Raw genomic sequence first — 70783 nt, forward strand, 5'->3', positions numbered from 1 at the left:
GTCACCCGTAGGTGGATGTGGCACGGAGCAAAGGACACCACTTCCCCACCGCAGCTCAGGCCACACGACTGCCGGCCCCAAGTCTCTCTCCAGCTCGCAGAGGCTCAATATTCTCTTTAATCACCTTTGCTTCGCCCCGGGGGCTGCCCCAGCACCCGCTATTCGCCACGGCAGGGCGGCTGCCGGCTCGGCCCAGAGGCCTCGACCCGGCCTCCCCCCGGTGCGGAGCCTGGCCCCGCCACCCCGGCCCGGCCCGGCGCGGCGGCGGTTCCCGGCGGGGCCGCTTTCCCCGCAGCACCGCCTGCCCGACCGGCGACGGGAAGGGGAGCGGCGGGGCCAGGTCAGTGCCCGGCCGCGGCCCTCCGCTTCCCCCCGGGCAGCGCGGGGCCCGCGGCGCTCGGGGGCTGCCGCTGGCAGCTCTCCGGGACAGCAGCGGGGGGGCGAAGAGGGCCTCTGTGGGGGTCCCGGGGCTGATGGGGCGGCTCGGGGCCTCTGCTGGGCCCTTAGGCTTGCGTAGGTGAGGAGGAAGGGCAGGGTCTGGCCGGGGCCTGGGGCCGAGGAGCTGGCCCTGCCGCCGGGGCGGGCAGGAGGCGGCCCGGTCCCTGCGGGGCCGCTGGGGCCTGGGGCAAAGGCGAGGCGGCCTCGCCGGTGTTGGAGCGGCCGGTGGTGTTTCTGCCCGAAAACGTTACGCGTTGCGAGCTCCCATCGCTTGCTTGGCCTCAGCCCGGAGACCTCGGGTCTTATTTTGGGAACAGCCAGTTACCGCCCCCTTCGGCCGTGCTCGGCACAGAGCCCTCCCTTGCCGGTTCATTTAAAATATTTTTTTTTTTTTTTTTTTTTTTTGCAAATAGGCCGTGCCAGCAATGCTTGCCTAGGTCAGACCAAGAGCTACTGTGCACCTGTCGGGAATTTGGCATTGCACAAGGTCAGCAGCAAAAAACCTCCGGTGGGGAAGGAGTTCCCTCCCTCTGCCCCTCAAGTCTTCGCATTCTTCCCAGGGTGATACCATGCAGGATGCCTTTGCTTCCCGAAATTTAGTGTGTAGAGCCAAGGAGCCAGGTGACACGCTGTCTGCTGGTGTGCTTCTGCTAGTCCCCAGTGCCGATACAGGGGAGCAGGAGGTACGCCCCTGGGAATCGTGCTGAGTGGCTAGTCCTGACATCAGGGTGCAGTTTGGGTGTTGCTGTCAGCAAGAGCATTTACTGGTGATGGTGGTGGTAGGGACAGCAGTAATAAAGGACAGCGTACCAAGTGGAATACAGAGCACCGCTCAACTACAAAACACAGTTTTCAAGGCAAATTAATCTTTGGGAAAGCAAGAGTATTTGCAGTTACAGCTAGAATGAATTCATCCTTATGCTTTTTATGGTTTAGGTTTTGGTGACTAAAAAGCAAATGGTGAGTTGGTTGTGGTCCTTTCCGTTCTTGTGAAGTAGAACTTCTGTTTGTTTTAAAGGTGCTTAAAATACACCTGGCAGGCAGTGAGCTTTATGTGAACGTAAAAGTGTTTTCTGTCACTGTTACAGAAAGTCCTTTGCTAACAGAGGCAAAAAGAACCCCTTTAGATCAAAGCATTAGAAAATAAAGGGCCTTCATGCTTTTTGTGGAAGGTAAAGGATTCTTGCTGTCACCCTCAGCTGTGAAACTCAAGATCTTGTACTTGCCGTGTAACCAAAATCAAATGTTTTTAGGTAGTGTCATGTATATTTATGGAAAGACTTCTTTTGTCAGCTGTTCTGCATCCTTGAATGTCATTATTTTTCACTGGGCTTGGTTGTGTTTCTGTGTGATTTGTCTACTAGGTCTTCAAAATAATTAAAATGTCATTAAAAAAGAATATAATTGGTTAGGAACAGAGAGACAATGCACTTCTAAACCTTAGCCTGCAGGGACCATTAGAAAAATACAAAACTAAACAAAGAACAAATAATTTGGAAAACACATAGCTTACTATCCCTGGACTTGAGCTGCTCAGAAACAATGAAAAAAGGAAAAAAAGATAGAAGAAGAAAAGAGGTGTAAAGGGTAAGACAGCTTAAAACTGGAACCATAGACAAGAGGGTTTTTTACTTACAATGTGGAAAGGGTTTTTTTTCCACAATTTATTTTTATTTCACATGTGCATGATTTGAAGCCATTTCGGTTAATTTGGATATCTTCTCACTTTTTTTCTTCTCTCAGATTCTGGGTAGGTAAACGTAAAGGTAAATAGGAGGTCCAAACTTTTTGTTCTCGATAGTAATAGGGAGGCTCAAAACTGTCCTTTATAATACCAGTTAATTCTAAAGCCCATTTTTAGAGGAGTCACAAAGCTCTTTAAGTATCTTCACACTGAACTGGAGGAACTATTGGTCCCACCTAATTTGTCTACAATGGAGGTACCAGAAACAATGTACTAAAAATTTAAACAGGGTTCAGCAAGTTTGAGAGCCACAGCGTCTTGAGGAAGGCATGAGCTTGAGGCAGCTCCTGTTGAACTTGGTGAGAGTTCCTGCTTTGTGTAGAGAGGCCATAAAGGAGGTGCATTTTCCTTCTTGGGGAGACAAAACTTCCCAGGCTTTCTTTAGTTTCTGTATTCGTAAGTTATCTTTTGTCAGTACGTTTTCTCTTGCTGATCCCTTAACATGATTAAGATCTGCTTGCTGGGTTCTTCCAGCTGAAGGAAGGCAAGCTGGTGACTGCCCTCAGCTTGCTTCAGCTGGTAATTATTAGAGTAGGAAGAACCTGTCAGGTAAGGTGTGTAAGTTAACCTAACCCACACATCACTGAAGGAAAGAAGAGAGATGCATAAGCAGATGAGGTAGATGGAGGGCTCTGTAGCCTTCAGGTGAGGGGTGATGACAAGCAGCTAGCAACAGTGGCCTGTTCAGCCAGTGCTGGGGAGGAATCATGCAGGTGAGACCTCCCTCCTACACCTTTCTTCTGTCTGAAGACAGGGTCCAGTGACTACTCTTCTCTATGAGACCCATGCCTTTGTCTTGATTTGCATCTAGGCTGGCCCCCATTGATCTTGCTGTTTCTGAATTACTTCTCTCTGTCTAACACTGAGGTTTCTTATCTTTTTTTTTTTTTTTTTCCCCTCACAATCACCCACCAGCCCACTGTCCCGGATTCCAGTCAGTTGGTGTTAATGATTTTCAACCTACTTTTTTTTTGTACAGATGGACTATTTTCATGCTTTGGTTATATTTCTCCTTCACTCTCTGCTCTTCCATCTGCTTTCACGTTATAGGGTCAGTTGTGCCAGTCCTCAGCACTGGGTCACCGCTTGCTTTCCATTCATTAGTCAGTCACTGCAGGAACCCGGTGAAGCATCCAGCAGTCACGGTCACTGCTCTCTAGTACAGATGAATGCCTTCTGCAGTGACTGGTAAGACACTCACACAGCATTGAACTGTGAATCATCTCATCATCTGATGATGAACTGAAGTTCACGTCTTCTATCCCTTTCTCCATGCCCTGTCTTGACACTTCTGTGCTTGTCACTGAAGTTGCAGCTGCTGGAGGTCTTTGTCAAGTCAAGTTGTCCTGTGCATCTTGACCTGTCAGCTGCCCTTAATGCCTTTGGCAGTGTCACAAAACTGCCTTTCTAATTGGTTTTTTGTTACATCATTTGAATATTTTCTCCTCCATGAGATTTCTTTTGTGTATTTTTATGTTGGATCCCTTTATTTCTGCTACACTTTATTTCAGGATACTTTCATCCAAAACCAGAAATTCAGCTGATGTTTTTTTGCAGGTGACTCACAAGTCTGTATCTGCACATCACAGCTGTCCTGCCCCACCTGTAAGGGCACACTTATTTCCCTGATGTATTGACAACACATCCCTGCATCTCTTCTTCCCATTTTCTTTTTCCCTGACTTCTGTCAATAATTCAGGCGGCATCTTTGGGGCGGAATTTTCCCTGCTCATGTATTTTAACTTGCTGATTATTTCTGCGTAGCTGCTCTGTAGTGCAGTGTTTCTTGTTTGTACATGCAGCTCAAATGCTTGTTTGGGCTGCCAACATCCAATCCTCTGGTTTGTCTTAGTTCTTCTACCCATCCAGGAAGTAGCTACCTACATCACTTACCCATTGTCTTTATGCTTACTGGCAATTGCAACTGGCAACATTGCTGGAGGTTGCTGCTTGATACAGCGTGTTTTAAGAGGCAGAACTGGGGTTGCAACAGAATGGTGGTGAATGGCAAGGGCAAACGTGCTTGTTCAAGAGTTGGGGCTTTAATTCGTTTCCCAAAGAATCTGCTCGGTTAGGGAATATTGGTGCTACTGTTATCTCTCTTTTTTTTTTTAATTAACATTATGAGAGCTGAATTTTAACTAGGCAGTTGCCAGAGGCTTTTGGAAGGCCTCTGATACATATGCATACACAAAAATACATATGTTGTATGTGAGGGTCTGCATGTAGGTACGTATCTTGCTCTTGCGTAAGGTGTGTCATTCCTGTGATACTGAAGTGTTGACATTCCATACATGTTCATATTAACCCACGGTCTCCTGGCCCACAGGCAAGGGTGTTCTAAAATCACTTGAGTGCCAAATGGGATTTAAACTGTTGTTTTATGTGAGAGGTACAGTAACAGTGGAATGCACAACTATTGATGCCCATACTGTTGGCTTATCTCTTAGTTGTCACCAGTGATATGTAAAGCTGTAGGACTTAAAACATTTGAAAGATGCTAATTGCCCACTGTTTGTTATTCCTATACTGTCAGATTTTTTTTCACTGTAAAAACTGCTTAAACTGTCTATGCTACAGATGTTAATGGTGTAGCATGTCTGACTAAGACTTCATTTCTGTAAGCAAATCTAAATAGATATAATTAACGTTAAACTGAAAATCTGAACATTTTAGTATAATAAATACCTCTTGGCTTGTCCTACAACATTGTGTGGGTTACTGCAACATCTCTCTCCTGCACTGCTTTCACTTACAGTACAAAAAAAAAAAAATCAATCTCAGTCATGCTGTGGATTGCAAATGCTCCATACTGATTGAAATTTTGGATGTTGTTTGTCAGAGATCAGCAGACATCCTTTTAGTTTGAGAGAGCTGTAGATTAAATATCATGCTTTTCCTGAGTGGTTGGCTTTCTCAGACTGAGCTGTTAAAATAATCTTGTTTTTATTACAAAAATTGCTGGGTACTGACCAGTACTGTAAGAGATGGTTTTACAGAAAATAATTCAATTATAATACCTTGCATGAGTCATTAATCATGAGTCATGATCAGCAGGCAGTGATGTCCAATTTGTTTTCTAATCCCGCATTTGCTGATGCTCTTTATTACCATAGTGATAATATTAAAGAGCTGTTAATGCATATAACCACGCAGCTGAAATGACAGGCTCTTTTTTTTGGTGGAATAAAATTTCCATATCTTAAGTCTGTTTTGCTCTGTACATTTTTTGACATGAGCAGTCTAGGTAGTATAAAAGTGATCAGTTTGGCAGGGAGTTATGTTAACAGAACAGACTTACACCCCAGCCCCACTCCCCCTTTGCTTTCAAGCCAATCATTATGGCTTCTTAGAGAATTAAATCTAGTCTGTCTTCTTATGAGGACTGGGGAGGCTTTGTATTCATTAAAAACTGGGAGCTAATTGTTAAAGCTATGCTTTGCAATGAGAGCCTGCCCTATCCATGTTTTTAATATTTGCTCTCCTGAGCAAAAACTAGTAGCTGGATGGAAAATTTTATTGCATGAATGTATATGCTGGGGAATGAGTACTGAGGTTTTAGATGAAATGGAAGGCCATTTCTCTTCTGAGAGCCTGAATATAAAAAGAATCATTTAGCTGAGAAATGAGGTTTGGAAACCTGTTGTCACTCTTAAATAAGAATTTTACCAAGAGAAGCAATTTTAAAAGCTCTTAAATGTGAAGGCCGAAGCGTTGCAGACAGTATTAGAGTATGCATAGATGAGATGCAGCAGCAGCAGGGCGATATTATTTATGAAGTAATGAATCTTGTATTCAATTAGATTTTAACCTGATTAAATTTTAATTAGTTTTATTAGTTTACACTTTAGTGTAGAAAAGTTGATCGTGACAGATTAAAACCTTGAATTTAGTAAGGAACTCAGAAGACCCTTCAAAGTGTCTCACCAGATGTTAAAAAATTATCCTTTTGCCTATTCCAGTATATATGACCTTATAATGCACAGGTTCATATAGGCCTCACTTGTTTCTTTGTGTTGAACTTGGGAGATGGTGCTGTATTGGTGGATGCAGTGTGGCAAGACAGGTAGGAATCTGCTGGCATAGGCAGCTCTTTGGCATTGCCTGGTATGATGCATACTCCTCTGCATCCTGTAATGTGGTTGCTGTGCAAACTCCTCCTCTGTTTCGGTGAGGACTATACCTGCCCCAACAGAAGCATTGTCTACTTCAGACCGGTGTCTCTGGTACAGCCAGAGACAGGATAAGTGTTCACCTGACAGGATTGTTAACTTCTTTCATTGTAAACTAATTGTGTGTAGGGGTTTTGTGTGTGTTTGCTTGTTCATGTGTATATAATAAATGTTTAAAAATTTGGGGTCTGTAAAGTGTAAGATGCTCTGAACACAGCATAAAATATAACTGTCACCAAATTCTGTCTGAGTGAAGAGGTTTGTGTTCTGGGTTCACCTTAGAAAACCTTTTCAGGAGCTTCTTGCCAATTCTGAAAGAATCTTGTTTCTGCCAAATATGATTAAGAAACAAAGATGGTCTTTTCCCAGTTCTCAAAAAAATGAGCATCTACCGTGTCTCCTGAACAACTGTATCCATTGAAAAGGGGGTTGGGGCAAAGCTAGGACTAGTTTAGCAAATGGCAAGATTTAAATATAACAAATCTTTTTCTGTGTCCTGTGAGGGTTCGTTTGATTCCTGCTCTGAGTGGCTTCTAAGATGACTGCTTTCTCAGATCATCTGTCTCCAGTTCAGGCTTTACTCTGTTTCTTTCAAATCACTTGTAAACCACTTTCTCCTGTAGACCTTTTTCGAAGGTGAATAAAATAAAGCAGAGCTGCAGATCAAGAATAATATTTGGTAATGACTTTCTCGTTATTTCCTGATACACAGTAATACACTGTAGAGTGGAAGTAGCAGAGGAATAAGCCATGGGTATACTGGTACCTAGAAAGAGTTTACCAATGTCATGTACCTGTATAAGAGGCAAATGTGATGCTCAATATTTAATGCTGTTGCACACTTTTTCTCCTTTGGAGTAGCACAGGTTCTGGTGCTCTATGTCCAAGGGAGATCAATTCAAAGTGCTGCTGGAAGGACTGGGAAAAGCATATAGCTACCAGGGGCTAGGCAGACTAACTAGTTTTAAGGTGAAGCGTGATAAATGCGTTAATGGAATGAGGTGACGGGGAATGGACCTCAATATAGGAATGGCCTTCAGTTCTTAATTTTTGTATACCTCACGTTTTTCTCTCGGGAAGGTCTTGCTGTAATAGTTGCTTACAGAAAAGCAGCAGATCCAGATCCTGAAAACTTGGGGTTTTGATAGGATTTTTCCTCCAGCATAGGTGTGGGGTTTGGGTATTTTTTTAGGGGAGAGAGTTTGGAAGATTAGTACAGAGTAAGTTGGTCTAATGGAATACATAAGAGTCTTACTACAGTTCCTGAGCCTCTTTCATGTTCTGCATGCAAATGCTTTTGGGTAATTTTTACAAGAAAAAGTTTTTAAAGATGCTCATTTCTGGCTTAATTGCTAAAATCACTTCATAAAACTTCTATTCACTTTGTGGGAGTAGATTCAAACTAAGAATTTTGCAGAGTCTGCAGTCATCTCTGTAGACTTTTATGATTACATCACTCTGTATTAGTTTCTGCTGTCCTGTTTCCTTATCTGTCAGAGGACTGAGGTGGATTTCAAAGGAAACTTCCTGATTTTTTTTTTTTTTCCCCTCCCCTGTTTTTTTCCAGAAATGGCCATTTCTCTGTGGAAGAACTTACTTCAGACTACAAAGGAAAGGATACTACAACAGAGAAGGGTGTCACTGTATAATGGTGCTCATGGCTACAAGGAAGAATTGATAAAGAATAAACTTCAGCAGTTTACTGGTGGATCCATCAACCTTTCCAAAGAAGGCAGTGGCATTGGAATACTTACTTTGAACAACCCAAAGCTAATGAATGCCTTTACAGGTATTAATTCATTGATGGGATTGCTGGTTTGTTGTTTTTTTTTTCTCTTTCGGTTACTCATTTTAGTATTTTGCCTAAACAAGATGAGAAGCTATGCTTTACCATTCCTTAGTTAAAAGAAGAGGGTTTAAGTTTTATTCAGATGTGCATCAAATGCCCACTGTTCTGCGTAGTAGCTTTGCCATAAACATCATAAGAATATAAGAAATTCTCAGTGATACAGGGACTGTCTGGCAGAGCATGCCTCTCACCTTATTTTTTTCAGTCAGCACAATTCTGCTACTGTGCTCTTCCTTCCATCTCCTTTCATTTTGTCACTACTGCTCTGGAAACAGAGTGTTTTCAGGGGGGTGGAAAGATGCCATCTTTGTTTGGTAGGTGGTGTAGAAAGGGTGAATTTACTTTTTTGTTCTATACCTAAAGCCTTCCTAGTATCTTAAGCTTCTGTAATTTGGTCTTTTCCAGTCACTCAAACTGGCTTCCATTTCTTCTTCATTTGCCTTATGTCTTAAATAGCAATGACTGGTTAATTAAAGATCAGATGAGCTGGGTATTCTCAGCTATTGCAGATCAGCAAGCTATTTAATATGCTTTTACACTGGACAGTACTTAGCTATCAAACCCAAATGCCCTGGTTTATTAATCTTGTATTATGAGAGGCTTTTGATCTCCAAGATAGGTATATTTGCTGTCTCTCCTTAACTGTGTAGAATATTCCAATTTATGCCATTCTCTTCAGACATAAGCGGCACAAGTTCAGGGTCTGCATCTGCCTGCGCTGGAGCTGTGAATAAGCCTTTACTGTAAGAATGCCTTTATCTCTTTAGTATTTTGAAATGGGTACATTTGTGTCATCTTGTTAATTTCTTTTTTTTTTTTTTCTGTTCTATTTTCCTGCCCAGTTCTCACTGTTCCTTTGCTGTCAGCAAATATATTTGCAACCCACTAGCAAAGCATGGAGCTGTTTACATCAAGAATGTCAATCTACTCCTTCCACTCATGATTGTTAGCTGAAAGGAGGAGAACCTAACAGAACAAGAGATGTCTGTAGTTTCTCTTTTGTTTCCCTTTAAAAGCTCATGTATAAAGTCATTAACCTAACTTGAGAAGTTGTAGCCAAAAGCTGTTAGCATGGGGATTGTCCTTCTGAATGCCTCCCTGTCAGCATAGATGTTATTACACGATCACAACTACATTGTTGTTTCCTCTCTTTCTACAGATTGGTTTTTATTTTTGACTCAAAATAGAGCTGTGCAAGGTACAGCTTGTAGACTGTGTTCTCTTAGCTTATTTGTTGTAGAAGTTGAAAGGGGCGTGAGAAATGAGATGTAATAGCAAAAGGAGAAAGGACAGATAAAGGCCAGTCTGCTATGGAGATCAGATGTAATGCAAGTCAAATTGCTTAATCTAAACTTTCATGAAAACTTACAACTCTGTTCTCTGTTTTCTAGGTGCTTGGCAGAGGGGGCTCAGGACTGACTTGTTGAAGTGCTGAGCAGTTGCAGCTGCTATTTAGGCCACTGGTAGCTGTACTTTGACTATACAAAGTGCTATATAATGTTAATATACTGAAATCATATCACACATATCTCAAGTTGAGCACAAATTAGCAGATATTTTCTCTCTCGCTCAGTTAGTGGTCTGTAAAATAATCTCTTCTCGCCTTACAGGACTGCTGTGAAAATAAATTATTAGTGTATGTGAATTAGATGGTCTGGTAGCAAAGAGGAGCTACAAAAACCCATGAGCAAATTAATAGTTCTGTCTTTGTTGCAGACCCAGATTAGCATATAGCAAATGAACCATGGGATCAGGCAGTTCTCTTTTACGGTAGCGTGTAGAGCCCTATAAAGAGTAGTACTCCATTTTGCTAGGAAATAGCCACAAAAATTTGCTCTGGAAAATCTTACTATGACAGTTCGAGAGATTGCTGCTTCTTTCTACTGTGCACTTCTGCTAGAGACTTTTGTTGTTACAGGAGGGAGAGTAGAAGCAAAATCATGCTGGCCACTTGGCCGCTGTGGTGGATGGTATGGCATATTTGTTTATACTGCTCTTCATTTCATTTTAACATTACTGTCTGTAAACATACACTAGCAAGTACTTGATCCTTTTCCTTTTGTTGTAAGACCCTTCAGGAGAAGTATGAAAAGGGATGAGATGCGCAACCCCTAAATTGCCCCAGCAGGACCTGGTTGACTTCATCAGCCAGAGCTGGAGATACCCCTTCTCAAATAAATTCTGTTGATTCTGTGTTTCAGGGCTTCTGGGTAGTGGCAGATGTGAATTTATATATACATGTACGCTTCCTTTAGAAAGCTGCAAAACATCATTAAACTGTTGAGAGAAATCCTATTTGCCAGGCATTTACTTTACACAGCAGCTTTTTATCTCAAAGGAATTATGTTTATTCTAAGCTTGAGCAATTCAAGGAACCAAAAGCAGAACAAAATTGTTGGCAAATTGCTAATGGGCAATGTGGAGGTTGTTATGCCTTTTTTCTCTTCTTAATTAGAATCTGATAGCCACCTGTTTGAAATGATGCCTTTGGAAACAAGTGCTAATAATGTCGGTTTAAGCCTGGTGGAACCAATTTCAGCAGCCCAACCTCTTGCTGAACTGAAGTTGAACTTAATTTAAAAGAGGAGGAAGCCAGCCTGCAGGAATTAGATGATAATGGTGATAATTTTATTTTCTATAATTGACTTTAAAACATTTATTCTCAGATTATAATTAAGATGCAAACAAATTGTTATTCCAAGTCAATTTAGTTCTGCAAAGAGCACGAACTTACTGGTATCAAATACTGAAGGACCAAGACTGAAAGAATGACCATTTGCTTTAGTGTTGCGTCCTCATAATTATGTCAAACATCATGGACTGTATCTGTTGGTAAAATAATAGTTCAGTGTTGTCAGTAGTGGAAGGGAACCTCTCCCGGGAAGACGGGACAGGCTCTGGCCAGTGTCTCTTGTCCCCTGCTGTTGCATGTAACTAGCTCATACAGTTCCTTTTTGTAAACTCCATTTTTCAGTTAACTACAGATCTGGCTCGTAATACTCTGTGGAAAGAGAGTATACTCTTCAGTGCCTCACTTCTTTGACTATTAAAAGCACCACAAACAGTGGTTGTGCTGTATCTTGACTCTGGCAAAGCTTGGATGCCAGCCCAAATACATTTCTTGTAAGAAAACTTGGCGAATATGCAAAAAAGTGAAATCCACAGGCTTGATGCACATGTATTTAAACAGCAGCATTAGCAGAAAAGTCGTTGTTGAGTGTACTGTCAGGCTGGGAATGCATTTCAAGTGGAGACCCACAGAAATCTCATCTAGGCCTAGTGCTGCTCAGTATTCTCTTTCAGGGCTTGGATGATGAAATAGAAGGTGAACTGCTGAAATTATCAGATGACCTCAAATTGGGAGAGCTTGCAAGAAAATTATTATTTGGAGCAGAGGAGTGGAATTCATAGTGATCTTGATTAACTGCTACAAAGATCAACTCAAGCTCAAGATCAACGAGGTGAAATTCAATGAAAGCAAATGTAATGTGCAACACACAAAAAGCATAACCAAATTATAAACACAGAGGGAAAAGGAACCCGTAGAAGTGCTGAGATATGTTAGAGAATCATAGTCTGGACCTGACTGTGGTGGAAAAAACCTCAACCCAATGTCATTCTGGTATATAATATATAATGTCCACTTAATTATTGCCCTCCACAGGAACATTGTCAAAATGTGCTATTTCAGTGGCTGAGAACAAGCCTAAGGTGGAAGTGCTTGACTGAGCGTTCACTCTTGACATGCTGCTGGGAATCTTACTTTGTAAGGAACAGCAAGGAAAACAAGCAGAAAGGAAAAAGAAAAAATTCCCAAGTGAGGATGGCCGCTAACAGGCAATTTCAGAACAGGATGAATTCTGTGCATGCAGGCATAGGGTCAAAGAACCAATGCTCTTGGCAGAGAAGGAAAGAGCCCTTGAGATTATGAATCTAAAGCATGTTTCTATCTGAAGAAGGTAGGCCTGTCCATCTGAATTCTTGTCAAAGGAGGGTAAAGCTGAGCGTGTCATCAGCCTGTATGTAGCCTGCTTTCTGAAATTAGTTTCTGTAAATGTTTTCTCTTAAGAATATGACTGAATGAGAGTCATAGGCATTCAGAGAGGAAGAACTTTAAGTTAATGCTGGGTAAGCTCAGTTGATATGGAAGATGCTGCAGTCTGGGACGAGCTCTAGAAACAGGAGCTTGTAGAGTTCCATGTCAGGAAGAGTACTTAAGCGAACATATGAGAATATTATGTTTAAGCTAGAAATAAAAAGCTAGTACTGTACAATCCATATATTTGGAGCCTAGGATCTACTTTGTAAACAGAAACTTTCTAGAAAAGTACAGGGAGGGAATCAAAGATATTTTAGAAATATCTCTTTTTATTTTCTTGTCCTTTTAAAAGACAAAAGACACTTTGCTCCTATTTTCAAAAGTATATATATTTTCTTTTGGATGGCTACTTCTACATGTCTTTGTCTTCCAACATAGTTTGCTCTTTAGCCATTTTTATGAATCTTTATTAACACCAACTGGTTGTAACTCAAGTCCACCTTGCACATGACTCTCTTCTGTACTCTGCCAGTTCTTTGGGCAGAGTGAAATGGCAGTAACATCAAAATGACTAGATGGACAGATCTAGAGGGATGCATATAAGTTCATGTGTCTTGAATGTACACAATTGCAAACTAGAATAAATCAGGCAGAGTTTATGCTTGCCTCCTTGCCCCTTTTTCTTTTTCTTTTTTTTTTTTTTTTTGAGTGTAATACAAATATCCTTCAAGCAGAATATCCTTAAGAATTTTGAGAAGTGCATCCTTGAGGAAAAAATATATGTATGTGCATGTGTGCAGGATTTAAGATGATGCTTTCCCTTATGTTTTTAAGCCTATCACTTATTAACAATAACTTGGTTTTGGCGGTGAAAAATCTAACGTAAAAATTATGGTGTTATAATTGTCTGTTAAAAATTTTCGTTCTCCCCTGTTGTGACAGGTACTATGATGGTACAACTCCAGGAGAGGGTAACTGAACTGGAAGAGTGGAAGGATGGCAAAGGCCTTATCATCTATGGTGCAGGAAACACCTTTTGCTCAGGATCTGATTTGAATGCTGTCAAAGCAATATCCAACTCCCAGGCAAGTAGTAATACAAATTAAGCTTTTGGAGAAAAATGAGCTTTTTGATATTCTGAGATAATTTTCGGACAGAGGTGTTGCACTATGCTTCCACTGCAATTTTACATGCAAGTCACAGGATGGAGCTTTTAGTGATTGAAAAAATGCTAGCAGCCCATTTAAGCCAGGGTTTAAGTGTTACTGTAATTGATTCATAACTCTGAATTCCTACATCACATACTCTTTTTAGTCTTTTCTTTTAAAAATGTCATTTCAGTTTCTCAGAGCAGTATATGGTGAATTTACATATCAAATAAACTGTGCTTCAGTAGTTTGACCTTTAGAAGCAGATACAAGTAATCATTTCTCCTATATTCTAAAATTAAAACCAAATTTAAGTAGCATGGCTTCTATTACAGAAAGGTTTCAATTTTGTCAAAACTGTGCTTGGACCTGTATAAAATGGAAGGACAGATGCAATTGTTGTGCTGTAGTCCATTCAGGCGAGTTATGTGTTTAACTATGGGGTTGAAGAGGTCAGGGTTTGATGGCGGTTTTTCACTCATGCCACCCATCCTGACAACTTTTGCATGAGCTGCAGTTCTTTTTAGGGGTTAATATGTGGTAAAATGCAGGGGAAGGGGATCTTCCTGTGCTGCTTTTATGTCCTGGTTTGCAATTGTGGTAAGTGGGATCCTGGTGCTTTTTTTCTGGGCACTTAGAGTTTCAGGATTTAACCACACAAATTAAAACATTTCATTGAATATTCCAGTAAAAGCACCAACTCAAAAACTGATTAATCTGATATTTGTCTTTAGTTATGGTTTGTTTCTGTTGATGAAACTAAACATCATAAAAAACATGATGTCTTAAATGTTTCTGGCCTGATAAAATAAATAGGATGGTCCGGTTTTCAAAAGGTATAGGAGACTTTGTTTCCTTTGTGGAACACCATGAGAGCTATGCTTTTCTTCATATAGAGACACCATGCTTTGTAGATATAAATGGTTTTGGGGGACTTTTCATTTGAATGCTTTATAAGCACTGGTCGTTTAAAAAATACAGATGCATCTGTAATTTTGATTGGGGTTTTTTCACTTTTTTTTTTTTGAATCTGAAATTTTCTGCTTATTTTAGCATTATAACAGTAGAAAAGGAGCTGAAATCAAGCATGGGCCAATTCTTTTCTTATCTGCAGTCTAGGCTTTCCTTCAGAGTTCTGTGTTCAGTAATTCTGCCTCCGTATTCTCGTTTAGTATTCTGTCTATATGTTTATACAAGTTACTTGGAGTCACTGCAGTGGCAGAGAGGGCTCTTGTAAGGATTAGGGTCCATAACAGATACAGTGGGCAGAATGAAATGCATAGGTATTAATTATAACTTTGTTGAAAATGTGTTGAAAATTCTCTGCAAAGAATCTAGATCTCATGCTAGTACTGAAATATATGTAAGTCTGTCACCAGAAATGCTCCAAGAATAGTTAGACATGGTTGTTTTGTGTTTCCTTGGGAGAGTTCAACCTACTTGTCTTGAACTGAGAGTTTCTTTATAATAGCCAACTCCTAAACCATCTGTTTGGTGGGATTTAATAGTCTTTATTAAATAAAACTTTAATATAATAAAGAATAGCATTTGCTGTTATTTAGTCTTGCAGGACTCTGCGCTCTAACTCACTGCAGATGAGAGTTTTGTCTGGTTTCAGGTTAAAAGAGCGTTAGGTTAAGTTTTCTGTCGACAGCCATCCCTAAGGCAGAAAATAAAGCAAATAGCTTCATGCCTGAACTGGTATGTTTTTCCTTTTATTTTTTTGCAAGGCTGCTTTAGCCCATAGCTTTTAGTAATCACAGAAAACACTTTTCTTTTATTCAACCAGTTGGTTGAGGGAAAATTGAATTTTTTGTAACCTACGATACAATTTGCCTTTCCCTGTAGTGCAGGAAAGGCAGAATGGCTAAGAATGCTCAAGGATTTCTGTGCCCACTAGTGGCTCCTCCTCTTCCTCCTCCTGCTCCCATGTTTAGCTGTTCCTAACCCTGAAACAAACCCAGGTGCCCTGCGTGTTCTTTGACGAGTACTAAAATTATGTGACCAAATCACAGAAGGCAAAATAATAGTGGAATTTAAAATTTTTTTTTTTTTTTCTTTCTGTCCTTGTAAGCATGATTCTCAAGAGCAATAACCTTATTCTGGAGTGAGACTTGAAAAGCTGAAAAGCAGGAAAGGATCTTGAAAGGACTGGTGAGAGGAAGGAGGCACGGAGGAGAATTTCACTTTCCTTGGTCCCTGTCTAGAAGCCCTAGGACAGAGGTTCCCAAGCAGTAAGCCATGGAGGGAGGACTTTCGAGCAGTTGGAGATGGTCTGGAGATACTGTTCTGTCTGTAGTGAAAGTGGACTGTAAGCTCTTGCAGCAAAAGGAGCCAGTGGTACAGTTTTCTACTTTATGAAGGTGACTTTCTCCTTCCCTGCCTCCCCTAGTCCCACTGCAAACTATTAATCCTTTTCTTCCATATGTAATGCATACTGTATTTTAACTCACTTTCGGCTTCTTAGATTTCTTCTTACTCCAAGGACAGTATTAGAGCTGAAAATGTGATTATTCCACTAGACTCCAGTGAACACCTCTCTTATTCAGATAAAATACTCTGACTAGTAGCCTTATTTTCCTTAGCAGGAAGGTTTGAAGGGTATGTTGGCCAGGATTCAAGTAATTGTGGTTTATTTTTTTTTCAGAGTGTTTTCTGTGCAGCCGTTTTTCCCATGTGATACAGAATAATCTCTCTACCACCTGAGTATAGGAAGACCTTTCTTTTTGTCTGCTCAGTCATACCTGCCTTTATCAAGCTGGTCTGTTCTGGTGTTAATCTTTAATTATCATTTTGGATTTTGGTATGAATTGAAATGGCCAGTTTGAATTGCTGCTGGTCTTAATGGGTGTAGGAGGTGGCTACAGTGATAACTAAAAGCCTCTTTGTAAATCAACATGTGCTGAAATTTTCAAGCGGGCCTTTAAAGTAATAAACTGAATTCACTGGTTCCTGCATAGCGATTGTCGTGGCAGCTTACATCTGCCAGAGGTCTGTCCCGAAACGCCATAATGCTAGTTGGTGTGGGGCAGAGGAGGTCTTGGAAATGCATGACTAAATGGACAATAAATCAGCTGAAGCTGACCTGTTATTTCAAGGTCCTGTTCCAAGAGGTACTGAAGACTTACTGCGTATCTTTTCTTTCCCTGAGGTATGAGTCAGAAGCTTTTAGTTAAGGCAGATTCTTTAATGTGCCAACCCCTGTAAAACTGTGTTTTAGAATTCAGTAAATGGCAATAAAGAGGGTTTGTTTGTTCTTTGTCTTCCTACCATTTGTTTGGTTGGGGTTTTTTTAAAAGACATGCTGAAATTGTTACCTACTGATTTTTGACTTCCAAACATTTTATTTTTTTTAAAATCTGGATTAAATGGCACATATGTAATTCAGTGTATGCAGTTCAGTATGTATATGAACGTGGTCATACTGAGTCATTTAGCCCAGTCATTTGTCGAGTTCCTGGTTAATACTAGGTGTCTGAGAAAGAATATAAGAACAGGAAGGGCAGATAGATAAATATTTTGCTTCAAAATATTCTTAGTCCCCAGCAGCTTGTGACTAAGACTTCTAGAGCTAGATATGTGATCTTGTATTTAATAACATTTTGTCGATTTTTCTGTCATGAGTTTATTTAGTTGTTCGTGAATTCAGATAGTCTTTTAGAGGTTGCAATGCCCTGCTGCAAAGTGTTCCACAGTTTAACTACATGTTGTAGGAAGAAATACTTGTTTTGAACCTAGCAACAATTGGTTTTATTTGGAGCCCCTTAGTTCTTGTACTGGAAGAGAAGGGAACAATTGTTCCCTATTCATTATTGTGTGCAAGCTGATGTAAAACATAAAGGAAGAGAGAAATAAGAAGAATCTTCTGTCTGGGTTTTTATTTTTTGGGCTGAAATACTTTTGGCCCAAACGATAAAAAATTGAGTTGGTAAATTGTATATTGGCTAAAACTTTATGGATTTGGAACAGTAAAAAGTATGCAGTGCTCTGTGGTCCTATACAGACTTACAAACTCAGCTTTATGGGTGTTTAATTGTGAGTGGGAAGAGGAAATTGAGAGAAAAAGATGTAAAATTTCACATCATAGAAATTCAGTATTGCAGTTACTTTAACAGTGGCTTAATTATAACTGAAATTCATATAAATTGATGGAAATCTGATTTTTTTTTTTTTAACCTGATTTTTATACTAGGTTTTCTATTTGTGCATGGTGGGGTTGGGCTGGAATTCAGTCAAGATTAACCAAAGAACAAAGACCCAGCTAGAGTAAATACAATGAACACTCCTGTCTGCTCCATCTGTGTGTTTAATTGCTTCACATTAGGATCACTTAACATTTTTTAATTTCCTATTCTTTGTAGGATGGGATGAATATGTGCATGTTTATGCAAAACACCTTAACCAGACTTATGAGGTAATATATTTTATTTACCTTTCTTTATGAAGTAATTATAAGGATTGGAATATGTTTTGGCTAACTCTTTAACAAGATGTTTAAAATTAAATACATAGTTTTAAGTACGTGATTTTGAATCCCAGACCTTGTATTCACATATGTTAATCAGGTAGGTATTTATGGATTTAAAGTAGGCCTTGACATTTTGCAACTATTAGACATTCCAGAGATTGAAACAGAAAAAAAACCCAGATAGGCTTATATGTGGGGGCCAGGAGATACCTAAAATTAAGGAAATCTAGGCCTTTAAAGTTTCTGAAGCTAAATTCTGTAACTCAGTGGAAATCAGTAGCTCTTAAAAAACAAGAAGGGCCAGCTTATGCAGCCCACGCAGGTAACATTTATTTAATATATTTTTTTAATCTTCCCATTTCGTAAAAGGAATGTATTCAGTTCTACCATCTGGTACTTCTGAAAAACATTTTTTCCTTTCCTTTAGATTTAGCTTTGCTTAAATCACATCTCTATTAAATCCATTTGTGATAGAGTCTGTCTTTTTTCTCCTCAGAGCTCTTTGAAGATAAATACTCTTTGTTTTCAAACAATCTATATGAGAAAGTGTTATGAGCTAACATTATTCTGTAAAACTGCGCAGGAGATTGGAGACTTAGTGGTAGTACTGTAAGGAATCCTCAGGATCGGAATCAGAATCCGTTTGTATAAGATAGTCTCTATCATCAAAATTGGTGGGGCAAAGCAAAGAGGAGGAAGATGTATGAAGATTAAGCCCTCACCTCAGGTCTCTTGACTTAGAGTATGTTGAAGCTGTGGTTCAGGAGGAGCACTGAAGTGCTGTCTGAGGACATCTGTTGTAGATGGGATCAGTCTCCCTCAGAGGGAGCTGAGGCTGACCGTGATCCTGAAGGAGGTGCCTCAAATGGATCAAAGTGTGGATGTAGGTGTCATGGAGGCACCCATACAACAAGCAGAACAGTCACTCGAACACCCCTACAGACCCAAGCAAACCGCAAGCGTGGATGCCAGGCAGAGACACTCACAAAACAGACAGAGCAACTACTCCAAAAATGGGGATTATTCCAACTAAAGTCAGATAGCACTCCGATAGACAAAAGTACGGTTTGGATGTCAGTTGGGAATATATTACTACACAGCTGTCTTTAGAATTTCTAGGTTATTCAAACAGGCCTTTTAGGACAACAATCCAAAATGTGCCCTTGTTCACCCACGATAGGAGGAAGATCTCTCCCTGAAGGGTATGGTACCCAGAGGCTATAACCACTCACCCAAAAGGGCAAGGGCTCACTCAAGGATATGTCCCGCAGAAAGCCCTCACCCAAGATGGGGGGTGAGGCACTCACTCAACCCTAGGGAGTTTCCTCAGGCGGCATCCCGACTCAAGGGGAGAGTCCCCGACTGCAGGCGCGCTGCTCCGAGGGGGACCAACTCAAATCAGCTTTCCAGCAGGGACCCGTTTATATCCAGGTCAACTCTGGCCTGTGGTCATTTTAGCTAAGTTGGTGCCAGCAGAAGACAAGGTGACAGTTTCCAAAGGCCGACAAGCCCCATCTCCGGGTCTTTGTCTAAGTCTCCTGAAAGACCTGCTCCTTATTGGGAAGAATCTGCTGAAGGTGTCATGCTAAAACTCATTATTTGTAGATGACCCAGCCCTTCAGTTCTTTGTGTCCCTTTCTACTGCTTTCTGTAGTGTACTGGCTTAGGGTAGAGTCTTCTGTTGCTGTCCTGTCACTCCTTCTTGCAGATAGTCTTTTTAGGTATAATCTGTAGCAGGTATTATTTTATAACACAGTACATGATTTTCTTTACTTTGATTCCATTTGATATATCTATCTTGCTGTTTCAGTTTGGGATTCCTTATCATTTATGGAATAATCATTTTGGCAGAAGTGGAACTGCTCCTTACCCACAAAGGGGTAGTTATTTGAATGAATTGGAACAGTATATTTTTCTGAACTTCTACTGTAGAGATGGTTTGCTTGAATTCTTTTGTCATTTCTAAAAGACTGAAAGCACGAATTTTGCTTACAAAACTCTCTTGTGTAGATTGCCTTTGATCAGTGTTGCACTAGTCCAAGGAAAAGCTGTTGGAGGAGGAGCAGAACTTGCCACTGCATGTGATTTCAGGTAAGATCAATTTGAGTAACTGTCGTGTTGTGTTGGTGATTTAATGACTGTACCTATGAAGTGTGGGAAGCTTGAGATACCACTTTAACCAGTAGCCATGTCCCTGAATTCCAAGCCGTGTGGAACTGGGCTTTGTCAGCAGACTTCACAGGAAAAAAAAAAAATTGGTTTCCTGATAGTACAGAGGAAAGACTATTTACTGACAGGTTATACAGCTTTAATCACAGTGTAAAACAAGAGCAGTAAGGAGCTCTAGCAACTGACTGTGTTACACACCAAGTGGGTCCAGCTTCTCACCCCTGAGTAAGAGGTAGGAGGACTTCAAAATTGTGTGTTCCTTTATGTTTCTTCATGTGGCTGTCATAAATAAAAATAAATAAATAAAACTCCCTCTCCGTTAGTCTGGTAGTTCATGTTCTGTGTTTGTTATTTGTAACATAACTTTGTGCCTTAGAGTTTTTGAAATGAGAGTTTGAGGTGCAGAGCAAAACAAATGAGGTTCTGTCCCTGTTTTTTTTCCATGCAGGCGCAGGGATTTGCCAGCATGAAACAACTAGCAAAAACCAGAGGGCTTTAATTAAAGAGGCTGAATGCAGAACAGGAACTGGAAGAAACTAAAATAATAAAATGTCACTTTATTTAAACAGTTGCTGGTGTGCAAACAGACTACAGATGTAATACAATAAACATTGTGTGCAGCCTCTCTGAAAATGAGGAGCTTTTTAGTGAAGTTTGTATCTAAGAGAAGGAAATGTGCTCTTTGAGAGGGCCTTAGCGCCTGCAGAGGGAAAGGAATTGCCCAGAACAAACTGAAAATACTTACGTTCAAAAGTAATACTAACCAAAGTAAACTAGAGTATTACAGTGCTGTTCCAAGTATCGGGGAACAGGCTTTGGGTAGAGATGGTATCTGCATTGTCTGAGCCACTCAGAAGCAGTCCTCCTTTGCTTTGAAACTAGATGCTGCTGGATCTTTCTTTGTATCTACACAGCACCTGGTGAACTGGAACCCCAGCTCTGACTGTGGCCTCTGAGCACAGGCTGTGTTATAAATGCCTAGTAAACATGCAGGGAGGTACCGTGTTTGACAGCTGCAGCGCTGGCAGGAGAATGCACCTGGGAGACTCGGTAGACCTTTCTGTTTCTGTGAGGCCGTTGACAGAATGTGAATCCTGTTATCCCTAAGTAGGAGTTTAGGGAATGTGAACATAATGAAATGGAAATCTTTTGGCTAAAATATGTACTCTCTACTTTTACTCCAGCTATGTTGTTTGACATACTGTGTAATTATAGTCATTGTCAAGTAGCTCTTATTTGCATGAACTAAGCAGCTGCAATTCCTCTGATGTGCTGCCATAATTTTCATAATAACTACAGCTGTTGATCCATCTTCCATTACTTTCTAACACACCCATCCATGCAACTAAATAATAGCAATTCAGGAGCAGCAAATGGGACTTAATAACAACAAGAAGATAGAAAAACATACTCTGTGCTGCTATTGCTCCTGAATTTGAGAATTTTAATACCGGGGGACAAAACCAGCGGTTTTTTGAGGACTGTGAGTAGATATTAGTGGAACAGGTATTCTCTCCTGCGTCACTAGATGCCAAAAGAGGAACTCAAGAACAGAAATCAGAGAGGTTTGTTTTCTTCCTTGAATAGACTGAATATTTTATTTTATTTTTTAAGAACAAAATGAGTGAGTTGTGGCTGCTTTTGATTCTAAATTATCACATCCACTTCTGTTTTTCACAGTTACTGTGTCAACTACCAAACTACTTGGTATAGGCCTGAAATATTTTCTTATTTTTATCTTTGCCAGTTTGTACTACATTAATTATACTGATATTGTTGAAGTGATTCCCTTGAACCAAAAAGGCTTATGTACTTTCTCTGAAATGTGCTCTGGCAACGTGATGCACATCTCTGCTAAAGCAGAGGTGTGGACAAATCCAATTTTAAAATAGCTGAGGTGGTTTAAGATATTACTGATGTATTCTTCCAGTGGGAGTTCTTGTGGCTAATTGTCTCTTACTCTGTTTTAAGCCAGCTCATTAAAATTGGCTTAGGGAGGGCTCGCATGGACTCTGGCACATTTATTGCTGGCACAAGGGCAGTGATGAAAAGTGAAAGCATCTTAGGTCACTCCACCTTTGATTGAGAGGAAGAGATCTTCTCAAAACATCGTCAGTCTTGGCTGCTTTATGAATTGTTGCAGTATGACTTTCCGTAAGAGCAACATCCTTACAAAGATCATAAACATGTGATTGGGGAAAAAAAAAAAAAAATCATGGTCGATACAAGTGCAAGGTAATTAAAATCCTTTCAGACTTTTTCTGATATGAAAATTGGGAAGGCTTCTGACACGGTAATTGTTTATCTCAATTATTTCTCTAAAACTAAGTAATGTAAAACCATGCGGGTGTGAAACTTGTTTGGACAGCTGAGCTTTTTAGTACAGCTTCAAGAAACCTAGGCTTTCTTCAGTGTGCTGCAGTTGATAATTCTCTCTGAGCCCGTGAAGATGGCTCGGGGGCTCTGCTGCCAGATGTTAGTGTGTGTTGCGCTTCTGCGTGACACTGCAGCCATTTCAGCGAAGTGCACAAATGACTGTGGTGTTGGCTTCACTGATGCAGCTTTACAAATAATTGAAACGAAGTACCTGTTCTGAGTTCCCTGTATGCAGAAACTTGAAGTGTATCTTGTACTTGCCCAATGCATGATGTTAAGGAGAACTGATTTGGCAGGGTTGGTTAAGGAATTTGGTCAAGAATTGTAGTGGGGTTTTGGGGCAACAGCTAACAGATACGGGGCAGAGAAGGTTTGGTAATGAATCTCTTTGTGCAATTGGTAGATCACAATAATCTCTGAGCGCAGTAGCTGCCATGCGCTACCAGCCAATAGCCAGAATAACTAACTTTGAATTCTAAGCTGTCTTGTCTTCTATTTCATGTTGGTGCCTTTGAGAAATCTCGCTGGGTTGATGTCTGTGTAGGTCTTTTAGCCACATCTCTACAACTTCGAAAATTTGGTTCTGCACCACTTAGCACGTGGACTTACATTGTACCTGAGCGCTTCTGAAAAACAGAGTCTGTCCCCCCCTACCCCCTTTTTCCTCTCTAATGCTACTGCAGTCAAAACACAGGTGTGTGGCTGCCATGTAAATCCAATTTCACAGGTGGTGTCTCCAGGCAGAGCATGAGTGCAAAGAGGAAAAGCTTTCTCTTACCACTGACCTCAAGATGGGCTCATAGGTAGAGGCAGCAGTATTCTCCTTTTCTTTTTTAGAAAATAAATTGATTGACTGTAATTTCTTCAGCTGTAGTTGTTATTGCACAGTTAAATCACAAAGGACCAGTTTCATTACTCTTGTTAGTGCTGAGCAGTATCCTACTTCATAAAAAGCACCATTGATTTAAGAGGTATTTGCTTTCTGAGCAGGCTTCTGTCCTGTATCGTAGGAATAGCAGGATCAAGCTTTTAACAAGGGAAGAAGCTTATGCTAATAATACTGCATTTATCAAATTGGCCTGGCTGCATTTTAATGGGATGTTTTCTGTATTTTTGTGAAATACGTAGGCATATTTAGTATTACATTTTAAGGTGTTAGGCATGTTCCATAAATCGCCTAATATAATAAGAGATGCAATGAAATGCACTGTTATTGAATAGCTTTGGTTGTGTCTGTTCTTGTGATGACTTGTATTGATTTACTTTTACAAACATGCATTTAGTGCATTAAATGTGATTCATACGAAATGAAAGGAGCAGAAGGTAATATAACAACTACGTAGATGTAGGCCCACTATGACCAACACTTCAGTTGTTGCTCCTTTAAAAAAGGAGGCGGGGGGAGCTGTAAAGACATTAGTATTCTACTGTAAAGTTTTCCAAGAATAGGTTTCAGAATGTCAGAGCACAACACACTAGCTTCTTTGGAAATATCTCACTGTATGCAAGGATTTTGGCTTTAGTTTTATCAGGAGGAGTTTTAGGTGCACAAGATGCTGCTGTTTGAAGTAAGGGGGCCTCAGTACATAGTAGGTCTTTTCACTGGGCAGAGCATGATATGAATGTAACAGGATGGGGTTCACATATTCATGAGTTCTTGCAAAGTCCAGGCTGACAAAGCACTTTTCATTAGATGTCACTCTGTAACATTGCTGCATATTATCAGGAGAAGAATTAGTAACTAAATCTGAGAGTGCGTTCTCACAGCTTCAGGTGCTTGCTATATGCCCTAGCTTACTTTTTTTTTAAACTATGTAAAATTTTCCTCTCTAATATATACGTGTGTGTGTGTATAAATATATGTAAAACCTCTTTCAAATCAGTTGGCAATTTTAGAATTCCATTGCAGTCATGCATCACTTCACATTTTTAGAGCCCTGGGAGGTTTCTTAGTACAATTTCTGATAAATTTTCTGAGAGATGGATTATGGTTTTAAAAGTTTTACGTTGCCTGCCTTAAAGAAGGCTGTTCTTATTTTTGACCTGGCACACTTGACATCTGGTTAAGTAATTGCAGCACTGCTAGAAATGGACTTGAGAAGTTGTACTTTTGGGCTTGTATTTATGGACTGCTATTATTTTTTTCTTTATTATCAGTTTTCATTTGGGTTTGAATTTCATGTGTGTACAATCTTCCAGGCAGAGGATTTTTTTATATAGTCTACAGTTCAAATTTGCCACTGTTTTATTTTACTGGAAATGTAAATAACAGCAACAAAGCATGAATTTGAGCTGATGTTTTCTTTCTGAGGCTGTCTTTTTGTAGGGATTTACTTCATTCCAAGATTTTGTTTTTGTTTTTTGATTTGGGAGGCCAAACCATCTCACCCTGAGTGAATGAGATTTTTATTATCAGCATGTATCTACATTTTAGACCACTTCTACCATGCAATCTTGCATGCTTTCTTTTGAACAATCCTGCCCAGCTGATTCTGTGCTGCACAATAATAATGAATGAGATACCCCAGATAATCGAAAACTTAGATAAAACAGATTTAGGGAATGCAGAGCTGGACCCATGCTGATTCTTGCTGAGACACTGGGCTGTTGGTATACTGAGTTTGATGCTCCATTGCTGATCTTCACAATCAAAATAATCTTTTAAAAAATATATATATAATCAGGTAGCTCCACAAGTTGGTTAATATGAGGTCTGAGAAGCACTTATGTATTCCAGATTGCTGATTCTGAGGTGGGATTATGTTGAGCTGTGGCTTCCTGAGACAGACAGACTGCCTGAACAGCTCACCTTGATGTTGGAGGAGGGTGTCCCTGCTGCCCGTTCAGCTCACCGCTTACCTCTGGTTTGCCAAGCACCAGTGAAGATGCCTGTATGAGTCAATTACCTCACCAAAAAGCAACAGAAAGCCTAGATATTTCCTGTTCTTCCAGTGAGTTAAAGTGATTTGTAAAGGGATATGGTATTGGCTAGAGCTGATGTAAAAGAGGAACTCGGCCTCTAGGAGAAGATGACAAAGAACAGGAGGGAATGGGAATAGAGTCTTCTCCTTTTGGCTCTAGGGAGCTGTTAGACAGATAGCCTCGGTTTCCCCTGAAGCCACAGCTTTCAACTGCTGAACTTTGCATTGGATCAGCTTCCAGCGAATGTCTTCCAGAGTCCCTGTTATCTATCTGGGTTCTCAGTCCTGTCACATGCTATTGAAGGCCTACGAAAAGAGCTCTTCCTCTCTTTATCACTCCAGGTAGCAATGTAGGTAACATTGTAGATACCTGAAGGGTAATCATCCACGTTAGAGTTACTGTTCATTGAAATGACCAAGCATTCCCAAATGACTCAATTTCCCTGGGTTTCTGCAACTGTTGCTGGGTGCATCTCAACCTACTTTCATTGTAAACGCCACCTTCACAATTGCAACTCCCAGTCTTCCCCTTCACCCCCTGTTTGTTTTTTCCCCTCTAATCCAAAGCAACCCAATGTCTTAGTGAAGATTTGGAGCCCTGCAGGCTGGACCTCTGTGTTCCTGTTCCTTCCAGACTTATCCAAAATTGTATGAAGCAAGACTGCAGACTGAACCTGTGGACCTTGGTGGCTTCAGCTTCTTACTTCTTCCTGGATTCTGTAGCTAGTAAGAAATGAATTGCTACTGCTGTAACTCAGCAGTCATAGTAGGAATAAATCAAATTTTAAAATCTTATTTTAAATAAATTCCTATTGTGTTTGAACTGTTGTATGTGTAAGAACTTCTACTGTATCCATGGTCTGTTACTAGGTGTTATCTTCCAGTTCTGTTTTGTGTGCTGATGCATTCATAATCATAAACAAAAAACAAATATATAGACTGAGGGAAAAATTTCAATTAGTGGGGATTTGTGTATGTATGTGTGAAAGAGAGAGAAAGACTGTAAATAGAAACATAAGAGAATTGGTCACACTCTTAGGCATATTTGTGGAGGATCTGTTACAATTTGATGAAAATGTGCCTAGTTCTTGTCCAGCTATTCTGAACATACCATCAGTTCATGATCTGAAGCTGGCTTTAATTCCCCATCAGTGTAACTGATGTGCTGTATTAAAGAGGTGAAGAAGCTAAGTTACTGTTTTAATGTAAAATTTGAATGTTAAATTCTCTCTCTCATTTACGCTTTTTCGGAGATTTTTGTCATTGTGCTTCCACCGCCACCCCCCCACCCCCCAAAGCTCTGAAATCTTATCTGGAAAACTTAAAACTGAGGTCACAGCCACTGTGTCAAAAACCCCATGACCCTCAGCATTTTTTGTTTGAGATTATGAACCCAGTATCTGACAAAATGGCAACATTTCATTATAATTTAATCACCAGAGATTTCAAATAAGTCTATGACCTCTCTTTGCTTTAGTCAGAAATTGTTGTGTAGGATGTGCAAATGCAGCATCAGTAGGACTGCGTGCAGAGACAGCTGAATTTCAGTGTGTCTTGTTATCCTAGGTCTTGCGAAGGGTTGTTAGTTAGCGGCATGTTACGACATATTTTAAGTCCTTTAGTAGTGTGGCTTGCAGAAATATATCAAATCCATCCTAAAGTATCAGAGCAACTTGAACCTTGCATCTCTTAGAGCTGATGTCAAGAAATGCTGTCCCTTTCCAGTCGGCTGAGTTCAGGCAAGTGAGGTGGTCTTTGCCTGTTTGACATTTTGGATGCCAAGCCCTGAGCTGGAGTTGTTGGGAAGCTCCCCATCCCCTTTCTGTATCAGCACCAGAGGAGAGCAAAGAGTATGATTGAAATGCCTCCTGCTTTAAGAGCCTTGAATTTGGTCCAGGAGACTTTTTTTTCTGTTTTCTTTGGTCTTGATAAACATATATGATGGAGATAAAGGATTTGGAAATGGAGATTATAAACATGGGGTATATGCTGCACAAAAGTGTGCACATAATTTAAAAAATACAGTATTTTCGATTTGAAAACAAGCTTTTTTGATTTCTAGATGAATACTGGCATCCAGGTTTGACTGAAAATTTCAATTATGAAATACCTTTACCTCCAAGTGGTCTTTTTTCATCAAAGAATCTGGTAAAATATCACTCAATCTTTTCTAATGGAAATTTTTCCTTTAGTCTAAAAAGCATATCTGTTGTTGAAAATGTTTGCTTGAATGAAATCCAAATAGCTGTAGTTCCTTTTCTGGAAGGAAAGACTCATGTAACATTTTAGATTTCCAGCATGAGTAATTTTTATGTGAGCATTATTTTGGTGTTCACTCACTTGTGTATGGAGACTTGGCAGCCTGTGAAGAATACCTAAAACCTGCTTCATGGGTAAGACCCAAGTGCTACGTCAAGATGAAAACTGCTCTGAAAATAATTGTGTGGTAATGGTTGTTGCAGTGTGCCTGGGACCCATTGACACCAGGGTAATATAAATAAAGTTGTAGCTGGGAATTAGAAGAGGAGGAGAGTGTGAGAACATCGGTCCTTAGCAAGGGAGGAGAAATGGACTGGTACCCTGTAGATTGCTGTTGTTCACCTGTGGGGAGAAAGGAAGATCCAGGCGCTACATTTTGAATGATGGGGCTTCGGTCCCTCTTCATGGCTGTGGTGATCCGTGCTGTTTCAGAGTTTATACTGCATGCTTCAGGGGGCTTCTTGCCCCCCTGGTGTAACTATCTGTTTTATTTCCTCTGTTCTGTGTGCTCTTGAATTATGGTATGAGCCTTGTGTGCTTTCATAAGCCTTTATAAAGCGATGCTGCTCCTTCCCCACGTGCACACGGGGGTTGTTGTCAAGCACTCGTGGCAGGGGAGTTGTCGTTGCTAACTGTGTAATTGTTAAAAGTCTCTGTTTTCCCCACTGGGGAAGGGCCTTTAAATTTACCCTTTCTGCTATTTTCTGGGTCTCCTCGGCTCACTTCAGTGCTCAAGCATGAGTGGGGACGATGGAATGGCATGTGGTGGCAGTGGGGGCTGCACGAGCTCCCTGGCCAGCCCTCTCCCCACCTCCACAGCCCCCCTGCGCGGTGCTGCTCACCCCCCAGTACCTGCAGCCTGCCGTGGGGGACTAGTACCCTGGGCTGTGGGAACCCCCTGGGAGCATCGCACATGAACCTCAGGAAGAATCAGCCTGGGAAATGGGATACATTAGCTTTGCAGTTTGGCCAAATAATTTTCTTTCCTGTCAGTTTATTGAAAAATGACCAAAAAAAAAAAAAAAAAAAGGCTTGCCTTACTTCCTTTAATACTTCTTGTGGAGTTTTAATCAGTTATGCTTTTTTGAGCCCCTATTTCTTGCCCTGTGATCTGTCATCTAATTCAATTATTCATTCCTGCTACAGAAAAAGTCTTTTTGTAATTTCCAATATTCAGCTTCATTTATCCCTTTTAGGAGAAATGTAGCTTTTTATAGCCTGTTTTTTTTTCCTCTGGCTTCTGTGAAGCCACAGGTCAGAAAGTGTCAAACCTGAGGTAAAAAATTAGATTTAAACCCCCTAATTCAGGTCTGTTGGGTGAACTTCCATCCGCAGCTGAGATTGCATGAGCTGTCTGTGTAGATGGCAGCTGATATGACAGCGAGCATCACCTGCACGAGACTTTTGGGGGACCCAACGTACCTTGTTTGAGGCTGCCCTGCTCCCCTTGCAGGGTATTAGGAACAGCCTTTTTCCCTGTGTTTCTTTCCTTCCATAATCCCTCTCTCAAATTAACAGTCTTTCTGGCCCTCTTTTAGCCACTCTCCTTTGATCAGGGAAGTGCTAAAGAAATAAACCTTTTGTCGCTTCTCTGGTTGTTCTTACGCAGTTGTGTCTGGACCAATTTTAGTCTGGCTCTTGCCGGATCACAGTGAGTGTGCTCCGCTGCTTTACCATGCTCCTTTTTGCTGCTACTAGGCCTTGTTTTAATTTTTCTCAGCGCGCTTTGCTGTTGATGAGAAGCTGGTTGTGGGGGCATGCAGATTTCTGTATCTGCCTGTTGTAATTTAACTCCTGTTACCCGAAGGATCTTTTGCTAGTAACAATATTATTTTTGTGCTTCTTCCCTGAAGGGGCTTCGTGTGAAAATGGTAATCTTGCAGCCTCTTCGAGCTGACTCTGTTGCTTTTGGAGGCTCATCTTCCATTGAATGTCCCGATGTTTGGGCAATAGATGGTGGAGTTATCCGTACCTTAAGTTCCTGTTTATTCTTGGAGACCATATTCCTTCTAAAACGGCTCATGTCTGTTTCGCAGTTTCTGCTCTGGTGTCCCTGTGTTCCATCTCTGCCTCCAACTCTTCTCTTGTTACTACATCTTCCTTTTTTTTTGATCCAGGGCTCCACTTTCCAGAATTTTAGCATCAACCAAATGTTTTGTGTCTTTAGATGAAAATATGATTTCGACGTTCTTTCTTCTGCATTTCATTTGACTCTTGGGTGATGTGAGAAAGCATGATAGAGTCACGTTATAAACGGTTATTTAAAGGTTTCCTTTGAAGAGTGTATCTCTCATTGTTTGGGTCCATCTGCTCCCTTCTGGGAAGTGCCCTAGGGTTTCCCAGCCAAACCAGAAGAACATTAACTCTTGCTCAAGAAAATACGTCTGTAATTAGGAGCCTATTTTTTGCATCTGATTTTGACCATGATCCTTACAGTTCCATAAAATGCACTGGAAAATCTGACTGGAGGGCAGCAAAAGTAGATGGTAAAGGCAACATTTGCTAAGGAGAGTTAAGATTTTTTCTAGGCTACTTTATGTAAAGCTTGATTCTTAGCTTTTGTTGCGAGTGGGGGGGGAAGATGGATGCACTAACAGTGTTACAAAATAATTCAGTAACTATAAATAAAATTCCATATAATCTGTACGGCAATTTGAAAGGAACTGTGGGAAAAGTGAGCGCTCGTGTTGGTGAGATTTCTTAGGCTGGCATCAAGCCTACTCCTTTGACACCAATCTTTAGAGCGTGCCTAGAACACTCTGTACTTGGGAGGCTCAGTAGGATTTTTTTAATTTTGATTCTTGGTTATAATTTTAATTTAATTAAACCTCAACTAAAGAAGGTGTATTGTTTTGTGTTTTGGTTTGGGGTTTTTTTTGATCATTGGGAGGCCTGACTTTCTGATGGGCTTATTAAAATAGTAGCTGGACCTACTTCTTTCTATTGCGTTCCTGTAGTAAAGGTTACAGATTAAAGTTCATGAACAGGAAAGATCATTAATGTGCAGTGTCTTCTCTTACCCTATTGAAATTTGGGATTGCAGAGCAGCTTTGTGCAATTATATCTAAGATATGCACAATGGACATAGTTTCCCTAAACTCTCTTAAAACCGTTTTGTCTTCATTTTTATGTTCTTCAGTGGTTACCATTTAGGCATCTGCCAAGTGAATATCTGAGACTCAAGGATTTTCAGAAAGAGCAAAGATTTGGGGGTTTGTTTTTATGGTGTCCGTCTGCACAGACTATCACCAAAAGCATGTAGGACAAATTCTTAGTCAGCTCTGAAGCAGTAATTGCTGTAATGTCTAATGGTCTTTCTCTGCATAGGGCAGAAACATGAGAAGCTCGCCATGCAAGAGAAGACATGGGAGAGAAGCAGAGGCAATTAATACTAGCGAGCTGTGCTGGGAAAGCATGGAACAGTCATGGCTGGCCAATATTCGCTGCATTGCCACAGTTCAAAAATCTGCTAAATATAATGAGCAAGGAGTTAACTGATTAATGTTTAATTGGGGCTTTTAAAGCCTATCCAATTAATCAAGTGAGATTGAAAGATAAGTGAAACTAACTCTTCTCAGGATGAATCTATTTGTTAATATTTTCAGAGAATCAGGATCTTTTTTTTTTTTTTGGTGAAAGAGGGTATAGTAACATAGCTGAATTTCAGAAAAATCTTTAGCTTTTTTGTCTAGACAATGCCTTTACAGAGTTCCTAGGTAATTATTTGATGGTGTAGTGATAAAGAGACTGACATTGCACTGGATAGGCAGAGACCTATTAATTAGTCCCAGCTTGCTTTTTGGAGGAGACTGTCTTATTCTTGAGGGTCTAATTCTAACAGTGTCTGTCATGAAAACTGAAATAAGGACTGGAAACTGCTCAGCAGCAGCTTTGCTGACTAGCTAAATTATTTTAGTGTAGTACTGCATATTTCTTCTGCATAATTTTCTTCCCACAGTACCTTGCTGCTTCAAAATTAATTTTTATTGCAAAAATGACTGGTTAATGCAGTTGTTGTTTTAAGGTGAGTTTCTGTAGTAACCATGGAAGGCTTGTGTATTGGAATATTGAACAAGGCTAGAACTAGCGTTTTTTAATTAAAGACAAAACCCTATACACTCTGCAGTTAAATACTGATGGAAGTAGTCTTAGCCTTTCCAGTAAGATTTATGGTCCTAAGAATACTTTGAGAGACTAAATACTTATAGAAGACAAATTGTCACTCTTAAAACACAATGTTATCATGTAATTAACTGTCAGTATTTAGGTTTCCAGGTTAGGTCTCCACAGGCACGAACTGCAGCCATAACTTCAGTGAGTATTTTTAATTTCAGGCTTTCTGTTGCTCCGTGAAGATGTCAAGGCAGTGGTTGAGGTCAATATTGAGGTCTTGTTTTCAAGGCTATACTCAGGAATTACTTTTATTGTTAAAAGATTTTGGAGAAGGTAGGAATGAGTTTTGCAACAAATTGCCAAGGAGCGTTCATTTGCAAGGCCTCAAGAATTTGTATCTGAATGCTGAGGAAGTTCTGTAATTTCTTACACATGCACTAACATCTGTCTGTGCGTGGTGGGGAGGATAGGTTTTAGATATATTAAATGGGAAGGTACGCGATATCTGGTGTATCTTTCTGACTCAAAGATTTGGAATGCAGGTATCAGAGGTGGATTGAGCACTAGGTACATGTTAAAACTTGCAGGGCCACCTGCCATGCTAAAGAAAATGGGGAGAAGGCAGCGAGCCTGGAGGTTTCCAAACCGCAGTCTCTGCTACATGAACTGTTTGAGATAGGGTGCAGTTGCGGCAGTGCTTGACTACTTGTGTGATGGTCCTTGCCCAAGCTTCAGGCTAACAGCGCCTGGAGTCTCATGAATTGCTTGTGGTCCAGCTTGCAGGCTGTCCACTTGCCTGGGGCAAGATCCCTTAGCACCCCTGCCCGAGCCAAGGCATGGAAGCCTCAGAACTGGCTGGCCGCACTTGCTGCAAAGGGACTAGAAGCATCAGAGGAGACCACCAGGACTTGGGGTTTTGGGCAGGGCAGGTGCTCCCAGCATGTGCTGCAGCCACTGATCATAGGTTTGCTCAGCCCTTTTGTGACTGTAGAAAGAGCTTTATCCTGCTGTTGGCTGAAGACCGTTCAGATGGACCTTGATTTTCATGTGCCATCATGGACAGTACAGGAGTTCCCAGCTATTCAGATCCTATAGTTATACTGAACTCCAGATGCCTATGGCAATACTTTTGCCTCCAGTGAAAGATTCAAGGTGACTTCTCACTTTTATGGAAATGTTTTCGCATCCAGCTACCCACTTCTGCCTCATCTGAACAGTTATTGTGTTTCAGCTATCCACTTTAAAGCTGCTTTTTTTTTTTTTTTTTTTTTCTTTGCAAACCCAGAGATGTAGTATGCTGCCTAGAAGATATTTCTTGATTTATGTGGTGTGCTGGACAAACCTGAAATAAAGGACTTCTGTTTAATCACAAATGAGAATCAGGGCTTCTGTTGTACAGAAAAAGGAGCAGGTAGTTGTGTTCTTACTCTGATGCTGTAAGTTCAACAATCACAACTCTCCCTTGCTTTGTTTGAACTTACTGTAACACTTTAGTTGTCAAAAAATATTGCATCTACTGCATGTGTTCAGCACCACTTTGTGTGTAAGAGCAGCACTTTTATCCTTTTGGTGGTTTTGCATGCATCGGCAAGAGGAGAAGGGAGATTAGATGACAGATATTACCTGTGTCACTCTCCATGTGCTGCCTGAGTCAGAGTCACTTGCTGCAGGAACCCACCACCAATACTGGGATCTCCTGTGCCCCTTGGGGTGCTGAAGAAGCATGAGGAAGATGAAGTAAGACTATGAGGTGCAGCATGCAGGTGAAGTGATGGGACAGGGACTGTATTTTGTGTGTTGGGAAGGTGCAGTAGGAGAACAGGGAAGAAGTGGACAATGGTCTTCGGCTTTCTTGCTCACTTAAGGTCCAGCAGGTGTTCGAGAGCTGCTGCTGCGGTGGATGGTCCTGGTAGCACTTGCCAAGCAAAGTTGCAAAATCCTCAACTAGTCACGCTTGAGCTTTTGTCACTTGCAAGCAAGGTCCACAAAATTTTCATGTCCACCTGGCAAAACAAGTTCCAATTGCGTGATAAACACCATCTACAGATAATGTCATACCTGACCTCTAACAGATTCTTGAACTTGCACTCCTCAGCAGTGTGTATTTTAAAAATCTGTTTTGGCCACAGCATAGCATGGCTGTTACATAATTTAACAGGAGTTAATTAAGCTAATATCATATTGATGAGTGTATTAGAAAAATATGTGTATTTGGGAAGGTGTATGTTCTGGTTGTACTTTGTTCTTCTGTTGTTTGCTGGTTAGAACAAATGTTTGGCCCTGGATTGCCTTCTTTCTGTTACCGTTTTCCTGGTTGTTTTCTTTTTTCTTTAATGTCTTTCTTTTCCTGTGCTTGAAATAGTTGCATGTGTGGTTTGGGTTGTTCTTGAAAGCCTTTCATATCAGTACTGTGTTCTTGCTGTCTTCCCTGAGTAATGACAGTCAGCCGAAATGCATGTGTGGCTGACCATGACCATTGCTTTTCGTGTGTCTGGATGTCTTACAGCTGCGCTTTGCAAAAATGTCTAGTTGTATTTGAAAATTCCCTATTATTTCTATTTCTGTATCTCTTGCTCTACGGCGTGTTAAAATTATGGATGTCTTTAATTGTATCCCAAGGCCTTTGACTCTGTTTTTTTTGAGAATTCTCAACTCTGTGTTAGTTCAATCACCTTGTAGATATTGTTACCAAAATTTATAGAAGTTAGCAGATTCGGTGAGGGAGCTTCCTGTGACCCAGGAAGCTCGCTGTGCTTGTTATTTATGTTGATTGATGGTTTGAGAGCGGGAGACCGAAGTATTTGTGGGGGAGATAAAAGTCATCTCCTGCAGTGCTGGCTGCCCCCTCTCAGTATAGCTGAGAACCAGGTGCTGCAGCCCTGCGTGATGCCGGCTGCCTCTCTCCATGATGTGCCAGTCTCATGCCAGCTACAAGGAGAAGACTGGAAGTCAGGAGCTGTGTCCTTACATGACACTGGAAGTCAAACAGGGATGGGAACAAAATCCAGGTTGCTGACAACACGTTTAATCTTTTAGGCATCCTTTTTTTTCCATCATCTGTTTCAGAAGCACAGTGGTAGGAGCTTTTAAAATGTGTAAAATAGAGGATGGTATTTGTCCCTCCCTAGTAAACTTTATTAGTGCCTTTGCCTTGGCAGAACGCTGAGTATAATTCAGACTCCGAAGTCCAGGAAATGATGAGGTAAGGACCAGCACAAACCTTAATATAATCTTAGTTCTGCCCAAGAAACTGATTATACCTGTCGGAGCCATTCAGTAACAGCAGTGCTATGAAAAGCAGATGTGAAAAACTGAGAAAATACATTTTTGTTTGCATTTTCAGCTTTCATTGTATATGTTCCAGCTCCAAGTAGCTGGGAAATCCTTTAGCAAGGGAAAGTATAGCTGTTAGCTCGCAGCAAGTGCCGCCTTTGAGGAAGCAAGCGGACCTGTTTAAGGATTGGATTTGTTAGGTTGTGTTGTTAATGGCAAACAAGGTTTTCTTTTCACGTGCATTGCCGGTGATGCGATGTGATGTGACAGTCAGTAGTTTGTGGGCGCAAGTGAGGTGTCACGCAGTGAAGGAATCCTCCAATCAAAGGTGGAGGGTTTGTAACATTTAGTGCATCTGAGAACATTTAAAAATGTACAGCAGGAACATTTGCTGTAGCTCTTGTTTGCTTTAGATGACTAACCCAAAATTGGATGTGGCCCATGGTGCCTTCTTCGTAGGGATGTTGTAGTGCTTGTAACATGGGAATACAATGTTCTTAAAGAGGTTTCAGCTACGCTTTGGTGCTTATATTACCTCCTGTTTCCAATTTAAGTTGTGAGGATTTTGCTACCCTTCACATTTCTGAAGGATGTTTCTCTGCTTGTGAGGTCTTCAGTTACTTTGTACGCTAGTTACATTTAATAAATATTTTTTCAGTATTGTCATGCAACAGATTTTTCTTCTTTTTTGGGGGGGCAGGGAAGGCATGTGTCTAGAAGCCTAGCGGTATGACCTTCCCCTGGCATACAGGAGACCCAGATTTTAATTCCCTTGACCTGGAAGACAAGAACAGGCATGCTGAGTCAAATCAGGGTTCATTTTGTATTCATCTACTATTCTGTCTCAGGCAGGGCCAGTACTAGGTGAGTAAGGTATAAACAGCTCCAGAATAGCATAGTACTTCAGTCTTTTCAGCTTTTTGATGTCTGCCTCTTTATGTTTAGTAATGCTTGATGTACTTTTCATACATGATTTCATCTAATGGGAGATCAGATCCGTCACGTCTCAGAAGGTAGGCTCAATTCCTTTAATAAAATAAAAAGGGAAATATTTATGCGAGGCATCAGCTGGTGATGTTCAGAGGCTGATCCCAGGCTAGCTTGGCAGTGGCATACGCCTCTTCAGATCTGAGCTCAGGTCTCCATTGCTTCCTTTGGCTTGCGGGCTGGAAGTGAGTGGTGTACCTAAGTGTGATGGGTGGTTTCTGTAAGAAACAGTGTGACTTCAGGAGAGGATTCATAGTTGAAAAGTCGGAAGAAACATAGGTGCCTTCCTTAAGCCTGAAGGCAGTCCAAGACTACCTTTACACCTTCTGCTGACCACCGCTTATCTCAGTGTTTTCTGTGGAGCTTGTTCGAAGGAGCATTGTAGGGAGAGGTGAATCCCAATGAGATCCTGGAAGTTTCAGCCTCACAGTCTCTCTATGGATTTAGCTGTCAGTCATTTATTTTCCATTCATCACGTTTGGTTCCATTTTCTCAGAGGAAGGTGAAGACCGTGCAAGGTAACAGACCCTTTCCCACAGACTAACTGTTTCCAACTTTTTTCTTGTTGGCGCTGATGGGACAGCTGTGCTTTTAATATAAAATTTGACTTCCCGTGCAAACTTGCAGAACGCATTGACCCCACTTCCCGTTTTTGTCCATACTCTGCCCTGGGGCTGGTCGTTCACCGAAATGCCTGTCCTTCAGGCCTGAACCCGGGTGGCTGGGTTCAACAAACACAACATTGTCTTACTGACCCGCGGTGGCTGTCTTGTGAGGCTGCCCACAGATTGTCTAGCACCAGATGCCTAGCTGCGTATGACCGCTTCTTTTTTTAACGCTCCACATCGCTCAGCACAGCTAGAATTAAACCCTTAATAATGTTTTCATTAGTGCTTTCCCAGTGGGACACTGGGTGTCAGCAAATTGCGAAGTAAGCTGAGCCAGTAAAGGAGTGTTGGAATACTTGCAGAGTCTTCGTTTTGGAGAGGAGAGACCTGGGATTTGCTGGGTTTGGGGAAGCAGTTTTCTAATGTTAGCTGAAAGCCTTTCCTCCCCTGCAATACTCTGCTCTCTTCGTTTTGTCACACAACCTTCCTCCACTATCTCTACAAAAAGGCTTTCATGCAATCTGGCATGTCAGCTGTTGCCTTTGTGCATTGTGTTGGGTCTGGGATAAAGCTTAAGCTCTTCAGCCGTGGTGCTTTATAGTTCGTCGTGAATGCTGATGGTGCTCTGGTTAAGAAAAAAGCAACCAAGCAAACTTATAATTAACAATAACTAAGCAGATTTGGGAACTGCGAGTTCCTAGAAGTAGTCGCATTTTTAAAGGTTTTCCTTTTATTTCCCTTTTTAAAGCTGATCACCTGGGTATTTTCATTATGGAAAACTGCATTGTTAGGAAACAGACTTGTATGTAGATCGCAGCATTACAAGATTTATCTTCAGAAAGCCAATTAGTGCTTGAAGTAGAAGCTAATGTACTTCACAAGTGTAATTTACATCCCTTGTCTTATAAACAGCAGCAAGCAACAACACTGCAGAACATTATGTTAAGGAAGAGCAAGTACTAGTCTGTTTCTGTACATCTTTTCTTTATATTTCTATTTCTAGAGGCTTTTTCCACTACCTAATGGGTGTCAGTGTGAACACCATGTGGAGACAGTACAATCCGCTGCAGCAGAGTTCCTCCAGGGAGACAGCTTAATCAGCCCTAGCGTGAGTTCTTAAATAAGGGAGGTGAGAGGCTGTAGAAAAGAAGCAAAGATGTGGAATCTTTGAAAAGAGGAATGTGACTCTACCTTCTGGAGGGGAGTCCAGAATAAATAGAAAGCGATTCTATTACATGTTGGGAGCCGTAAGTTGAGCATCCATCCTGATATCCCTTGCTGTAGTAAGCAGTTAGAAATCAAACTCACAGGAATCCTCTAAAGTATAGAACAAAAAAACCCTGACTGTGTTACAATGAAGCACCAGGATGCTGACAGAACCTCCCCAGTGCAGATCAGTACTAAGACTACAATCCATCCTCTTGAGAAATATGTTTTGTGCGTTAGTTTGCTTGATTTTTACCCAAACCTCTGTTGTTCTAGGCATGAATTAGCAAGGCGGTGTTGGCACTGAGTAAGTAACATGCCCTCCTTCTGCAATTCTGTTTTCAGACACTTTTTAGAAGTGAGTACAGGTATCAGTGTGGGCACCAAGCACCTTTACTTGTGGCAGGCTATGTATCTCATTTTGAGAAGGGCCAAAAGCTGCAGCTAAGGCAGCGGGTGATGTAAAAATTAAGATATGCCAGCTCTGCCTGTAATCAGCATGCTGTCAAGCTGTATCAGCCTTTGGAAGCAGAGGGGAGGATAAAATAGAAAATTGCGTGCCGGCAAGCTGAAAATGGAAGTCGATGCACAGATTGACCTCTGAGTGTTTGTTCTTTATTGGCAGGTTGATGACGCCTGGGAGTGAAATTCGATTTGTCCACAAGCACATGGGGCTGGTGCCGGGCTGGGGAGGAGCTGCCCGGCTGGTGCGGGTCGTCGGTGGAGCAGCTGCCCTCCAGCTGCTGAGCGGGGCTGCCAAGGTGGACCCCGAGAGAGCTTTGCACCTTGGGCTCTCAGAGGAGACGTTGTCGTCTTCAGACGAAACCGGAGCGTTAGAAGAAGCCCGAGCCTGGCTGAGTCAGTACACAGAGGGTCCGGCCAGTGTGATTCGGGCTGTGAAAAAGGTGGTGACAGCAGGAAGAGAGCTACCGCTGGAAGCTGCCCTAAGGACAGAGAAGGACATTTTCGGAACTGTGTGGGGTGGGCCTGACAATTTGCAGGCGTTGGTGAGAAGACCAAAACATAAATGATGGGCAATGCATAAGAAATGTTCTTGACCTTTTTGCAAACAAAGCTTTCACTAAAGCAGGCATTAAACGGAATCATTTAAGGACCTGTTCATTTAAACTGGCATTAACATTCCTGTCGTTCAAGTCAGGCAGACATATTTGGTGTGCAACCACAGAGAAAACCCTGGCATTCTTTACTGTCCTAATCACCCACTGAATGGAGATTAGTGAAATTAGTATGTAAAGGTAAATACTGTGCTGAGAATAGAACTATAATTCTTTTGGAATGAGGCTGAAGATTATTTTCTTTGGAGTTAATTTTGTTTTTCTAACTGGTATGGAAATGAATTGCTTGAAAGATATGAGGTAGGTTTATTTGCAGAACAGGTCCATCTAAAGCTGCAAAATATGAGTTCCCCCACATGAGACTAGTGTATTTAAGCAGCTTTGAAGGGATGATAATGGGTGAGATGGTAGTTTTTATTTTTTCCTCTTCAGTCAGTTCTTTGCATAATTGCTGAAAAGTATCCAAGGATACTTCAGTTTTAATGGTGATTTTTACAGGAGAAGCTCTAACTCACTGAGGAGCTTATAGCCCTCATTCACTGACACTGATTTGGGTCTTTAAGTGCATTTACATGTCTTCTCACTGCTCAAGGAACCAACTACCTACATCTGCATCCGCACGTTCCCATAGCCTGGCACTGTGCTGCTGAGCATGTGCAAAGCTGCTGACCTGATTATTTCCATAGAATCTAGCTGAAATCTTGGAAGGCCATGATGTTATCGTGCCCCCAGGTGGGATGTCCTTGACTGACTGGGTGGCCTGAGTACTTCAGCATTCTGGAAAGACACGTGTGTGGATCTGTCGACATCTTACTTCAGAGTATTTTTACTAGTAGGTTATATTTGGGCAGACCAGAAGACTTGGAACTGTCTCCACTTCATGCCGGCGACTGTGCAAGTAATTAGATAACTCAGTGGGGAGGGTTTTCCCTTTAGAAACTGACACCAAGTCCCTGCTTTGGCAGATGGTTCTTAAAATGGAACATTTCTGAGAGCAAAACCACGCAGACGTACTCACGACTGTGAGTTTCCTGTACTATTGGTTAGGATGCACTTGTCTCTAAATCCAGGAGGGGCTGAGATCTGAGCCCAGGACCCAAGTAGTCCAGGGGAGCACGGTAAGGAGGAAACTCTGGGCTATGTGGCATTGGCATGCATTCTCGCTCTGACCAGGTATAACTAACTCTAGATACACGGAATGAGCTCCCTTAGGAAAAGGAGACGATTCCTTGGATGGAAATCGCTGTTAAGATTTCTACAGTGCGGCACGATTCCTGAGTTTTAGACAGCGAGGTAGCTGTACGTATGTTTGAAGATCTTGGGACAGATCAACGATGGGAGTTAGGTCTGGATTGCCTGTTAAGATTCTGCAGCTTTTGAGCAGATGCTGTGCTCCGCTGGGGATGTTTTTACTGCCCGGCTTTCACGGTGGGGAGTGAGTATAGCCTGAAGCAATCAAAAGAAATGCTGAAGAAAGGGACGTTTGAGCTGGCACCTCAAGAAGGGTGAGGAATTTACTCTGCCCTGCCCGTTTGCCTTCACACCTGAAGCTGCTGCCGGAGGAAGATTTCAAATCTCTCTCCCCCAAAAATAAAGTTCAATTTTTATTTCCAGGTTAGAGAGGAGACAGGAATGGGAACATGGGGAGAGGGTAGTGTTCTGGCTTATGCCTGTTCCCGCGCACCCCACCAGTTTTTTATCCGATAGCTCAGGTTAGCGCCCTGTGCAGCTGGATTCTTTCCCGTGCTCTAAAGGACTTCAAGCCCGTTACTTCTGATGTACGGATGTTTTAATATAGTCAGGCAGTACTTCACTGTTCAGTAATGAAGCTGTTCTGCTTTTCATGAAGTTCCTCAAGACTCGTGAGGGCCCGCAGACTGCCAGCATCACTGAACCTTCAGAGCACACTCCAGTCCATACTTATCCAACCTGCTCAAGCATTTACACATCACATTGTCGTGAGTCAAAAAAGTTGTGCTTTAAAGGGCAACTGGTTATGTGTTTGCTAGTAACAAGAATAAATTTGCCACTACTAATACTGTGATTATGTTTTTAAAATGGGTATGAAAATTGCTTAGAACTTGAGCAAGACCCTTCAATTTATTTTTTTTTAATTTTTTTTTATTTTTCAGGTGCCAGGCTGTAAGGTTTATTGGTGTATTCTGTGCATGGGGTGATATAAATTTGAAAGGGAGAAAACTGTATCAGAAAAACAGAATCTGTTTTACTTGAACAATTTGAACTGAACCTCTTTCCATCGTGATTTGTAGACAATGAGCTTACTTCTCATTTCAGCAAATGCATTTCCCCAGCCATCCCCTCAGATTTGTATGAAAGGCCAATGCTTGCTTCTAAGAAGAGGACAAATAATTAACTAGTTCTAAGACATTTTCAGAAAAGGTTACAGAAACTCATTTTTGTTGGAGTCACAAATACACCAAACATAGCTACAGGGGGTTCTGAAGATAATTATGTGTTTGTTTTGATCAAGAATTATGTGAGCAGCATAATACCGTATTCTCTGGTTTCTTTTCTATTTTAAAAGCAAATACAGCCCTCATATGAAAAGCCTCACTAAATTACCATGAGTGTTAGCACAAGAGCTCCAGACTGAGTGACATGAAATGGAATCCCATTTTACCAATTTCAAACCTAAACGCTTTATTTCATAGCATACTTGCTTATCATCTTAAACCGACAAATACGTGTAACCAGCATCTGACAAGCATTTATCTCAGTTTCTGTTCCCCTTCAGAAATGGCCTAAAACCAAATGAGCACTAAATGCACAAAATAAATTAGAAACCTCAAAATTGATACTCCCAGTCTTCTAATTATATGGCGTGCTAGCTTTTGTATTTCCTAGGGGCTAGTTTGCCAGCTCCCTGCTCAGCAAACTAGGTTTCCTATCACATTGTGAAACGCCTGTCTTGTTCCCTTGCCTCTGTGTACTGGGACAGCCTGAGTGCTTAATGGGGGTGTGGATTCTGCGCCAAGCTTTTAAAGGTTGGATACTGGAGATCACTTTTAGCAATGTAGAGACTTCATCATATTTGCTGCTGACAGAAACATACTTACCAAATGGGCAATCTAGGCAAGCTAGGTGTTCTTGCTGAATGCTTCATGCACTATGTCATTTTTTTTACCGTGACATAGGATTCCAGTATCTGTGGTTATCTGTTCTCCTGGAAATGAAGAGATGCTGTAAACTTCATTGTATTTTAGTTTCTTTTTTCCTTTCCATTCTGCTCCACTGTGCATTTCTTTAGCTATGCTGTACAAGTTGAAAAGTCACTTAATGCATGGAATTAGCTGTGACTGAGCTAAAATTGACAGAGGACATATCTCCTACTGAAGTTAATGGTTTAAAGATAAGATGAGAATTACCGGTTACTACTTTTTCCTAGCTTGATCTGAGGGGTGCATTTGCCACTCTGACGATTGGCCATTAAGCCCTCACCAGCCTTACTTTAACTAATTTTAGTACTTCACAGCTGCAGTCAGCCAGCGGGAGCCAAAAGCAGCATCATGGGTGTTCGGCTGAACAGAGGCCCATCTCTCTACCTTGGTCAAGAACTCCCAAGGATAATCATTAATAAAATTATTTGTGGACTGTTTGGGCTGAAAAACCTGAAATTAAGTATACAGTGAGTCAAGTTCTTGTATTTTGCTTCTTGCCTTTTTCAACAGTAGATACCCTCACATGAAGTAAAAAAAAGTGTGTGCTCACAGCAGAAGTGCTCTTACTGAAGGTTTTTGCAGCACAAAGTCAGACTTAAAGCCACTGTGTGCCAGCTCAAACTAGAGAAATAAGACAGCTGGCAATGAACAAATAAAGGAAAAACATTCCGTCCCGTTTCCTTCTGAAGTCTGTGTTACTGGCTGATTTCCTTACGGAACTGGAAGGAAGATGACCGTAAAAATCTGTGATTCAAAAGCATCCATTCCTAGCTCAGAAAGAAAATCTTCCTTACGCCATTCTAGTCTCCTCTGCATGCTCCTTTGTTCCCTGACCCACTGATCTCACCTGTGGGCAGAGGAAACAAACCGGAGGGCTGGCACAGCTTTGCCCACGGTTAAGACGCATCAGCCATCATTACAGTAAGGAGAACATTTTAGAAGTTGAAATCTACCATTTTTAAAAATCAGCCCTTTTAATTCCCTTCAAATGGTTGTTTGCCTACAGCAACTTTTAGCTGAACATGTGTAGTACCTACATACCAGCTACTGACCCTTTCTATTCAGGGATAGATGAAATAAGAATTGGAGTTTAATTAGCTTTTTAAAGATTGAGTCCAGAATCAACTAATGCTGTTTCTCAATTTGAAAGAAAAAAAAAAAAAAAGTAAACCAACTGCCATAAGACAGAAAAGACAAGCTGTGCTTTTTAAGATCTGGCTTCTAACCTTCTCTAATAACACAGAAGTCAGCTTGTAGAAGCACATCTCCTAGATTGCTAATAAAAGCACAAAACTACCTTTTCTGTGCTGCCACCAGTTTTGCTATGAAGAACAGATAAACAGCAATGTAGTCTTTAGCATCCGTGTTCTTTGATATAGAGTCAAGTTTGGTTAACTTATGCTCTTTTATTTCAACATTTCTGCTGTTAAAATAAGGCTCTGTGTGATGCTTCTTCTGCCTGCCCCAGCAGTGAAGCTCTTCAGCTGAGAAGTGAGTGTTAAGCCTGTGTGAGCATTAAGCCTGCAACTCACAATTTTCCAGTAGAAAGGTACACTCCAGCAGCATTTGAGAGACAGCCAGTCAGGGATGCAAGAACTTCAAGATACCACTCAGAGCCAGTCCTACCTTTTGGCAAACACAGGAAGCTGTTTTATGATAGTTTTCTTTGAAGTTCCTCCAGTGAAGCTCAATTAAACTGGAGACAATCTAGATTGTTACTGATAAAATGTAGTTTTATTAAATTATAAATTCCGTAACAAAAACAAGACAGATCAAGAAAGACCTCAGAAACAAAACTACAAAGACTAGATGGCAAAGCCAGTGAAAATGCCATGAAGAGTGTATAGGTAAGAATTTGCAACAAAAGTTAACAGCATTTTTACATTTCCATTAAAGAAAGGTAAATGATTGCTCTTGTCTAGTAAAAACACATTTTAACTCCAAACTCACATCTATTTTCTCACATTAAATTAAGCATCCTGCTCACACCCAACATCTTGCGGGCTCCCACATTGCTTTAGTGTTCTTTTCATACATCAATCCATGCAGAAAGTAGTAAGACACTCAATGCAACAGTCAGATAATGAAGACAATTCAAGTTGTACAGTAGATATACATTGGCCAAAAAGGGATCGAGTATCTCCAAGGGGAAAATGCTACAAAATAAACACAAGACATTGTCAAGAAAACTGGGCATTGCTAAGCAGCTTTCAAACCATTAACAGGACAACCCAGTTTCCAACAGTTAGAATCTTCCAGCTGAGACATGTTAAGAGACTTAAACAGGCCAAATCTGTTTCTCCCCTTCACCCCACCCTCCCACCAAACACACTGCTAGGTTCGAGTGCAACGCCAATGTGGACAGAAAATTTACAGATACAGGACTGAGTTTTTTAAATCGCATGGCTCTAGATTTAAACTTCAGTGACTGTGCACTGTCCGTCTGGCCGCCTAGATCTCGCACTTGTGTTTACCACCCCGCCCCCTGCCACTGGTCTATCCGCTCCCGACTGGCTTGCGTTTGCGTTCAAGTGTCTCTGCTGGACAGAGGACAGGTGTTGCTGAAGGTGGGCAGACACATCCTCGCTATCGCTGCTAGCATCCGATTCGGTCTCCTCCACGGAGGTGTCAGGGGCCGGGACCCTTCCAGAAGATGATGATTCGTGGTCTTCTTCTCCCTCTCCCCTATGACTCCTTTCAGCCATACTGTCTCCATTTATTTGTAAGTGGGCAAAAGAGTTCTCTAGAGAATTGCTTGCATCCGGTGAGGGCGTCGAAGGACTCATCAGCTGACCGTCTAGCGATGGCAGGGGCCTAGCAGAAAGGGATGCTAGAGGCTGCACGGCTGCAGCCCCCGGAGTCGGTGTGCTGTCTGCACCATCAGCGGAGCTCTCTCTTGCCACGTTGACAGTGTTACCGTCACAGTCCAACCTCAGCCCAGCCACTCCCTTCTTTGGTATATCTATTATGTCCCGTTTTATTTTTCTGCGGCGTCCGTGCTCATTTCTCCTATACTGAACCATATTTTCCAGGTCTGCTACGTATAAAAACCCAGCGATTAGCATTTCAGTGCTCTTTTTACCCTTGGAAAAGGCATCTTCCAGCTCTCTGCTGGTACGTTCATCATACTGCCACCAACCATTTCTACCTTCGTAGTACCAAGCGTATTCTCCGTTGCCTCTGCTTGCTGCTTTGAGTTCTTCTGGTGACAACAGGGTTGGCTTGTCCAGAAAATCCTCTGGAATCTCCTGCCGGCAGAGCGCACATCGTTTCCCCAGCCAAGAAGCTCCCTTCACACACAGATAGCAGAAAACGTGTTTACAAGGCAGACTTACTGGATGGACACATGTTTGCAGGCAGATAGCACATTCAGGAACTGTCAGAGAAGGTGCGGCGTTAGCGCACGACTCATTTGTCTTCCTATTTGTGGGAAGCATGTTGATCGAATGATCTATTTCACCACAGCCAGCCATCCTGCAGAGGATCAAAGATAGATTTAAATCAGTTTATTGTGTCAACCTAAACTGGCACCTCACATCAACTTTGACCTCAACATCCACAGAATGAGATGCTTACCTTAAATTAAGGTAAGTTATCATTTATGAAGCTCAACTCAGAGAAACTGACAGGTTAACATTCTGTTTCCTAAGCTGATTGGCTAAATGGAGCACTGGGAAAATGTCTTTCACTAATCACCAAACTTTATCTGTTTAATTTTCAGCGTGTTACCATGCCAAGTTAGAAAACAAATTTTCACATTTCCTCTGCTCTTTCTCTGAAGCAGTGTTGATTAATGAACCTCCAGTCAGCCAGTTACTTTGAAGCTTCCTCAGGAAATCTAAAGATGCTACAGTTCTTTCCTCAAGAGGTGATCTAGCTGCAAATATGGAACTTAAAACAATCTCTCTTCACAGTACTGGTGATCATCCGTTTGATTAAGGGATTGCCCGGACAGTACCTCAGACGAGGTTTCAACAGTAGAAAATACACCTGGCAGCAGCATCAGACTGAAGTATTCCCCTACTCTGTTTCTTAGTCCCTGTGCACCACGGTATACCATCCCTCAAACTGGGCTCAGAGCAACCACAAGGCTGCAAAGAGAACCGCGTTTGAAAACTGAGGTGGCTTTTTCAAAAGATACCCTGGATTCCTTTTTCCTAAACATCAAGTGAACACCCTGATAATGCTGAGCACATTTCAAAAGGAACTGGTGCAGCCCAGCAGAAGGAGCAGCGTATCACAGAAGACACACAACCGTGATTTAATTGGTTTGTAAAGTCATTGCCTCTACCTTCTCCGGCCATACCTTATTTCTGTCATTAAAGATGATTTTGTAACCAACTGTAAGAGAGCAAGGAATGCCTAACTATGTCACTTTGGCATTGTGTAGGATTTCAGTAGCTGAAAAATTCTAGCCTAAATATGCAAATGCCTTCTCAACTACATTTTTGCCATGGCAATCTTTCACAGTCTGTTTCATGTTAATTCTCCTTTTATGTTCTTATTTATTAGCAATCAAAACCAAACATCAGATATCAAATGAGGGAGAAGAATGGGCTTTGGTGGATGTGGCCTAAAAAGGTGCCTGTCTTCATTTAAATCCTCAAGGAACTTTAAAGCTGATAGTCAGCAAAACAGCTTTTCAGTGAAACTAGTCTTTGTTGTACAAGCAGCTAGGAATAGTTCATGCAAAACTATCCCAGGCATGTAGCCAAAAGGGACCTTTAGAGGTCATAGAGTCCAGTCTCCTGCTCCACATGGCACTACCACCAATACCAGATCAGATCAGCTGTGGCTTTCTGTAGCTGAGGTTTTCTGAAACCTCTAAGGATGGAGATACCACAACCTCCCCGGACAGCCTGTTCTAGTGTTTCTAGCAGAATATGTTACCTCGAGAAAATGCCTAGTGTTACTGTAAAAGCCTCCACTGCTTTACACAACTAATGAACACATGCTGGGACAAAAAAAAAAAAAAAAAAACCAAAACCAAAAACGCTTCAGTATCTGTGTTTATCTTTACAATAAGTGCTATTTACTTAAAAATCTATGTCTATATGCTGTCTGTTCCCTTCTATCACTATAATTTCCTCTCGGAAGACCAATGCCTCTTTAATCCATTTTTTATCAAATCATTTTAAAAGCTCTACAGCTCAAATACTGTTTTCCTGAAGTAGTATGTAATTGTCTCCACCTATGTTTCAGTTTCACATCTGAATTTCTTTCTCTGAGATTAAAGACAAATCTGCATACTAGTTCTTAAATCAGCATGCCAGACACAGACACAGCATCACCTACCACCTGCTAACTGTCTTTTTACTGTACAGTGCACATCTGTGTGAGATCCATGCTAACAATGTTGTGAACAAGTTGCTTCCTGGGAGCCTCACACTTTTGAGGTTATATTTTGCAACAGAATTTTACACCAAAACTAGGGTTTTATAACAAGAAACTTACTAGAAAGGGAAGAAAAGCTATTGAGATTTCAGAATACCCACAAATACAACCCAGCCAGTACCTCACAACAGAAGAGCTGAAAGAGAAATCCATGTATTGATTAATTTGCGCTAACCGTGGCTGAGGTAAAGGATCTGAATTTTCAAGTGCTCCCATAATGAGATACTACTGTGCAAAAAGGCACAGCCAGCAGAGGTTTTTACTTCCACACTAGTTTTACAAAAGGCTGCTTCTCCCTGAATACACTTCATAAGGCTATCCTTTTCAGAGCCAAAGAAGAGATTAAAGCAACCTGTAGACACCTAACTTTTATAAAAGTCACGTATCATAATTAAGATTTTGGAGGGGATTAGAATGCAATGCTGTGATTAAAAATGCAGTGCACTTTGACAAATCAAATTCTAGCACCATGAGCAGTAAACTAAAAGCAGAGTGAGAGTTCCCGCCTGTTCACTGTAAGCACAAAAGTGCTAGTATTTGAACAGTGCCCAACAGGTCACCCACTAATTTGAGGGTTCTTTGATTCCTTACTAGATCAAGACAATAATGCAGGATGTGAAAAGGAAAGAGGAAACACCTTATCTTGAAATTCCCATGTGGTTTTTAATTCAGAAGAAAAAGTGTAAAATGAATACAGCTGGAGGAGTAAACCCTTATCTCTAAGCAAGTGCTACCCAGCAACATAAAACTCTTACAAAGATAAGCACAACTGCAGTTGCATGTGCTCAGAATGCAGGACAATTACACACTTGAAGATTCCTATCAACTAAACTGATGGTGTCTCGCTTTTTGTTTTTAAAGGAAGATCCTAATTAATCCTTTTTTTTTTTTTTTTTTTACCTTTTAAGTATCAAATCTAGGTCATAGAGTTTGTTCATAAGCTGGTATGAGGATGTACACGTAGATTTTTATTGAAGAAATAATCCTTCAGAAAGGAGGAAAAACATCTAGGACTGCTATCGTGCTACATTATGGCTGTGGAAGCACTTTCATTCCAACTTCATGGTATTAAGAACTAAACAAAACTGACCACAGAATATTTTTCCTGAAATTGAGTAGTATTTTATAACAAGGTTTAATCAAAACAGGCTTCATATTAGAACTGTCATCAAACAGTAAAGCTCTGTTTTTTGGAGGGCTGGGTTCCCTCAAGTCACTTCTGGCAACAGGGGAAATTACATTATTGAATACTGAAGATAAAAATTAATCCAACTCAAGAACAAGTTCTAAAAATAATTTTATTTGAAGTATTTAGAGACTCAATTCAAGTATAAATAAGGGAGCAATAAGCATCTGAACTCTGCATTTTAACATAAATACAACCTAAAGCCAATTGAGAAGGAGCTAGTCCACAACCTTGCCAATCCCACTATTACCCTTTTGTGTTTGTTGTTGTTGTGTTTTTTTTTTTTTAAAAATTATTTTAATTTTAATATGAAAACATATACTTAATTTGTAAGCTTAGGGTGCACAGCCTAGAACACCTTCATCAACACACAAAGTATGGAAGAAGTGATGTATAAAAACTATGTGAAAAGGCCCTGGGCCTTCTACAGCTCTCCTGGAAGAATAAATTCCCACAAAACCACCTCAAAACTGAGTAATTTTTCAAACTCCAGGTCAAATTCTAACTGCAACTAAGCAGTCTGTCAAGGAGCTGACATGGGTAAGTCCATCAAGAAGACAACAGCTTACTTTTTCTGAATAATTTCTACGGAAGCATGCCACGAGACTAACACGTCCTCTCTTCAGATGTCTCCAGCTAGGACGGCAGGTCCTCCTTCCCAAGGCTGGCTCATTCCTTACTTGTCCTGCCCAACGGTACGCTACAGTGTTTCAGCTTCTCTGCAAACTAATGGAAAGCAAATAATATCACCATTACAGCGTTGTACAGAGGCACGAGCAAGCAAAATACAATGCCACGGTCCTGTTGCAGACAAGAAACTACTATGCTTTCATTTACCTGATGCAGGCTATTTTCAATAGAAATATCATCAGACTTCTGTTTTGTTTTTTGCAATAATCAGTTTTGGTCCACAGTTTTGATGTCAATTATTTTGATGTCCGATTTCTGCAAATTATCTTTTTCTAAAGTATGATAAAGGGCAATTACCTTTAACCATAGTAAGTTAATGGCTCATTTCCATAAAGTGACTATGTACACAAAAGGAGAAACAAGACCAAAGCTAGGAGCATGCTATGATTATGCAAATTTAACCTCTAATAACCGACTCCTTATATTCAGAGTTATAAAAGTCACAGTGCCTTCCTAAACCTGTTTATAAAACTATCCATAGCACATCATTCCAAGGACTGTCTAGGCTTGTATCTTGTCCCTTATCAGGTGCTTGAGAAGGCAACAGTGCACGCAAACTGATTTCCCCCAGGTCCTCACCATATCTCAAGCAGCCTGCAGCTCAGAGCCTTCCACCCTGGCCCTCTTTTTCCGAGATCACATACATTCATTTAATGAATGTACCTCAGAACTCTTCAGCACTTTTTTCCTTTATAAATCTACATATGTATGTCCTCATACTAGCTTATAAACAAACTCTATGACCTAGATTTGATACTTAAGGTAAACAAAAAAAGGTTTAATTAGGATCTTCCTTTATTTCCTTATAAAGTGCTGGAGGTCTCCAAGGTTCATTCATGGAACGAACGCATGCAATTTCTGAAAAAGAGGACAAGGACGCAACTCAGCCTCCACACCTCAGAGATAATGTACCCCTCTCCAGGCCAGCAGATGATGTCAGTCACAATACATTTTGCATACGTCACCAAGCACAATCTGAGCTAAGCTATTTCACAAATACGTAACATCACTGGAAGCCAGTAAGTGCCATAACAAATACCTAAATAACTCTGCAGTAGGGAAGTAGGAATCTGCAAACTCAGAGAGGGCGGGGGAGGCTGATATCAAGATTTCACTGTCGCATTCTCACAACCTAAGCAGGAAGGTCTTGACCTAAAGAACCACCCTTAGTTACAGAAAGTATTTGGGAATCCCCTGTAAAAAGACTGATGAGCCACAGTTATACCTTCCTTCTGGGCTGTAGCTTTCAAGATGATTCTTATGCACTTTGAACTACAATTTCCAGTTGCTGCAGAATGCTACATCTAGGAATGATACGAAGCAGAGCCGAGACCGTCACATCTTGTATTTCAATTTGCTCAAGGAAAGAACCATTTCAGTACAAATACAGCGCAGATCAGACACGTACAGGGCTGAGCAAAGTCAAGGAGTGGCAAGCCCCCGAAAGAACATGGAGCATTTAGTATTATAGTATTCTGTGCTACAGTCCTTCATCGAATGATCGAACATTTATCATTAATAACATCAGAGTGCAATGTTCAGATGACTTCAGCAGAAGACACATTACTCAACTATGTTATTTTCTTTATAGCTGAGCTCCGTGAAACATTTCGTGCAGCTATTTTTAGAAAGAGCTCCTAAGGAAAAATGCAAAAATTAACAAGCCTATCCACACCTTTCCTGCCCTCATCGCTCTAGCAGCTTCCCCTTTCTTCACACATCAATCTGAAAGCAAGAGCTGCGACCGCATTAAAATTTTGGCTCTACTAATCCACTCCGACAAGATACTACGATTGCCATGATCAAAGAGACAGCTGCAACAAGCTTGATGCTGTGGGTGTGGTGTTCAGTCCTTCATCTTAGGAGCCGGCTTTCTGTTACTTCCGCGGGTATCCCTCAAAACATTTTATCTACTACCGCTTGCAATCCATTACCTCTCACAGTCCACTGTTTGAGGCAGCACATCATAAAACCAAATGTTATGCAGAGATGGGAGAAAAAGGTTGGGTCAGTCCTGGCAGTTTTCTTGGGAAATAAAAACGCATGCATGTATTCAAGGTATGTAATTATACCTAGAAGAATCCACTTACGGCATAATTATAGGATTATGGTAAGGCAACTTTCTAACTGCTGCGTAGCTCTTAAAAAGAGCTCGTTCACAAACTGACTGCAGGTAACCTCTACATTTCATGACATTGTTATTTATTTAATAAGGCAGTCTTGATATTTTTAATAAACGGGATAAAAGACACTTGTGGTTACACACACCCCCCCCCCCTTTCCTGGCCAACAACTCCTCCTTTAAAGTCAAGTAGGCAAGAGCTGTGTTCTATACTTGGCAATTAATTTTCTACGCTAGAAAAGCACGTAGTATGAGGAGTTACGCTACCTGTGGCAGCCCGCAAGTATCCCTTCCTTCTGCACGCTCACTAAATCCATGCAGCGCATCACATGCTCGTTTTGAAACTTTCATTCAAGATGCAACAGATGAAGGACAATCCCACTGATCAGGAGCAAGAGTTTAAACCGGGCAACATCCTCTCCCAAACTGAGGCTCAGCCAGCGTTTAACTGCTCTCTTCGTCCCCTTCAAAGTCTCACAGGATGCTCGCTGGGGGAAGTCACATCCACTTCTTCCACGCAACTTTAAGACTTTGACATTGTGGACTTCCTACCAGACCAACTTCCCAAAATTTATTTCAGGCTCTCCTTAAGAAAAACGTCAAGCTTTTACTAGACCAAGATGGAATGAAACCATTTCTCTCTCTGTGCCCACTGGACTCCCAGTAAACTATCAGACCCAACACAGTTTTTCCCACTCTTCTACTTCTTTGGAAAAAACAGCCACAACAAAATACTAGGAACTTACATACTGAAGAAGCCAGCTCCTAAATGCCGATGAAGTGTTACTTACAGTCTTAAGGAATCTTTGTAAGTAGAAGCTTTGCTTTTTAAAAACAAACAAGCCTAAACCATTGGTAAATTCAACTAACACCAGGTTCTAACCAAACCAAAGACTCTTATTTGAGTCATACCTCAGATGATCTCACAAATTCTGCAACTCGGTACAGGTTACTCTAAAATAGCTATCACAAATTCATCATTTTCCCCCCCATCACAGGCTGAAAAATCAGCAGCTACACCATTACTTCAAAAGAGTAAATGCTCTTCTGCAATTAAATACTTGGATTTTTCCACTGAGCTCCCTAACTCATAACTCAACTACTGGGGGGGCAGGAGGGGAGAAAGAACCCCAGATTTCTGCCCTTCCCTACAAGTCACCACGAGCCAAACACCGTGGGAAGAAAGAAGGAAGGTGGCTGGGGTTTTAAATAGGAAAAATGACTCTCCTGTCTGATGGGCTGCTGCTGTCAATAGAGTGTCAGTCCAATGTACCGAGCCTATCAGGTATTTTTTAAACTGTCCCTGGGCACTGGACAGCACAACAGGTAAATAACCTCGCTGTTTCCTGTTCTTGCCTACTTTTCTGTATGTGTTTCTTTAATTCAGAATACCTTCAGGAACTGATGATTACGATGACGTTTCAAGTTTTCTGTCATTCTTTACCCTTTGCTATTACACATCAATAAAAAACACAACCCTTATACGTACATTTGGAACTGAATCACACAAGAACAGTCAAGTGCAGACAATCAACCATTTCGGTATTGAACTGCTACACATTTATTCAAAACGAGGTTCTTCCATGCTACGACTGCAGCACTGAATTTGAATTTTGAGCATACAACCTATTTCAATTTATTCAGCAGAGCAAAATGTTAGTTTCTCACTGAAATAAAATGACACTGTGTGGAAGACGAAGCAGAAACTGATTCATCTGAAGTTATCAATGCTTCAGAAACAGAAATTAAGTACAGGAACATCTATCTCTTCAAATATATATAGGCTTGATTAACATGCACAGAAAAGATTAAAAAAAAAAAAATCCATTTCAACAAAAAGACTTCTCCCCCACCAACTCCAGAGTCCATTATTCAATAGCCTTTAAAAATACTGAATTAAAAAAAAAAAAAAAATCAATAAATGACAATTCAATTACATCTAAATTGATGCAGTATACTTTGAAGGAAACAAGAAGAGAACTTTTTCTTTCACTCGGTACAGACCCTGCATTATAGCAATTTAAACAATTGGTACTTGGATTTACTTGGGAAGAAACCACAGTATTAACCACACAAGACTACAAAGCAAGTTCTTGCAAACATTCAATATTTAAGATTTACTCAAAATGACCTAATCAATAGTCGGATTTCACTGTGTCTTCCAGACTATTACAAACTCTTAATTTTTGATAGTGCATTTTTAGAGGCGCTTTAGGAACCATTTTTGAGCAGCCCACAGTCCGGAGGCAGCAGCTCAGGAAGTAGCAGGACTGTATTTTTAGCATGACAAAACTGACAAAAGCAAAACGTTCTGAAGCTCTGCTCCCTACCCCTCCTCGTAATTATTCACTGTACACTTGCAAACTACACCACCAGCAACAAAACCTACAGGATTCCTCGTTCATATCACAGAAAAGTTGTGCTAAGATTTAAAAAAAACCCACGCTTTTATTCGGTTTTTCACCCTTCTGATTGTACGAAAACCTTATATTTATTAAAAAATTGGTAATAATTTTTCAGTGGCGGCAAGATGTACTGCACCAAAAGCCGGACCTATTTTCACGTCCCATTTTAACACTCCAAACGCTTGAGCTGAGACCGTCAAGCACAAAGAAACAAAAGAACTTCCATTAAAAACACCAGTTACTTCTTTTTGCGTGCTTCACACCGTGCTCCTCCGACCGAACGACTTCCATTCCAGGTTCCCGCAGCTCGTTACGGCGATCGAAGCGAGCCCGCTACAGCAGTGACATTTTGAAAGGTGAGTGACAACACGCAGCGCAGAATTATTTAAAGCGCTGCACATCGCTCTAAGGACCGAGGCGCTGCGCTCCTTTGGCCGGCGGATTCTGCCACGCGTGACGACGCTACGGCTAATGCTCCTGACCTATTTTACTACCGAACGCAACGAAACCCGGGATCCGGGCCCCGACCCGGCACGCACCCCGTCCTACACGGGCAGAGGGCGGGCCGCCGCCTCCCTCCCGCACAGCCAAGCCCCGGCGCAGAAGAGCCGGCAGGCGCAGGGCCCCGGCTGGGCAGCGGGGACCTGGAGGGGGCCCACAGGCCGGGCCAGAGGGTTCTCCGTCGCCGGCGGGGCGCGGGCAGAGCGGAGCCCGGTCCCGGCTGCTCTCACAGCATCTCAGCGCCGCGGCGGGCGGGGGGGGGCAGCAGCAGCAGGGTCAGGGCCCCCCACCCGCCCCGGCGGGGCAGCAGGGGCAGCCGGCAGCGCCCTGCGCCGCCGCGGCCCCAACGCCTGTCACGTGACGCCGCGGGCGGGGCGGGGGCTACTCACCCCCCCACCCCCCCCCTTACCAAAACAATACCGGGCACGGCTCCCCGCTGGGGCGGCCGCCCCTCAGCAGGCCGCCGCCACACCGCGCCGCTCACCGGCCTTTTGTTCAGAGTGCCCACCAGCGCGGCGAGGCCTCGGCACCCGCCCCAGCTCGCCCGCCCGCTCCCCGCCGCCGGCGGGGGGGGGGGGGGGGGAACGACACACAGCGCTGGTGCCGGGCGGCCGCGGAAGAGGGGCGCTGTTGGAGCGACCGCTGGTGGCGGCGGCGCCCCCTCCCCGGCAGCCCGCGGCCGCAGCGGCGCCAGGACGGACCCGCCCGCCCCGCCAGGCACTCACCCGCCGGGCCGGCCGGCTCGCGCCGCGCAGCCCGCCGCCGTCACCTGCCGCCTCCTCCGGCCCCGCCGCCGGGACAGCGGGACGCGGCGACGTCACGCGCGGGACACAGGGCGGGGGGGGGGGGGTGGGGGGGGCGAACGCGCCACTGTGACGCCGCGGAGGGGGAGGGGCGGCGGGAAGGGGTGGAGTGAGCTCAGCCGGGAGGGCAGGGCCGCGCTCAGGGGTGTGACGCCACTGCGTTGACACCGCCTCGCCATGGCGGCGGGGCCTACGGCGCCTGCGCCGCCCGGTGGCTCCGGGGCTTACGGGGAGGGGGTGGCGGTACGCCTGTGGCCGCGGACCTTGCGGGCGGCCCGGCCCGGCCCGGCCCGGCTCGGCTCGGCTCGGCCCGGCCTTCCCTTCCCTTCCGGGGCCCCTGCCCAGGTGGAAGCTCCATTGTGGTGGGTTGGCCCTGGCTGGAGGCCGAGTGCCCCCCCCCCCAGCCGCTCTGTCCCTCCCCTCCTCGGCTGGGCAGGGAAGAGGAAATAAAAAGGCCCCTGGGCCGAGATAAGGACAGGGAGATCGCTCAGCGGCTACCGACACAGCCAAAACCGATTCGATTTGGGGAAATCCATTTAATTTATTACCAGTCAAATCGGAGTAGGATGATCAGAAATAAACCCAAATTTTAAAAACACCTTCCTCCCCCCCCCCCCCCCCCGCCCCGTTTCATCCTGGGCTTAACTTTGCTCCTGAATTCTCTACCTGCTCCACCCCAGCAGCGCAGAGGGACAGGGAACAGGGCTTGCGGTCATTTGCCTCTGCTGCTGCTTCCTCCTCAGGGGAGAAGTCGCTCACACTCTTCCCCTTCTCCAGTGTGGGGTACCTCCCACAGGGCACAGTCCTTCATGACTTCTGCAATGTGAGCCCTTCCCACAAGCTACATTTTTTCATGAACTGGGGTCCCTTCGATGGCATGCAGTCCCTCACGAACAGACTGCTCCAGCCTGTGTCCCCCATGGGGTCACATGTCCTGCCAGCAAACCTGCTCCAGCATGGGCTCCTCTCTGCATGGGTCCACAGGTCCTGCCAGGAGCCTGCTCCAGCACAGGCTTCCCATGGGGCCACAGCCTCCTTCGGCTGCATCCACCTGCTTGGTATGGGGTCCTCCACGGGCTGCAGGGACACAGCCTGCCTCACCATGGTCTTCACCACGGGCTGCAAGGGAATCGCTGCTCTGGTGCCTGGAGCACTTCCTCTCCCCCCTTTTTCACTGACCCTGGTGTCTGCAGGGTTGTTTCTCTCACACATTCTCACTCCTCTCTCCAGCTGAAGTTGCCTTTGTGCAGGTTTCTTCCCCCCCCTTCTTAAATATGTTATCCCAGAGGCGCTACCACCATCACTGATGATCTCGGCCTTGGCCAGCAGTGGATCCGTCTTGCAGCCAGCTGGCATTGGATCTGTCAGACACAACAGAAGCTTCTAGCAGCTTCTTACAAAAGCCACCCCCATACCCCTACCTGCTACCAAAACCTTGCCACACAAACCCAATACACCCCTCCAGGGACCAAAGGCCTGGAAGTGGTGGGCGCCTCAGTGTGTGTATGTCCTGGAGCTTTCTGCCCAGAAAGTAGACAGGCACACTTCCTTGGGGTTCATCATTCAAGTGTCATGGCATTGGTGACCCAGGCTGGTGACAGCGCTGGGGGAAAATGAACTAGCACAGCTCCATCGTGCTTGATTAACTTGAAGGCAGATTGCAGTTGTGCCTGTCCCCACTGGTGAGGCCAGGGAGTAGATACAGTGGGAGGCGTGAAGGGTTGCTGGCCTTTCCAGGAGAATGCTCTGCAGCTCGTTTGCCTGGAAGTCTCAACGGCTTGGCAGCCGGGTAGAGTCACCACTCCAGCTTAACCAGGCCAGTGGCTTGTGCCGCTGTGCGCTCCCAGCCATGTTTGGGTGGCTGGTGGAGGTCTGGCTGCTTTGGTGGTCTCCCTCAGGTGGAGATGGAACTGGGCATGACCCAGGCATAACTGCAGGGGGCTGGGCTGCCCTGAAGCTGGGCTGCTCCCTTAGAGATGAGATGCAGGGAGGAGACTTGGGTTGCCTGCTGTTGTCAGAAACAATTGAAAAATCTGCTGTATTAACTCTTGAATAAACCAGGGTGGAAAACTAATCCACACGTCATTTAAGCTGGAATGATACTCATTTAGATTGCGGAAGAGGTAGTAGAATTCCAGCTACTTATTACACATAACAGGAAAACTAAATGTTTCAACATGACTAAAGATGCAAACTGTCTAGCCAGGGGCTTGACAGACCGAGAGGTACTGTTGGCCAATCTTTTTGCTATTTTAGCACCCAGAAATCACAAGCATCAGAGAACATGAAAGGTCAAAAGTCTAAGAATATTAAATTCTAAATGTAATCAAGAATACTAGAACAGATGCATTTGGTTAAACCGCTGAGTGTTTCTAAAAGTCTGGAAGAGCGTACCCATAGTTAGCACTGGTTTTAACAGATGCGACATGATCACATCCAAGGACAAACATTTACGTTGCTATTTAAAGAGATCTGTGTGAGGCTGAGTCAAAGAATAGAGATTAGAGAAAAGGAAAGGTCCCTTAATGGCAGTGTGTGTTCAGCAGGAACAGGCTTAATCCTTTACTGAGCCAGGCCTTGATCCTGTGGAAGCTATTGAGGCCAAATTCCTGTTGGTTTCAGTTAGAATCTGACCTAAAAAAGGAAAGCAGGCCTGGGCTGTTAAGGGATCTGAAGAGTTCAAGCAAAGCTACTCTCAGTGTGTGCAGCTTTGTAAGAGAAGCGGCACCTTGGAAAACTGTACTTAGTAAAAAAGCAGTCCATGGCTGTGTTTGGGTACGCTTGTGACTGTTCACTGCAGCTGCAGGTCGACTGAGAAAATGCACTAGTGAATGCAAGATCTTATTTTATACTCCAGGAGTTATGGAGCAAGCATGGCAGTTAAAGGGAATATCAGATAGTGCCAAAGCTAGTAACCAAAGAATTAAATGCATTGCACCTTGCTGGACTAAAGAAATAAGGAGCACACAGGTATCTAGTTGAATAGATTGGAATAAGGGGATCAGAAATTATCTGCTTAAGTTCTAGTAAGATTATACCGTCTGAAATGTTAACTACACTATTATCAATCCTTATTACCAGCTTTTATTTCAGTCAGAATGGGTGTTATTTAAATATCTTTTTTTGTGTTTCTGGTTTTGGCATGAACACATCCCATCTATTCCAGTGATAGCTTCCTTTATGAGTACTAGTTTGTACCTCTCGGTTATAATCGAAACCACGTCATTTATATCTTTTCTCCCTCTGCTTGCTTCACAGTTCGGTTCTCTCTTACGTTTCTCCCTTTCTGTTTTTACCGTTGTCTACACTGTCATCAATCTGGAATTTATGTCTGACACTTGCCACTAAATTATTAGTGAATACAGTGAATTGAAAATTAAAGCTTCACCAGACTAATCCCTAAAAGACACCACTTCCCCTGTTAAGTGTCTGCAGTCCCACCATTAATGTTTTGCTGGTGCTTTGACAATGGAGAACGATTAATCCATATTTCAGTGTTTCTATTTATAAAGCATTTTTTTCTGCTTCTTCAAATGTGTGTGATACTATATAAGCCTTTGCAGATATGCCAATGTTTTGTATTCACCAAGAGCTCAATCCTTGCCGCACTTGGCACAGTTAAGGAGAGGGGGGAGAAAACTAGTTTCCTTCTGCTGTGATTTTGTGTCAGCTTATATCAAAGCAGTTTGGGGAGTTAGTGTGGAGACCCTCCAAATTGCTGCAAGTTACACTAGTGGTAAAGGAATGGATGGTGTGTGGTATCATGGCCCTCCCTTCCACACTCCTGCACCTTCAACAAACCCTCTGTACCGAACAGAAAAGGTGTAAGGTTGGACATGTGCCCCTCAAGTGGAAGTGTACCCTTGGCTCTCCTGTGCTGACAGCCAGAGGAGGGGCTGAGTTCCAAAGTGTAAATATACTAAACACAAATCCTGGTTTTGTTTCAGTGGCACATTTGCTCCATGAGCCCCTGTTGCTTATCACTCACTGCATTCCTTTCCTCTAAGCTGTCTTAGAATACGGGAACCCCATCTTACACTACCATTTTCATTACAGTGATCATTTTTTTACCGCCATTGAAGATTAAGATACACAATTTTTCCAGAATTATTTCTTTTTTTAAAATTATGTATATAGTTTTTACAGTCTGTGACACAAACTTGTCCCTTGTGCTACCAGTGTTCTAAGCATGCTAACAGTGCAGGGCAGCCAGACAGCCAGCTGGGCTAGCCAGGGCCTCCTCTGGCAGTGTGCAGCCAACATCAGGCTGACTCCCTCATTCTCTGGCCCTGGCAGCTGGCAGTCCTGGACAGGCAAAGACTGTCAAAGCAGCGCCCAAGACGGTGTCAGTGAGACAAAATGGCCTTTGCAGTTATAGGTGTTCCAGTGATGTACAAAAGGTAAGCTGATTGACAGGAGTCCAGAGCTTCCGTTTGGTTTTACAAGTGGGTTTTTATTTTGACTAGCTGGAAACTTGAGTTCTGTGTCTGTCTCAGCAATCTACGCTTACAGTCCTGCTACACTGTAGCTGGACTGACTTCCAGTCACTATTTGTAGATTCAGAACAAAGTGTTAGTTCAGGCCTGAATTGGCATATGAACGTGCAACTACTGTACCTCATATAATATCTGTATTTTGCTTACATAATCTAGATACGTAGCAACCTCTGCCAAAAATGCTGTTATTTAACAGTTTTGGAAGGACTGTGCTGGTTAGTCATGAAAACAATCCCATTTTACTTTAAAAACAGAAAGTTGAACGATGCTGAGGAGGAGAAGTGGGAGAAGAGGAGCTGAGGGCGAATTCTCTTTCTCAGTTCTCTCAATCTGCTACTTTCCCTGGATCTGTACCCGTTCTGTCTGTGAACTCCCAGGGAGAGATCCTGATTGTTTTGCTTTCATTTAGTGGCAGTAAAAAATTCCACACAGCATACAAAACAAATTTATTTTATTGTCCCAGTTGGCAGGCAAGGTAAAATTTTCTTCTGCCAATAAGTAAACATTGACTTTTTTCCATTAACCCAGCTGTCAGAATCATATCACAGTGTATGTTGCTGTTGAATTGAAGTCATCCATATGGTGATGCAGACAAGCAGAAAAAAAACCGCCACAAAACAGTTACTGCCTTACAATACAGTGTGTTTAAATTTAGTTTTCCAGGCAGAGTTTCCAGGATTAAAGCCTTCTTTTCCCAATAGCGAATCTTGTGCCTTAGTCTCAAGACCAGTAGAATCTCTTTCTCTTTGACTTCCTCCCCATCAACAGGGAATACAAACCTTGTGTTTTTTTAAAAAAAATAAATTATTTGGGATCTTCAAAATCATGCAGTTTACAAAAGTTGCAAGGTTAGATTTTGTGTTTCTTTTAAATTGGGCCCCAAATTTTACATCTGTAGGACTTACAGTAACTTATAACTACATATAAAATGTAGGTCTGTAGCTACAAGGCAGACTTTATTTTAGCTTTATTGAAGCTGAAATTCTTGTCTAATCCTACATCTTCAGAAATGAAATCTTCAAAACTGTCTGGAGTCACAAGATTCTTGATAGATGGAAAAAATCTCAGGAGGTAGCGCAGTCGTGACTACATTTTGTTTTAGTGGAAGGAAAACAAAATGTCAAAAACATGTTGTCTCCAACTTCATCTTTCATTTAAGGTGAAATCTAATTCATTGAATTAGAAATTGCAATTTCCTTTTGTATCACTAGATGGTATATGGTAACTGTAGGGAAGCTGAGCTCTTCAAAAAAATGATGATAGAGCATAGGTGCTGCTATCTCTCCTGATCCAGCTATTGCACTGACCAGGCTCCTGGCTTACAGAGGAAATGCATGCAGTTATTCCTGACAACTAAAACTGCTTGTTGTTTTACCAAAACCCTGGCCCTATTGCAGTCGGTGGCAAAACTTGCTGAGTGGTTCTGTCCTCGTGTTTTCTGGGAAACTGCACACTAGTTAGGCCTCTAACTCAGGGTTATATTTAAAAAAGAGGAATTCAGTATTGAAACGCTTGAAAACACCCACACTTTATTGTAAAGTTAGCAAAGTCTGCAAACTGCAGGTATCAGACCCTCTGAGCTACCTGCTGGTGAGCTCTCGATAGGCATGAAAGTCCTTACAGAGTCAGAACAAGTGGAAATTTAGGCTTGTAATTTTAGTTATGCCTATATGAAGTACCATATAGTTGCCATGCAAGCAGCTGTTTTTACACTAGTGGGCACGTACAATAGCACAATCAAAATAACATCTCCTGTAGCAAGTGTAAAAGAAGAAAAAAGGAATAAAAATGGGTAGAATAGAAAAAAAAGTAAGAAAATAATTGAACAAACAAGCAAGGACAGCCAAACAAACTCAATATTTTTTTTCCAGAAATTATAAGATCAAAGTGAATTTTAGCATCTGAGAAAAATTCTGTTGCTGAATCCGTTAAAAGACTGACATGACTCAAGAAAGCTTTCTTGCCTGAGCGCTTGTTAGGACTTGGTAACACTGCAACCTTAGGACATAAAAGTCTTCTAACAGATAAGATACCAGCTGGCAAGCACTCCAGTATTTTGATTAACAAGTGAGATGGCTTTGTTACTATTTTATAAAGGAACCAAGGGCATTTTATGCTGTTCTATTTGGGTAAACAGTTCAACAACTTCAGTGGAGCCGTTTCCACTTTCCAATGATGACAATGACATTTTAGTTTGAAAATTTTCCGTTCAAAATTAAAACTTCTCGGGATGATTCTGTTCTCTAGGCTTTACTTGTGTGAAAAGGGTCACATAAGCAAAATTTACAGACACAGTTCCACAGTTAAATCTTATTTCTCCAGTTCCGTATAGAAGCCAAAATTTTCTTAGTGCTTTTTAACAACAACAACAAAAAAGCGTCCAGTTTTCAGAGGCTGCTTTGCTGTTTGACAGTTTGTGCTTTTTGCATTTACTTCATCTCTCCTATGCTTAGACTCTGTGGTTTTCTGGGCAAGAGACCCTTTCATTATGGTGGGCAGTATCGTCTGAAGCTTTCATAACAGTTTCTCACAGTGTCACCAGTTTCCACAGTAGCATGAAACATTGTGGAGAAGGACTCAGTGTGCAGGGCTCTGTTCTGCACAGCCTAACCCCGCTGTGCCTTCGCTCCCCTCAGTCTTCTCCATAGAGTTTGGCAGGGCAGTGCTCTTGGATGGTGTGTCCTTTCTGCCCCTGTAGTGGAGAGAAAGTGGTACGAAATAGATCTCAGGAGGGAAGGGAGTGAGGAATGGAGCCATGCTGTGTGGTGTGTAGTTCCCCAGCATTGCACCAAGGCAGTGAATGAGCAGAAGAGAGTCTCAGACACACTGCATGATCCTCCAGTACAAGCTCCATGGCAGGACAGGACAGCCCCCTGCAAACAGGTCGCAGTTTCCAGCATTGGGGAAGAGATCAATTTTTGTAGTAAATAAGACCAGCAAGAGAAAATGTTTTCTGAAGATGTCTAGAGAGCTTATGGTACAGAAAAGTGAGAGTAAGCATCTGTGCTACCCAAAAGAAGCATTCATCTTGGCTGCAACAGGAAGCCATGTAGTGTGGCAGCATCTCTTTTTTTCTTGAGTGGGGAATAACAACATGATGTAAAGAAAATAACTGAGATAAATGTTCCCTTTGAAATCTAGTCTCTTTCTCTGTACACTCACATCTCCCAGTGAGATGCCTATGATGGCTGATGTTACAGAGAGTGCAGGATTCGATCAGACTTGTAATGCACTTTTCAGCTATGCAGTTGAAGTAGTACTGCCATGGAGAAATGCTTCTTAATATTATTTGAGTTTTTAAATGCCAACAATGTAGACTAAATAAGTGTCTGTGAGAAGAAGTTTCTTTCTATGGCTTCACCAGAAGAAGGAAAAAAAGAAGATGGAGTTGTTATGACAAACTCTTAGAATGAAATTAATGTCAATCAATGCTTAAATAATTATTACAATTGCAATTTAATGACTATCACCTCTAAGAGCCACACAGGGTGGGACAGTAACGCAAAGGTGATGTTGCAGATGGAAACAACACAGTATCACTTGCTTTTGCATCTGTTTTATAAAGTGTTCTCAGGCAGTGTGACAGCATAGCACAGAAAAGTGCATTTCTTAGTGGCGTGAACTCTGAGCTGTCAGGAGTTCATTGAGGATTTGAGGCGTGCATTAATCAGTAATGCTGCACTGCCTGTTACATCTTAGAGTTTAATTAACAAATTCAGTGAAGGGAAATAGCATCCATAAGCACTGATAAAGGGATGTTCAGCATAGCTTGCAAAATAGCCATTTGAATGTCAAAAAGAATAAAGTCAAAAGTTAATAATTCTGATTATTATCAGCCCCCAAGCCAGTACTTACACACAACTTTACATTTTGCAAGTAGTTTCATTAGATCCCGCAGGACACATTGCCCAAGTGACTATCTGTGTGTGTTTAACTGCCTGCTGCCTTGCAATCTTCTTGGATTGGCCCAGGGCACGTATGAAGGGTTTTATGCCTTCTTCTGTAGAAAGGAACAGTGAAGGGTTTGAAAACATGAGAGTGCAATTAACCCCTGTGTAGATCTTCTCCAAGGGGAAGACAGGGACAAATCCACATCCTGGTTGAGTTCGCTGACAAACTACTTTGGAAATGGCATGAGCAGGCTGCCCTGCCAACACCAGTTATCAGGAAGAGGTGCTCCAGTAGAAGATAAATGACTTGTAATCTCGAGTGAAGGGACGCATTTTCTGCAGCCTAGAGTGCAATACCCTTTCCTTCTGTATGCTTAATGCCTTAACTTCGGCCATTTCCTGCTCATCCTGATAGCTCTAGTAGTCCTAATTGTTCTGATTTACATCAGTTCTGTGGATCTCACAGGATGACAAAAATTAGCTGCACCAACACTGTATTCCCTCTCTGGACTTAAAGGAAGAGAGCAGGCAAAAGAAAGTGGAGGTCAGGGAAGGAAAGTTCACAAAAGGATTAGAGTATCTTTGGGATCCCAAATTCAGGAAGTACAGCTTTCTAATCTCTGCTCTGGCACAAGCTTTACCAAATCAGTAGTCAAATCATCTACCTGTGAGACGGATTGTAATACTTACCTGTTTCACAGAGGCCTTGTGAGGATTCATTAGTTGCAATCCTTTGAAGAGGGAAAGCACAAAGTATTCTGCTGACACCATAATACTCTCCAGGCTCCTAAGTGTAATCGGGCGACCCTCTGAGGAAAGCAGTCTTTTCCAAACTGTGGTTACTTACCATATATTGTCTATTATGTATGCTTGAGTTTTTATGTGCTTGGCTTTTCTTTACTGCATTTTTTTTCTCTATAGTTTGGTTGATAGGATCTCAAGATGAAATTCATTTCTTCTGTTTGTGGTGATGCTACACTGGGGATGGCTACACCCGAGCCTTAGCCTTTGTGTGCCTCAGCTCATAATTACTGGTCTTGCTGGAATTTAAGTGAGATAAAGAGTGCTATTCCAGGGCTTCTTGTTGTGTGAATTAGGTCTCTTGATACATCTGTAATGTTAGCTTGGAGTTTTTTGGTGGTTTAGGTCTGTTTCAATAATCCTGAAAAGCTTCTGATGTATTAATGCATCATTAATTTACAAGAATGTGTATTCTTTTAAAGGGCTAAGGTAAATAGATGAGGCAATTTTTTACTTTGTTCTAAGTTCTCACATGAGCTGCATTTTTAGAAATGTTCTAATTATGTGGAGCATTAATATGGGGAAAGGAGCAATGGAATAAAGTTTTCTTGCTTCTTGACTTCCAGCAGCGCTGATAAAAGCCATGAAGGGTTCATATCAGAAACAGATGAGGAGTCTCAGTTCACCACCTTTCCTGCTTTTAAGTAGGATGTTAGTCTGGGCTCAGTTCTGGCCCTTGTTCTTGCTGGACAGCACTTTACTCTAGAATTAGTTTAGCTAATTTCAGTTAATTTATTCGGAGTTATGATAATCGCTTCTTCCACTGTTTTTGTACTCTCTCCAAGGGAGTTTGATAGGCTTCTTTAAATTCAGGTAAATGAAATGGCTACACAATTTCCATTAACTTTGAAATGAGCTCTGAAAAATCTCATTTTGCATGTCTCCATATTGTGTCACCGTTCGGCACTGCTGACTTTAGCTGTGTATTGGGTAATGCCGCAGGGACACACTCGCGGCCAGCATAGCTCAGTGCCATTGCGTGGAGTTTAGCAGGCTTTCAGCTACTCGCATCAGCAATGAATAATGTGTAGCCTTTAAACTACAGAGCATGTGAATGGCAAGATAACTAGGTTGCATCCATCCCCGGTATAAATTCCTGGATTTGTATAAGGGCTGAATTTATGGCATCTATTTACCTGGGGGCTCAAAGCTGCCCCCATAATTCATTTTGAGCAGGATGCTGCAACTATGTTATTCCACTGATTGTGGATTAAATTCATTGCTGTTGTAAGAACATGTAACTCCTTGCGTTCCAGTGAAGTGACACTGTGTTACACCTGCTGCAGATTCATTCGTATGATTTCATCCAAGACTCCAACACAATTGGATAGTGAGACAAAGTTGAATCAGACTGTAATGTCTTAAAGAGTGAGCAGTAAGGCTAGAAGAGGTGATCAGATATGGATGAGTGAATTAACTTACTTCTGATTCATATTACAGGCTCCGCAAGCCCATAAATTTCAGAGATTAAGTAGTACATGTTATAGGAGGCATAGTGCGCTTGGTTTGAGAGAAGATGATGAATGGACCTGCACTCTCATTTGCATTTCCATAGCATGGAAGGTATCTATGGGTTTTTAAGGAATGCATACCGTTTTATGCATCCTCATGTATACGGTTGTGGATGCTTCATGCTTCGTGTTCTGTGCTAAATTTCTGTGATGCTCAGGCCCAGCCAAGGACACATTCTGTGTAAGTTCAGGTAAATTAGCACTGGAGATTTTGTTTCAGCTTGATGTGATGTTCACTAATTGTGTTCATGGAGAAATTCTTTGCATTATCTAGCTTATTATAACTCAATACTCCCATTTCAGTTTCTAGCGTGCTGTAAAATGGCATCAGGAGGGATAAATTACAGAACTCTGCAGAAGGAGCAGAAAGCTTTTCCAGCTCTACAGAGGAGTATTGAGGACTCGGTGTATCTAGACGGATGTGGTGGACAGTTTGGAATTGCTGGATAAGTGCAGAAGTTGGATATTTCTGCTGAAAAGCTTAGCAGCGGTATGATTACTCATTCTATAGTTTTACCTGATGTCATCAGGCTTCATTCTTCAGTAAAGTGCATGGTATCATCCCTCTTTGATTAGCTGAAGAGCTGCTGAATCTTTTCTAGGAGTCCAGATTCCGTGGCGTTTTTTCATTAAGATTATCTCCAGCGATGGGATAGAAAGCACTTGTCGCTAAAATAAGAGGGTGAGAGAGCCTGCAGCTTTACACAGAGCAAGAATTTGTAAAGGAATATTCTTTAACTGGTCACAGAGCTAAGATGCAGTAGCAGGCAAGATCTCTTTGGAACATATGAAAGCTTGTATTGGAGAGGAGCCTGGGACGACAGTAGACTGAGGACTCATATTTTAAACTCGTTTAAAATTGTTAACTTGGTTTACACTAGACATGCTTATGATATGTTAAGAGCTGATGCTTTTAGTTGAGCGCCCGTAATTGTCTTTGTACAAACTTTTAAACCAGAAGAAAATAGGTCAAAGCTGGATCACACTCGATATGAGTCTTAAACATACTTCAGCCTCTACAGGTAGGTGTCTGTAGATATGCCACCCATTGAAGTCTATAGAGCTGTCGGTAGGATTCAGGTGCCCATGTACAAGTGTCTTGTGCCTCTTGAGATGCTGTAGGGTTCCTGAGACACCCACTTGGGACTGGTACATCTGACACAGGACCTTTGGGATACCCATATCCCTCTGCAATGGTAGCTGGACTCCAGGCAGGCTGTCCTGGGGCATCTTGGATGGCACTCCATGCAGTGTTCAGGCAACTGCACTGAGCTCCTGGGCAGAACAGTCAAAAGAATGTCTGGATCAATTCGGTTTACCCTAAAGTAGACACCATAAGTGGGAATCAGTTGCTGTGACATCTAATGCCATTTCAGAGGGTAGGTGAGCACCATGCATCATTGCAGATATGACACAGGCCTTACAGGAGACCTGTGCCCTTTTTGAAGTGCTGTGTGGAAGTCAGATGGGATATGACAGGGAATGTAAAAATGGCCCTGGGCAGCTGTCTTTGGACAACTGAATCACCCTCCAGGTTCCACTGGCTGTATTCACCAATTCTCCGTTGACGATAAGAGGACTTTAGACACCTGACCTGTGCAGATAGAGACACCTCCATCGAGATGGTGAAAATTAGGCGTGCTCATCTCAGATTGAACATCATCCTTTACCTCAGAGCTGAAACAGACAGGTCACACACAGAGGGCAACTTGGCCAATGGGTTGTGCCCCAGTAAGTCACGAATTCCTGCTCCCCAGGCTGTCCTTTCTTGCTGGGAATTACACTTGCCCATACTCAAGTGCATGCATGCTGGTAGAAGCCAAAGGTCTTCAAGGCGGCTCTGTGCAAAAGAGAGGCTGTTGCTAACAGGGCTGATGATAGCTGCTGCCAAGGCTTTTTTGCCCCGATGGCAGATGCTGAAGATTTGCATCACATGAGCTTACACTTGTGATCTTTTTCAGATATAATGAGCTATACATAAAAATTTCTGCTGTGTGATGACAGTGAGGGGACTGTACAACATATACAAGCGACACCAATGTTTTCCTCTTTCCACTGTCCGTCTGTGGGTAGTAAGGTGGAATAACACCATAATAGAATAATTACCATAATATTCTTTAACAATGGAAGTCTTGCTGATAGTTGAGCATATTTAAATTAGGAGATGCCATTTCTCATGACGCAGTGAAAGACAGTATTGTTAACTGCCAGTACCCATAACTTTACAGGTAATTGCAGCTACATATGAGCCATGCTCTTGTTTGATTAAATGGGTTTACCCAATAATTGAAAGCTTATTGTAATATAATTGTAATTGTAATATACCGTGTTATTTCTGAACAATAGAGAAGTAAAGGCTAAAGGGTATCCAGTGGAACAAACTACCTCCTGCATGCAAATAAACTATGCAGTTGCTGTTATAAACAAGAAGCATTGTGTTCTGCCAGACTTGCAACAAAGAAATTATTATCTGTCTGGCCTGTGCGTTGAAGAACAATAATCTGTATTTCCAAAATTAAAACCATAATTAAGCTATTATTATGAGTCCACAGCACAAGAATGAAGATAATGATAGTGTTAGGCCCCTCTGAGTCTCAGAAATTAGCAACCCCTGAATCAGTGGCTCAAATTTTTCCCACATAAGGATTGCTTTGCCTGGCTCTGTCGGTTATGGAGGCATCACCCTATGGGCCAGCTGAGTCATTGTAATGCTTCTCTCATTACCCACCTGCCAAACAGGACATTGCCAGGAAAGACAAAGTCTAGTTGGGATGTACTTCAAGTATGCTGGGAGGTGACTTAGGCTCTGTTAGTTACTGGAAACTAGAAAACTGTACAGGAGGCCTCTGACTGGTAAACAGTGGTTGCAGATTTTTTTTTTTTTTTTTGGAGCTAATAAAAATAGGCTGAAATCACTTCTCACGCCCTTCTTCAGAGTTGCATTTCACTTTCCTTTGGGTGTGGCTGGGAGTCTTGGTCTTGATTATTGTGTCTAAATAGAATTATGGAAAACAGAATAAAAAAAGATGATAATCGCTCAAGGTTTCTACCACAAAGCAGGCCCTCTAAATTACAACTCAGAATATACAAGTGTGTGTGCGTGTAGGTATTTGTCCACATCTTTATTATTGTCAGATCTTAAGGCCAAGATCTCATGTTTCATGTGTGTTATTAATGAGTCGTTCAATTTAGAAAGAAGACATTGTTCAGATCATCTAGACACAGTGACAAATAGTAAAAGTTAGTAAGAAGTCCTTTCTAGGTCTTCAGTATTGCATAAGCATCTGTAGAAATAACTGAGTGACAATGCTATAGATAAGGAATTTTATACATTATCTAAGATGCCTGATGATACAAAAACAACTTCAAAATTTTGAAATACAGACTGCAGTGAGTCAGAAAACATGGAGAACAGTGTTAGCATGGCTCACTAGCATCCTGTTTCCAGGTTTAAGGGTGAAAGTGATTGAGCAAAGAGTCTGGAATACCCTGTATGGGTAGGAACAAAACAAAAGCAAGATGACTAGGTTTTTTTAGCTTTTGTAATAGAAACTTTGAGAGAAAAACATGATCTTGAGCAAGTAGTAAAAAAGTTCCAGGTAAAATATGTTTTACCGGCATATCATCATCACCGAATTTTCTATCCCGTCTGTTATTCATGTAGCTTCATTCTTCCTTGATATTTCCTCCAGCTAAAGAACTGGTAAGTATTGATCTGGGACACTGTCTCTCTCCTGTGATTCATATCCTTCAGTGATGATGTAAGGAAATGTCTTTTGGCAGAGGGTGTACTACTGAGAATTTTGTTATGTTAGAGAAGTTGTAATCTTTTCAGAGGGCTGTGAAATGTCAGTGATTGCTCAAGTGCATAAACACGTCCATCCCTCGGCTCCACTGCCTCAGACTAACACTGTACGTTGCCAACATCTATAAGCCTCTGCAGCAAGTTGTGAACAGCACAGCCTTGAAACCAGTAACTAGGCTCTTTTTGCCTCCTGTGGTGCCTTTGAAGTGGCTTCTTTAACCACTGCCTTCCTCAAAACTGCTCCTTTCTTGTGCCCAGATCAGTTCTTCAGCCACATCACTTTCTGCCCTGCATACCCGTGTTTTGCCGGTGAGCATATGTAATGCTGCTCAGGCGCTGAGGCCACCCATGTGTCCAAGAGATCTTGAGACAGCGGGTTTTTTTCAGTAGATGTTCCTTTACTTCCTGGCCATGTGATCCTAATTGCTTTAGCGTGCATAGCCTAAACTGGGACAGTCTCACAGGAGGAGTGCTGCCCTGCTCCACTCCGAACTGGGACACTCAGCTGTGAACCCAGCTGTCTGCTAGTCCAGTGAAATGTCATTGTCCTGGATCTTAGTATTTGGAGTAGAGGTTTCTCTTTGTCACTTTGCATGTATTTCTTTGACTTTGAGATCACAATATATACATGAAATGACATACCTGCTTGGGTGGACAGAGGCATTGATGCACCCAGCTGGGGATTCAGTCCCAAAATTTACTTTTTATTTCTGATTACATTAGATAGCTCTTTGCTCTGCTTTCTGAAGATCCCTGTATGGACCTTGTTTTCAGGATGCACTTTAAGGGGGGACTGTCTCAGTATTGGGAAGTACCATATGCGACAGGGAGTGAAGCAGCTGCATTTCTAATCTAGCTCCAAGGCTTTGAAGAAATCCAGGGCAGTCCTTCGTTTTCATTAATTTTAGGTGTAATGTATATATGTCTATCTTAAGATGACAAATTGACAGTTCTCAAAATCTCATCTGTCTACCTAAAGAAGGAGTACTGGGGTGGCCCTGCATTGCCATACCCCATAGGCTCCTCCATGGAGCGGCGCCAGGGGCATTGCACATAGAGATGGGTGCCCAGGGGAGCTGGTGCAGCAGTGATGTGAGTGTGCTCCTTCTCTTGTCCCTACCCTCGCATGCTGGCTGGAGCAACCTGCAGCACTC

At 42.1% G+C, this 70783-nt stretch overlaps 2 protein-coding genes across 4 annotated transcripts; one reads left to right on the plus strand and one right to left on the minus strand.

Annotated features, from left to right (window-relative positions):
* The first annotated feature begins 7923 nt into the window (after window positions 1–7923).
* Window positions 7924–38801, plus strand: ECHDC1 (ethylmalonyl-CoA decarboxylase 1). Its single transcript, XM_009949022.2, has 5 exons — window positions 7924–8143; window positions 13185–13327; window positions 17752–17804; window positions 19869–19949; window positions 38396–38801. Exons 1-5 carry the CDS (start codon window positions 7924–7926, stop codon window positions 38799–38801), a joined length of 903 nt encoding a protein of 300 aa, XP_009947324.1.
* A 4942-nt stretch (window positions 38802–43743) lies between these two features.
* RNF146 (ring finger protein 146) lies at window positions 43744–55080 on the minus strand. Of its 3 annotated transcripts, XM_086461243.1 has the most exons (4): window positions 55049–55078; window positions 49175–49331; window positions 45361–45499; window positions 43744–45273 (listed from the first exon to the last, which is right to left on the minus strand). In XM_086461243.1, the coding sequence occupies exons 3-4, from the start codon at window positions 45496–45498 to the stop codon at window positions 44440–44442; spliced, it is 972 nt and encodes a 323-aa protein (XP_086317369.1). In that variant the 5' UTR covers window position 45499; window positions 49175–49331; window positions 55049–55078; the 3' UTR covers window positions 43744–44439. The 3 variants fall into 3 exon arrangements, with proteins under 3 accessions (XP_086317369.1, XP_086317367.1, XP_086317368.1); XM_086461241.1 differs by having other exon boundaries at window positions 43744–45499; XM_086461242.1 differs by lacking the exon at window positions 49175–49331 and having other exon boundaries at window positions 43744–45499; window positions 55049–55080.
* Between the last annotated feature and the right edge of the window lie 15703 nt (window positions 55081–70783).

The sequence above is a fragment of the Leptosomus discolor genome, chromosome 2, assembly GCF_034619465.1.
Source record: "Leptosomus discolor isolate bLepDis1 chromosome 2, bLepDis1.hap2, whole genome shotgun sequence".
NCBI classification, from domain to species: domain Eukaryota; kingdom Metazoa; phylum Chordata; class Aves; order Leptosomiformes; family Leptosomidae; genus Leptosomus; species Leptosomus discolor.

Bases quoted from the DNA above. Each gene is read 5' to 3' on its own strand.
- RNF146 (XM_086461242.1), bottom strand. From the start codon at position 45,498: ATGGCTGGCTGTGGTGAAATAGATCATTCGATCAACATGCTTCCCACA.
- ECHDC1 (XM_009949022.2), top strand. From the start codon at position 7,924: ATGGCCATTTCTCTGTGGAAGAACTTACTTCAGACTACAAAGGAAAGG. The intron at 8,144-13,184 runs GTATTAATTCAT...CTGTTGTGACAG, and splicing joins GCTAATGAATGCCTTTACAG to GTACTATGATGGTACAACTC. The intron at 17,805-19,868 runs GTAATATATTTT...TCTCTTGTGTAG, and splicing joins ACCTTAACCAGACTTATGAG to ATTGCCTTTGATCAGTGTTG.